Source organism: Oratosquilla oratoria, chromosome 32, assembly GCF_046742065.1.
Source record: "Oratosquilla oratoria isolate Oo_2021 chromosome 32, ASM4674206v1, whole genome shotgun sequence".
NCBI classification, from domain to species: domain Eukaryota; kingdom Metazoa; phylum Arthropoda; class Malacostraca; order Stomatopoda; family Squillidae; genus Oratosquilla; species Oratosquilla oratoria.
This window is the reverse complement of record NC_134808.1, coordinates 22,878,027-22,950,115: the sequence shown is the minus strand read 5'-3', so window position 1 is coordinate 22,950,115 and position 72,089 is coordinate 22,878,027. Positions and strand designations below refer to the sequence as shown.

General features: G+C 42.2%; 2 protein-coding genes across 3 annotated transcripts; one reads left to right on the top strand and one right to left on the bottom strand.

Annotated features, from left to right (window-relative positions):
• Window positions 1-17,024: 17,024 nt before the first annotated feature.
• Window positions 17,025-55,331, bottom strand: Sgt1 (suppressor of G2 allele of skp1). 2 transcript variants are annotated; one of them, XM_076213876.1, is made up of 10 exons: window positions 55,175-55,331; window positions 43,253-43,301; window positions 35,711-35,801; window positions 32,848-32,985; window positions 32,624-32,749; window positions 30,350-30,600; window positions 30,143-30,250; window positions 29,895-29,985; window positions 17,796-17,989; window positions 17,025-17,688 (listed from the first exon to the last, which is right to left on the bottom strand). In XM_076213876.1, the coding sequence occupies exons 1-10, from the start codon at window positions 55,192-55,194 to the stop codon at window positions 17,581-17,583; spliced, it is 1,176 nt and encodes a 391-aa protein (XP_076069991.1). In that variant the 5' UTR covers window positions 55,195-55,331; the 3' UTR covers window positions 17,025-17,580. The 2 variants fall into 2 exon arrangements, with proteins under 2 accessions (XP_076069991.1, XP_076069992.1); XM_076213877.1 differs by lacking the exon at window positions 55,175-55,331 and adding an exon at window positions 54,777-54,799.
• An 8,770-nt stretch (window positions 55,332-64,101) lies between these two features.
• On the top strand, window positions 64,102-71,709 carry Ntmt (N-terminal methyltransferase). The gene has a single exon (XM_076213875.1). The coding sequence runs from the start codon at window positions 64,209-64,211 to the stop codon at window positions 65,085-65,087; it is 879 nt and encodes a 292-aa protein (XP_076069990.1). The 5' UTR covers window positions 64,102-64,208; the 3' UTR covers window positions 65,088-71,709.
• The last annotated feature ends 380 nt before the right edge of the window (window positions 71,710-72,089 follow it).

Genomic DNA, 72,089 nt, shown 5'->3' with positions numbered 1-72,089 from the left:
TTCCATTCATCGTCCCTCGCCCCCCATCTGACTCCATTCATCCTCCCTCTCCCCCATCTTCTTCCATTCATCCTCCCTCTCCCCCATCTTCTTCCATTCATCCTCCCTCTCCCCCATCTTCCATTCATCCTCCCTCTCCCCCATCTTCTTCCATTCATCCTCCCTCTCCCCCATCTTCTTCCATTCATCCTCCCTCTCCCCCATCTTCTTCCATTCATCCTCCCTCTCCCCCATCTTCTTCCATTCATCCTCCCTCTCCCCAATCTTCTTCCATTCATCCTCCCTCTCCCCCATCTTCTTCCATTCATCCTCCCTCTCCCCCATCTTCTTCCATTCATCCTCCCTCTCCCCCAACTTCTTCCATTCATCCTCCCTCTCCCCCAACTTCTTCCATTCATCCTCCCTCTCCCCCAACTTCTTCCATTCATCCTCCCTCTCCCCCATCTTCTTCCATTCATCCTCCCTCTCCCCCAACTTCTTCCATTCATCCTCCCTCTCCCCCATCTAATTCCATTCATCCTCCCTCTCCCCCATCTAATTCCATTCATCCTCCCTCTCCCCCATCTAATTCCATTCATCCTCCCTCTCCCCCATCTTCTTCCATTCATCCTCCCTCTCCCCCATCTTCTTCCATTCATCCTCCCTCTCCCCCATCTTCTTCCATTCATCCTCCCTCTCCCCCATCTTCTTCCATTCATCCTCCCTCTCCCCCATCTTCTTCCATTCATCCTCCCTCTCCCCCATCTTCTTCCATTCATCCTCCCTCTCCCCCATCTTCTTCCATTCATCCTCCCTCTCCCCCATCTTCTTCCATTCATCCTCCCTCTCCCCCATCTTCTTCCATTCATCCTCCCTCTCCCCCATCTTCTTCCATTCATCCTCCCTCTCCCCCATCTTCTTCCATTCATCCTCCCTCTCCCCCATCCTCTTCCATTCATCCTCCCTCTCCCCCATCTTCTTCCATTCATCCTCCCTCTCCCCCATCTTCTTCCATTCATCCTCCCTCTCCCCCATCTTCTTCCATTCATCCTCCCTCTCCCCCATCTTCTTCCATTCATCCTCCCTCTCCCCCATCTTCCTCCATTCATCCTCCCTCTCCCCCATCTTCCTCCATTCATCCTCCCTCTCCCCCATCTTCCTCCATTCATCCTCCCTCTCCCCCATCTTCCTCCATTCATCCTCCCTCTCCCCCATCTTCCTCCATTCATCCTCCCTCTCCCCCATCTTCCTCCATTCATCCTCCCTCTCCCCCATCTTCTTCCATTCATCCTCCCTCTCCCCCATCTTCCTCCATTCATCCTCCCTCTCCCCCATCTTCTTCCATTCATCCTCCCTCTCCCCCCTCTTCTTCCATTCATCCTCCCTCTCCCCCATCTTCTTCCATTCATCCTCCCTCTCCCCCATCTTCTTCCATTCATCCTCCCTCTCCCCCATCTTCTTCCATTCATCCTCCCTCTCCCCCATCTTCTTCCATTCATCCTCCCTCCCCCAGATCTTCTTCCATTCATCCTCCCTCTCCCCCATCTTCTTCCATTCATCCTCCCTCTCCCCCATCTTCTTCCATTCATCCTCCCTCTCCCCCATCTTCTTCCATTCATCCTCCCTCTCCCCCATCTTCCTCCATTCATCCTCCCTCTCCCCCATCTTCCTCCATTCATCCTCCCTCTCCCCCATCTTCCTCCATTCATCCTCCCTCTCCCCCATCTTCCTCCATTCATCCTCCCTCTCCCCCATCTTCCTCCATTCATCCTCCCTCTCCCCCATCTTCTTCCATTCATCCTCCCTCTCCCCCATCTTCTTCCATTCATCCTCCCTCTCCCCCATCTTCTTCCATTCATCCTCCCTCTCCCCATCTTCTTCCATTCATCCTCCCTCTCCCCCATCTTCTTCCATCCTCCCTCTCCCCCATCTTCCACCATTCATCCTCCCTCTCCCCATCTTCCTCCATTCATCCTCCCTCTCCCCATCTTCCTCCATTCATCCTCCCTATCCCCCATCTTCCTCCATTCATCCTCCCTCTCCCCCATTCATCCTCCCTCTCCCCCATTCATCTTCCCTCTCCCCCATTCATCCTCCCTCTCCCCCATCTAACTCCATTCATCCTCCCTATCTCTCCCCCCCCCCACCCCCCGTGTCCTGGAATCTGATGGCTGCCTGCACATGGTGGTCCTGGAAAACTATGAAGAGATTCCACTCTACCATCAATCTTCAGAACCTGACCAACACCTTTGCCTCCACATGTAGGGGCAGCCCTGAGGGGGGGGGGGTCTTCCCCCCAACAACCTCCTCCTGCAGCCCATCCCCTACTTCTTCCACCCCCTCACTTCTTCCACCCCCTCACTTCTTCCACTCCCTCAACCTCACCTCCCCCCCACTTCTTCCACTCCCTCAACCTCACCTCCCCCCCACACGCAATCCCATGCAGACACACTTCTTCCTGCCCATTCAACTCTCTGAACCTCTCCATCCCCTCTTCCGCTCTCAACCCCAACCCCCTTCCACTCTCAACCCCAACCCCCTTCCACTCTCAACCCCAACCCCCTTCCACTCTCAACCCCAACCCCCTTCCACTCTCAACCCCAACCCCCTTCCACTCTCAACCCCCGTCCCCCCTTACACACTCAACCCCCGTCCCCCCTTCCACCCTCAACCCCCGTCCCCCCTTCCACCCTCAACCCCCGCCCCCCCTTCCACTCTCAACCCCCGCCCCCCCTTCCACTCTCAACCCCCGTCCCCCCTTCCACTCTCAACCCCCGTCCCCCCTTCCACTCTCAACCCCCGTCCCCCCTTCCACCCTCAACCCCCGTCCCCCCTTCCACCCTCAACCCCCGTCCCCCCTTCCACACTCAACCCCCGCCCCCCCTTCCACTCTCAACCCCCGTCCCCCCTTCCACTCAACCCCCGTCCCCCCTTCCACTCTCAACCCCCGTCCCCCCTTCCACTCTCAACCCCCGTCCCCCCTTCCACTCTCCACCCCCGTCCCCCCTTCCACTCTCAACCCCCGTCCCCCCTTCCACTCTCAACCCCCGTCCCCCCTTCCAATCTCAACCCCCGGCCCCCCTCCCACTATCATACCCCGTCCCCCCTTCCACCCTCAACCCCCGTCCCCCCTTCCACTCTCAACCCCCGTCCCCCCTTCCACGATCTACCCCCGTCCCCCTTCCACTCTCGACCCCCGTCCTCCTTCCACTCTCGACCCCCGTCCCCCTTCCACTCTCGACCCCCGTCCCCCTTCCACTCTCGACCCCCGTCCCCCTTCCACTCTCGACCCCCGTCCCCCTTCCACTCTCGACCCCCATCCCCCATTCCACTCTCGACCCCCATCCCCCTTCCACTCTTGACCCCCATCCCCCATTACACACTCGACCCCCATTCCACTCTCGACCCCCATTCCACTCTCGACCCCCATTCCACTCTCGACCCCCATTCCACTCTCGACCCCCATTCCTCTCTCGACCCCCATTCCACTCTCGACCCCCGTCCCCCTTCCACTCTCGACCCCCGTCCCCCTTCCACTCTCGACCCCCGTCCCCCTTCCACTCTCGACCCCCTTCCCCCTTCCACTCTCGACCCCCGTCCCCCTTCCACTCTCGACCCCCGTCCCCCTTCCACTCTCGACCCCCGTCCCCCTTCCACTCTCGACCCCCGTCCCCCTTCCACTCTCGACCCCCGTCCCCCTTCCACTCTCGACCCCCGTCCCCCTTCCACTCTCGACCCCCGTCCTCCTTCCACTCTCGACCCCCGTCCTCCTTCCACTCTCGACCCCCGTCCTCCTTCCACTCTCGACCCCCGTCCCCCTTCCACTCTCGACCCCCGTCCCCCTTCCACTCTCGACCCCCGTCCCCCTTCCACTCTCGACCCCCGTCCCCCTTCCACTCTCGACCCCCGTCCCCCTTCCACTCTCGACCCCCGTCCCCCTTCCACTCTCGACCCCCCTCCCCCTTCCACTCTCGACCCCCGTCCCCCTTCCACTCTCGACCCCCGTCCCCCTTCCACTCTCGACCCCCGTCCCCCTTCCACTCTCGACCCCCGTCCCCCTTCCACTCTCGACCCCCGTCCCCCTTCCACTCTCGACCCCCCTACCCACCTCCACTCTCCACCCACTTCCCACGTCCCCTCTCGACTCCCTTCCCCCTTCCCCCTTCGACTCACGACCCCCTTCCTCCATCCACTCTCGACCCCCGTCCCACTTCCACTCTCGACCCCCGTCCCCCTTCCACTCTCGACCCCCGTCCCCCTTCCACTCTCGACCCCCGTCCCCCTTCCACTCTCGACCCCCGTCCCCCTTCCACTCTCGACCCCCATCCCCCTTCCACTCTTGACCCCCATCCCACTCTCGACCCCCATCCCCCATTACACTCTCGACCCCCATCCCCATTCCACTTTCGACCCCCATCCCCATTCCACTCTCGACCCCCGTCCCCCTTCCACTCTCGACCCCCATCCCCCTTCCACTCTCGACCTGCGTCCTCCTTCCACTCTCGACCCCCGTCCTCCTTCCACTCTCGACCCCCGTCCCCCTTCCACTCTCGACCCCCGTCCCCCTTCCACTCTCGACCCCCGTCCCCCTTCCACTCTCGACCCCCGTCCCCCTTCCACTCTCGACCCCCGTCCCCCTTCCACTCTCGACCCCCGTCCCCCTTCCACTCTCGACCCCCGTCCCCCTTCCACTCTCGACCCCCCGTCCCACGTCTACTCTCGACCCCCGTCCCACTTCCACTCTCGACCCCCGTCCCCCTTCCACTCTCGACCCCCGTCCCCCTTCCACTCTCGACCCCCGTCCCCCTTCCACTCTCGACCCCCGTCCCCCTTCCACTCTCGACCCCCGTCCCACTTCCACTCTCGACCCCCTTCCCACTTCCACTCTCGACCCCCATCCCCCTTCCCACTTCCACTCTCGACCCCCGTCCCCCTTCCACTCTCGACCCCCGTCCCCCGTCCACTCTCGTCCCCCCGTCCCCCTTCCACTCTCGACCCCCGGCCCCCTTCCACTCTCGACCCCCGTCCCCCTTCCACTCTCGACCCCCGTCCCCCTTCCACTCTCGACCCCCTTCCCCCTTCCACTCTCGACCCCCATCCCCCTTCCACTCTCGACCCCCATCCCCGATTACACTCTCGACCCCCTTCCCCATTCCACTTTCGACCCCCTTCCCCATTCCACTCTCGACCCCCATCCCCCTTCCACTCTCGACCCCCATCCCCCTTCCACTCTCGACCCCCATCCCCCATTCCACTCTCGACCCCCATTCCACTCTCGACCCCCATCCCCCATTCCACTCTCGACCCCCATCCCCCATTCCACTCTCGACCCCCATCCCCCATTCCACTCTCGACCCCCATCCCCCATTCCACTCTCGACCCCCATCCCCCATTACACTATCGACCCCCATCCCACATTACACTCTCGACCCCCATCCCCCATTCCACTCTCGTCCCCCATTCCACTCTCGACCCCCATCCCCCATTCCACTCTCGTCCCCCTTCCCCCATTCCACTCTCGACCCCCATCCCCCATTCCCCTCTCGACCCCCATCCCCCATTCCACTCTCGACCCCCATCCCCCATTCCACTCTCGACCCCCATCCCCCATTACACTCTCGACCACCATCCCCCATTACACTCTCGACCCCCATCCCCCATTACACTCTCGACCCCCATCCCCCATTACACTCTCGACCCCCATTCCACTCGACCCCCCATCCCCCATTACACTCGACCCCCATCCCCCATTACACTCTCGACCCCCATCCCCCATTACACACTCGACCCCCATCCCCCATTACACTCTCGACCCCCATCCCCCATTACACTCTCGACCCCCATCCCCCCCTACACTCTCGACCCGCATCACCCATTACACTCTCGACAACACACCCCCCTTATACTCTCGACCCCCATCCCCCATTAAACTCTCGACCCCCATCCCCCATTACACACTCGACCCCCATCCCCCATTACACTCTCGACCCCCATCCCCCATTCCACTCTCGACCCCCATCCCCCATTCCACTCTCGACCCCCATCCCCCATTCCACTCTCGACCCCCATCCCCCATTCCACTCTCGACCCCTTTCCGGATTTCCTCTCTCGACCCCTATCCCCTTTACACTCTCGTCCCCCATCCCCATTTAAATCTCGACCCCCATCCCCCTTTCCACTCTCGACCCCCATCCCCATTCCACTCTCGACCCCCGTCCCCCTTCCACTCTCGACCCCCGTCCCCCTTCCACTCTCGACCCCCGTCCCCCTTCCACTCTCGACCCCCGTCCTCCTTCCACTCTCGACCCCCGTCCTCCTTCCACTCTCGACCCCCGTCCTCCTTCCACTCTCGACCCCCGTCCCCCTTCCACTCTCGACCCCCGTCCCCCTTCCACTCTCGACCCCCGCCCCCATTCCACTCTCGACCCCCTTCCCCCTTCCTATCTCGAGCCCCGTCTCGCTTCCACTCTCTAGCCCGTTCCCCATTCCACTCTCGACCCCCTTCCCCCTTCCACTCTCGACCCCCGTCCCCCTTCCACTCTCGACCCCCGTCCCCCTTCCACTCTCGACCCCCGTCCCCCTTCTACTCTCGACCCCCGTCCCCCTTCCACTCTCGACCCCCGTCCCCCTCCCACACTCGACCCCCGTCCCCCTTCCACTCTCGACCCCCGTCCCACTTCCACTCTCGACCCCCTTCCCACTTCCACTCTCGACCCCCGTCCCCCTTCCCACTTCCACTCTCGACCCCCCGTCCCCCGTCCAACTTCCACTCTCGACCACCGTCCCCCTTCCACTCTCGACCCCCGTCCCCCTTCCACTCTCGACCCCCGTCCCCCTTCCACTCTCGACCCCCGTCCCCCTTCCACTCTCGACCCCCGTCCCCCTTCCACTCTCGACCCCCATCCCCCTTCCACTCTTGACCCCCATCCCACTCTCGACCCCCATCCCCCATTACACTCTCGACCCCCATCCCCATTCCACTCTCGACCCCCGTCCCCCTTCCACTCTCGACCCCCGTCCCCCTTCCACTCTCGACCCCCGTCCCCCTTCCACTCTCGACCCCCGTCCTCCGTCCACTCTCGACCCCCGTCCTCCTTCCACTCTCGACCCCCGTCCCCCTTCCACTCTCGACCCCCGTCCCCCCTCCTCTCTCGACCCCCGGCCCCCCTCCACTCTCGACCCCCGTCCCCCTTCCACTCTCGACCCCCGTCCCCCTTCCACTCTCGACCCCCGTCCCCCTTCCACTCTCGACCCCCGTCCCACTTCTACTCTCGACCCCCGTCCCACTTCTACTCTCGACCCCCGTCCCCCTTCCACTCTCGACCCCAGTCCCCATTACACTCTCGACCTCCTTCCCCCTTCCACTCTCGACCCCCGTCCCCCTTCCACTCTCGACCCCCGTCCCCCTTCCACTCTCGACCCCCGTCCCACTTCCACTCTCGACCCCCGTCCCACTTCCACTCTCGACCCCCTTCCCACTTCCACTCTCGACCCCCGTCCCCCTTCCACTCTCGACCCCCGTCCCCCTTCCACTCTCGACCCCCGTCCCCCTTCCACTCTCGACCCCCGTCCCCCTTCCACACTCGCCCCCCGTCCCCCTTCCACACTCGACCCCCATCCCCCTTCCACTCTTGACCCCCATCCCACTCTCGACCCCCATCCCCCATTACACTCTCGACCCCCATCCCCTTTCCATTTTCGACCCCCATCCCCATTCCACTCTCGACCCCCATCCCCCCTTCCACTCTCGACCCCCTTCCCCCTTCCCCTCTCCACCCCCCTCCCCCATTCCCCTTTCCACACCCCACCCCCATTCCACTCTCGACCCCCATCCCCCATTCCACTCTCGACCCCCATCCCCCATTCCACTCTCGACCGCCATCACCAATTCCACTCTCGACCCCCATCCCCCATTACACTCTCGACCCCCATCCCCCATTCCACTCTCGACCCCCATCCCCCATTCCACTCTCGACCCCCATCCCCCATTCCACTCGCGACCCCCATCCCCCATTCCACTCTCGACCCCCCTCCCCAATTCCACTCTCGACCCCCACCCCCCATTCCACTCTCGACCCCCATCCCCCATTACACTCTCGACCACCATCCCCCATTACACTCTCGACCCCCATCCCCCATTACACTCTCGACCCCCATTCCACTCGACCCCCATCCCCCATTACACTCGACCCCCATCCCCCATTACACTCTCGACCCCCATCCCCCATTACACACTCGACCCCCATCCCCCATTACACTCTCGACCCCCATCCCCCATTACACTCTAGACCCCCATCCCCCATTACACTCTCGACCCCCATCCCCCATCCCACTCTCGACCCCCATCCCCCATTACACTCTCGACCCCCATCCCCCATTACACTCTCGACCCCCATCCCCCATCACACTCTCGACCCCCATCCCCCATTACACTCTCGACCCCCATCCCCATTCCACTTTCGACCCCCATCCCCATTCCACTCTCGACCCCCATCCCCCCTTCCACTCTCGACCCCCATCCCCCATTCCTCTCTCGACCCCCATCCCCCATTCCACTCTCGACCCCCATCCCCCATTACACTCTCTACCCCCATCCCCATTCCACTCTCGTCCCCCATCCCCATTCCACTCTCGACCCCCATCCCCCATTCCACTCTCTACCCCCATCCCCATTCCACTCTCGACCCCCATCCCCCATTCCACTCTCGACCCCCATCCCCCATTCCACTCTCGACCCCCATCCCCCATTCCACTCTCGACCCCCATCCCCCATTCCACTCTCGACCCCCATCCCCCATTCCACTCTCGACCCCCATCCCCCATTCCACTCTCGACCCCCATCCCCCATTCCACTCTCGACCCCCATTCCACTCTCGACCCCCATCCCCCATTCCACCTTCGACCACCACCCCTCTTCCGCCCTCGGCTCCCCCCACCCCTCTTCCACCCTCGGCTCCCCCACCCCTCTTCCACCCTCGGCTCCCCCACCCCTCTTCCACCCTCGGCTCCCCCACCCCTCTTCCACCCTCGGCTCCCCCACCCCTCTTCCACCCTCGGCTCCCCCACCCCTCTTCCACCCTCGGCTCCCCCACTCCTCTTCCACCCTCGGCTCCCCCACCCCTCTTCCACCCCCGGCTCCCCCACCCCTCTTCCACCCCTGGCTCCCCCACCCCTCTTCCACCCTCGGCTCCCCCACCCCCACCCCTCTTCCACCCTCGGCTCCCCCACCCCTCTTCCACCCTCGGCTCCCCCACCCCTCTTCCACCCTCGGCTCCCCCACCCCTCTTCCACCCTCGGCTCCCCCACCCCTCTTCCACCCTCGGCTCCCCCACCCCTCTTCCACCCTCGGCTCCCCCACCCCTCTTCCACCCTCGGCTCCCCCACCCCTCTTCCACCCTCGGCTCCCCCACCCCTCTTCCACCCTCGGCTCCCCCACCCCTCTTCCACCCACGGCTCCCCCACCCCCTCTTCCACCCACGGCTCCCCCACCCCCTCTTCCACCCACGGCCCCCCCACCCCCTCTTCCACCCACGGCCCCCCCAACACCCCTCTTCCACTCTCGGCTCCCGCAACACCCTCCACTCCCCAGCCTCCCGCAACACCCTCCACTCCCCAGCCTCCCGCAACACCCTCCACTCCCCAGCCTCCCGCAACACCCTCCACTCCCCAGCTTCCCGCAACACCCTCCACTCCCCAGCTTCCCGCAACACCCTCCACTCCCCAGCTTCCCGCAACACCCTCCACTCCCCAGCTTCCCGCAACACCCTCCACTCCCCAGCTTCCCGCAACACCCTCCACTCCCCAGCTTCCCGCAACACCCTCCACTCCCCAGCCTCCCGCAACACCCTCCACTCCCCAGCTTCCCGCAACACCCTCCACTCCCCAGCCTCCCGCAACACATTGCCTCTAGTTTCACTGAATGGAAAACCTGCAGCCTAGTACTATCTGGCAATAGCCCTTAGGGCTTCTCACAAATCTCTCTGGGAAGAAACTTGAGATTGTTTTCTCTGTTGTATTAATGTGAGACTAACAGTATATTTCACCAACTGAAAGTGGTAGGAAGAGTAGTCTCGAGCAACTCTCCATGTGTGAGAAGGTGCAAGTAACACAGAAGTTGATAATCATGAATGGCTGGGGAGTAAATGTCAACTCAGTGCTGCAATTATTGACAGAAGGGTGTTGCTGGGTTGTAAATGGGCACCGATCATTGGTCCCATGTGTCTGATTGACGGTAGATCCCAGAGGTACTTGGTACATTTTTCCAATTGCAAGTAATTCTGACTGCCATTTTTTACAATAAGTTAATTTTATGAAATGTTCACCCTCTTGTTCCCAACATCCTACTTGTGCTTCCCTTACCCCAGCCAGTACACCTCAACCACCTCTCTGTAAGCATTAACTGGGGGATTATATAAAACATGCACTTATGTCACAGGAAAAAGTTGAGAACGATTTCAGTTTAACATTAAACTCGGATGGTTAAGATCAGATATTAAAAGACGGTTTTAGTATCGACTTGTAAAAATGTAACTTGAGGCAAGTAAACTGATACCATTACAATGGATTTTATTTCAAATTTCAACCTATATAAATTAAAAAATATAAACTACCCAAGAAATGTTGAATAAATAATTTAGACTTGTTAGTGAACCAGGAACAAAATTCCTGTTGACACAAGGAAGATGTCAAACAACCAATAACAACAATGGAACTGAAGATTGCCCACCACCTGAAGTAGTAACTTCAATTACTGGGATAAAAATCATTCAAGCTCGGTTGCTTCCACTTGCAAGTACTGCAGTGGCTGATCTCTTATACACCAGCAAACTTACTGCCGTCATGAATCTTTTAGGTTCCAAGGAAAAACCCAGGACAGATGTCAAAGTTTGGTATTAATTGGGAAGTCCCATTAAACACAAGGTAAGTGAAAAGTAAAAAAAAAAAAATTAAAAGGTAGGGTAACCAGCAGAGATGAAGATTTCAGGGCCAACACAGAATGATAACTGTTGAAATTAACAATAAGCAATAGATACGGGAGGAGGTAGGGGTGAGAAACACTCATGGGTGAATCTCACACATTAAACATACATGCACACAAAAGGCTGTATACAGTATATTGTAAAGTAAATGCATTAAGAAATCACCTGTAATTATTTTAAGGAATTGCTGTCCAAATTGTTCATTTTATGAATTATTTTGAGTATGTGAATGCTTCATATGTTGGATGGTAATTCCTTAAATTCCTAGATATTGCATGTATTTACCTAGTTGTATTTCACGGGATGAGAGCTATGCTCATAGTGACCCGTTTCCGCATCTCTCCACATCCAGTTTCTTAAAATCATGCAGAGTTCTGGCATACACTGTTTCTCCGTTCGGTTTGTTCCAGACATCAATCACTGGGAAGCCCTCTTGTTTCTCTTCTGTCCCACTTTAATAAGTAGTCTCTATCAAGAATTTCCATCCCTTTCATAATTCTGAAAATGGTCAACAAATTGCCTTTCTCCTCTCTGTTCCAGTGTTGACAGATGTAATTTCTTCAATCTTTGTATGTCAGATTTGACAGTAGGTGCCATTTTCGTTGCTGCTCTTTGGATTCTTTCTAATGTTCTTCTTTGTGCTAGGTGCCCAGTGTTGCAGCATATTCTAGTTTGTCTTATCAGTGTAACACTTTTTTTTTTTACCATCTCATCTATGTAGTCAAAGGCCACTTTCATTGATCAATAAGTAATAAGTCTCTCCGAATAATTTATTGACATGTTTATCAGGTGTCATGTCACTTGAGATGATACTCCTAGGTCCCTTTCAGAATCAACTTTGTTTCTAATTTTATACTGTCCTGATACTCTAATTTTACTTTTTCCAACTTCCATTATGCTACATTTTTTTATGTTGAAGTTCATCTCGCATCTCCGACTCCATTCCCATATTTTGTCTAGGTCATCTTGCAGTGATCTGCAATCTTCTTCTGTTCTTACTCTCTTGAGTAATTTGGCATCGTCAGCAAAGAAGTTCATGTAACAGTTCACCCCCATCCATATCATTTATATATATGGCAAACATTAAAGGAGCCACTTTTCACATCTTCCCAGTTCGAAATTTTTGTCTATGTACCACTCTCACTTTTATCCCAGTTAAGAAATCCTTCATCCATTCCAGCAGTTTACCTTGTATTACTCCTATTTCAATTTTTCTTGTTAATTTTTTATGTGGTACTTTGTCAAATGCCTTCTGCAAATCCAAGAAGGCGCAATCTGCCCAGCCATCTTTCTTGTATTATCTCAACTAATCTCTAGTAAAAGCAGATTAGGTTTGTGGTGCACGATCTGCCACTTCGAAAGCCAAATTGTTTGGGGGTTTATTTTCTTTTCTTCCAAGTGTTTGGTCCATTTGTTTCTGATAACCTTTTTGCATATTTTTGCTACTGTGCTTGTAAGGGATACCGGTCTGAAGTTTGTAGGATCTTCCCTCCTTTATATATTGGTACTATGTTTGCATCTTTACAATCTTGCGGCACCTTTCCCTCTTTGAGTGAGAAATCAATTATCTTGTATAATTTGTCAGTTTGTCTATACACTTTCAGTATCCAAGTTGCGATTCCATCTGGTCCATGCGATTTCCTGACATCTAGGTTATTTTATCTGGTCTCTTATTTCTTTTACCTTTATTTCTTTCATCGTGGGTGATCTTTCTTGTCCATCTTCCCAAGATTGTGAGCTCTAAAATGTAAAAACAGAACTGTAGTTTCTTTGGTTTGAATGCTTACCAATCGAGAGCGAAATCTATGTATCACGATCATGATTATTTGAAGCTAGGTGCATGAAGTCGGGTATTGCTAAAGGGAATGACAAAACTGATGTAATAATGACAAAAAATAAAATTGGTGATAACTACCAATTATATTGGTTACCAACAAAGGATATTGAAAGCAGTATACAAAATAGAATTACTCGGTACTTGCTGATCACTGATGTGTTGAATAAATGACCAGTTAAGGATAGGCTCTGCAAGAATTGCAAGACCTCCAAAGACCAATGTGGAACACACCTGATTAACATTCTTTTTTTATATGTACATATACCAAGGGCTTTTTCACCCTTAAAAGCGTGGCAAATAATCAAGTAGAGAAGAAAAGGTAAAAGGTGCAGATTGAGAGACAAGAAGGCAGAGGAAGATATGCAGAGTATTTTAGGGAGTTGATAAATGTGGAGGAGGATAAGGAGGGAAAGGTAGTTGCAGTGGGAAATACTAAGAAAATGACCATGAGGAGTGAGGAAAATGGAGGAGAAATAAGGATGGATGAAGTGAAGGCAGTTGTTAAGATGAGAGCAGGAAAGGTACCTGGGTTGGATGGATGTCATGCAGAATGTCTGAAAAAAGGAGGTACAGTGATGGTGAGGTTATGATTGTTTAAGAAAGGGCAGAGGACTGGAGGAGTGCCTGTATAGTTCCACTTTACAAGGGAAAATGGGGCAAGTGTGAGTGCAGTAGTTTCAGAAGGATCAGCTTAAATGTAGTTGGGATGGCTTATAGGAGGGTCTTGATTGAGAAGATTAGGAGAGAAACTGAGGGAGTAATTGATGAGGAACAGTGTGGGTTTAGGACAAGTAGGTAATGCATAGATCAGATTTTTGTGGTAAGACGTATGTGAGAAAGCTATAGGAAAAGATAAGGATGGTTTTTGGGCTTTATGGATCTGGAATAGGCTTATGACAGGGTAGACAGGAAGGCACTATGGGAGGTATTGTAGATATATGGGATAGAAGGAAAGCTTTTAAGAGCAGTCAAGAGTTTTTACAATAGTAGTAGAGATTGTGTCAGGATTAGAAATGGAGAGAGTGAGTGGTACGAGGTAAAGGTGGGAATTCAGGGATGTTATGTCACCCCGGCTGGTCAATTTATACATGGATAGGGTGGTGCAAGAGGTAAATGCAAGGGTAGTAGGTCAGGGATTAGAGATTGTTAAAGTGGAAATGAGTCAGTTGTTCGCTTATAACCCTGCTGTGGATATGCTGTGTCTTGCGACACTGCTTCTGACCCAGGGCAGTGGACAGGATGCAGGGATGACCTGTCATCCAGGAGGTGCAAAGATAGGAGGGTGGAAGGGAGTGGAATATATGGGAAATGAAATGGGTGGGAGTGATTTCTATGCCTTTTTCTTTTTGGCTACCACCCATGTAAGGGGGAAAAAGCCTTTGGTATATGTATGTATAGAAACGATGGAGAACCGTCGAGACTAGATTTAATATTTATGTCAGCCTGAAATTGTGGATAAAATGGAATACAAAACACCAATTGGGAAGTGACCACATACTAATAGAGTTTGAACTAAAAGAACAAATTGATTTGAGAAGAAATGAGAAGCATAGAAAAGGAAGATTAATGTACAACAAAACAGATTGAGAAACTCAAATTATTTCAAAATATAAATTGAGAAAACTTCTTAAATGAAGAAACAAAAATGGAAGAGAAATGGAACATATTAAAAAAATCTATAAAGAGGGAATAGACAAATACATACCAAAGCATAAGCAAGAAAGGGTCATTCCTGTCCCCTGGCCAACCTGGGTCAGAAACAATGCACCAAGACAATCAATCTGGTACCCCTAGTCTCTCTTATAGACCAATGACCTCCAGGAAACCAGCTAGGCCACTGCATGTCACTTAAATAAGAGATATTGTATTGTTGGCTAGAGATAGTGTAGGGCATTGTAGTATGAGCTGTTGTGTCTTTATTGTGGTGGTTATTTCTGGGGCAATGTGAATCTGTGGCCAGGCCTATTTTGTGTTGGAAGTCTCAATGACGCATGGTGACCTGAGCATGGGTGTGCTAATGTGGTTTTCATCTGGTGAGTGAAGTTTCTCTCTGTGGGACTTATATTTGGGGGTTGTCATTGGAATAGTCAGGTGGTCTTTCTTGAAAGGCTTGTTTAGTTATCTGGGTGTGAATGTGTTTGTGTGGATGTTGTGTGTAGTTTGGGCAGCAGGCTGTGGTAGATGTTTGAACAATATGCTGCTGCATATACACAGCACCTCCACAGCAGGGCCCAACAGTGAATTGGTTTACTCCCACCATTTTATTATATTACACCACCTCATCTACTCTAGAATTTTCAGAGCACATAAGAAATCCTTAAGGGCCACACAAGCTTATCATTCATTCACAACCACTCTTCACTCACACCTCTTATCCTTGCCCTTCCCTGCTGAACAAACATTTCCTAGGTTCTAACTACAAATACAGTGCTCGACAAGGAAATACGAACGGTTAGCAAGAATGAGTGATGAAGAGAATGAACAAGTCGTAAATCAATAAACAAAAGCTTACTTCGTACCTCCAATACTTTGATGGGTGCCCTTTACGTGCAATGATCTCACGAAGGCGGTTTGGAATGGAAGTGGCGTACTTGGCAAGATGTGCAGGGGTTATACTAGCCCAGGATTGGCGAATGGCTGCCTCAAGCTTGGGCACAGAGCTCGTATCTTTACCCTGCAGGTCTTGTTTAATATACCAGATTTATGTAAAGCTATGATCTGGGTTATTGTCTCTTGTGATAAATACTTGTTCTTGCCCATATTAAGGCTAGAAAGCACTTCTGTCTGCAAAAAACACTGACCGCCTAGGTGGCGTCACCAGAACACTCACAGAACAAAAAGCCTCCCCACGAAGGCTAAGAGGCAACTGAGGGATGATTGATGGCATGCGTCATAAATTAGCTCCGCCCACTTGTCCGTTCGCACTTCCTTATCCATATCATTTACCCCCCTGGAGGATTCTTTTAATAGCTCAGGTGCTAACATCTTTCAACAAGATCATGCCCCAGCCCACACTGCTCGTAGTGTTACTCAGTGGCTTAAAGACTGTCATATACCTTACATAGCAGACTGGCCAGGCAATAGTCCTGACATAAACCCAATAGAAAACCTGTGGAACCACATTAAACAAGACCTGCAGGGTAAAGATACGAGCTCTGTGCCCAAGCTCGATGCAGCCATTCGCCAATCCTGGGCTAGTATAACCCCTGCACATCTTGCCAAGTTCGCCACTTCCATTCCAAACCACCTTCGTGAGATCATTGCACGTAAAGGCCACCCATCAAAGTATTAGAGGTACGAAGTGAGCTTTTGTTTATTGATTTATGACTCATTCATTCTCCTCATCACTCATTCTCACTAACCTTTCGTACCAGTGAAAAAAATACACGGGAGCGACGAGCGGTTTCGCTCGGGAAAGTTCCAATGTCGCTCTCACAAATCCAATAGTGGGAGCGATCCCCCACAAAAAAATCGCTCCCGTGGCAAGATTCAACGTTTTTCATGCATTATCCATCATTTGGCAATCCCTGAATCCCATCACCATTGGTGAAAGGATCAGAGCAAACACAACTTAACCGTGATCAATCATTGCATTATCAATGAATATCATAAACGCAACACATCAATCAACTTTAATTTGTTGATGTACATACGTATGTGTACGCGGTATAGCTGCTAGAATTCAATGGCTTACCTAGCCTAGCTTCGTATCAGCTCCATGCGTGTGACACTAGTACATATTGACTAGACTCTACACGACTATCATGCTACTTTCGATGATCGTACATCATGGAGCGATTTCTAGTGAAGCGAGTGAAGATGGTTTGCCCTCAGACTCAGTCTTTACAGAATCGAGGGAGAGTGTTTTGACGGCAGGAACCGCTTCTGGACCAGCAAAGCCTAATTCAAACTCTACAGGTAAGGGCCAAGGAAAATGAAAACCAGTAAAGCATGAATCTACTATACACTTGTGGAACCTAGATTGGCTTGAAGTGGATCGGGGCAGTCATGGTACTCTAACGGTGTATTGCAAGGCTCTGGAAGTATCAAAAATGGCTCTGGTGAAATTTAAAAAAAATTAAAAATGGCTCTGGAAAAAAAAAATATATTTTTTTTCCCTGGTTTGTACTTCCTTGTCAAGCAATGGCTTTGTTTTCTGATATTCTATTCATATTTTCTAGGTTTTATTTCCCATGTAATTTAGGTTACATTCTTCAATAAATGAAAAGTAACTTGTAAATCTTTATTTGTATAAATTTGAAACACAGTAGACATGCTTTAAGTATTCACAGCTTTTATAATGAAGCAGGAAGGTTATCCCAGTTACAAAAGCTTTAAGGATAACTAAGTTATGGATTTCAAGGTATGTGGACTAAATGTTATAAAGTATTCTAACAAGTAAATGCCACTGTTCAAATCATTGCTACTTAAGAGTAGCAAAAAAAAAAAAAAAAAAAAAAAAAGTTTGAACCACAATATGCCTTTTAGAAATTCACAACTATGAAAACTCATTTAAACCACATCCCTGACCTTCAATAATATACTGCTAAATTAATTTAGTATCAATTTCCACCAATTCATTGGTCAAAGTGTACAGGTACTGGCAATATGCAATTTCAAAGAAATCCAAATGATAAAGAAAAACATTTAAAAAAAAGTCCAGACAAAAAAAAAATTTTTTTACTACTGTGTGACCAATTTGGGAAGAAAACCATACAAAATACAAACCGAGAAAAGAAAGAAGTAATTGTGATGCCCATTTTTAATTTAAAGAGAAAAATAGTCTCACTGACTCCACTTCTTCCACTCCATACCATCTGGTGGTTTTATATCTACTTTATCCTTGCCAACTTCATTCCAATTTGTGCTCAGAACAGTTCCACCAGACTCCATCTGTAAAATCAGGTTTATAAAAATATAATCACAGAAGAATGTCTTTTTTTTCACATTTCAGATCTGAGGCTAAAAGAAAATCATATGCCCAACATCAAGCAACTTACAAAAGATTTGTTCATGGCTCTTTTGACTTCATCTGAGCTTTCCGAGTAAAGCTTTTGGAAGAGTTGATTGATTGCAGCATCCCCCTCCAATTTCTCCTCTGCCTCCTCCTTCTCAACATCTGCCTCAATCTTATCCCAGTCAACCTTCTTGCTTGAGGAGGTTGGATAGGAAGGTATATTTTCTTTTGCTGCACCTTTAAGGAAGTACAAATGGATGTTAGGTGCATAATTTCCTTAGGGTAATTTTTCATCTCGCCTTTTTATAAAAGAAAATCCTAACCCATAAATGGCTAACAATATACCTTAGGTCAGGTGTTCCTAAAATAGTGCCTCAATAACCCCATGGGGTTTCAAAACCGGTTCTTGGGGGTATTGGAAAAGGCATTCTGAAAACTACCTTTTTTTTTTTTTTTTTTTTTTGTACTTCATTCGTTTATTTACTCAATATAAAATAAAAAGTCCATACAATTCAGCTGTTTGTTTATAGCTGTCCTGTTTGTTCTTTTGTACTGGAAATTAAAAGCCAGAAGTTGGGAGTAGCAGGCTGATATTGGATAGGGGTTATCGGGTTGACTTGGAGCTGGACTTTGGGGGTATTGGGACTGAAAAAATTTAGGAACCACTGCCTTAGGTTCTCCCATAGATCTTTCAGAGAAGGAATGTAGTGTTGCCTGTACTGTGCGTTAATGAAGCAGTGAAGAATGTTTTGTTGTCTTCATTGTATCTGGGACACTTGGTGTTTGAAGTCCGACCAATAGTATGTTGGTTTCTTGCAATGACAAGAATGAATGGATGAAAAAATTGTGACTCAAAGCAATGTTTATATCTGCTTAGTCAGCTTTCTGGATTGGATGCAGTAGGAAGTTACCATATAATGAATCGGCTCTGAAATCAGCCCTGCTATGGAGGCTCTATCGAGCTGCACTACTTTGGAGCCAGTACATGTTGTGGTTGTGGGGGGACTGGGATGACCCTTCATCCATATGACTGGAGGGGTCATGAATAGATATGGATGGGTGTGGAGAAGGTGTGTACTTTGACAGCCACCCCAATACAGAGGGGAAAAGGCCCTCCTGCAAATGTGAAATTTTTGTGAATAATTTCCCAGTCCCATTGACCCATGCCATATGCAAAGAAATACCCACTGAAAGACACCTAAATTACTTTCAGTACTTCTAAACACCCAAAATTATAAAAAAAAAAAAAAAAAAAAGTAATAAAAAAGTAGCATGTGCAAAAGCAATGAAATTGAAGCAAGAAATGGCACTGTGAGAAGGGAAAATTTGTGTTGGTGGGTAGATAAGGACTGAGGCACGGTAAAAACTGTGGGAAAGGAGCACAGAGTGGTGGACAGTGGGACATGGGCAATAGGAAACAACCTGTCACAATGCATGGGCCCATCAAATACTGTGAAAGAGCCCACAAATATTGAACATGACACAAGGAATTTGGAACTGTCCCACCTTTGTAAAAACTGCAAATATAATCTGCAATGGTAGAACCCACAATATCAAGGGTCACATATATGTATTTTAATACAGGATGAAGACCCAACTGATTGAGGACATGAATGCCTTATGTGTTTTTGTTTTTTTCTGGTTTAATGTCAGGGGTGAAGAGTTTAGTATTTTCATTCTGTTTACCAGCATCTGTTTAATATTCTGCATGTGTATATATATTCTATAGGGGTTTTCACATGGGCTGGGGTAGTCCTGATATATCTGAAAGCTGGGATGGTTTGGACACATGGAAAGAATGGGTGAAGAAAGACTAGTAAAAGAGGTGGAAGGAGTGAATATGCAGGGGTGACTAGACCAAAGATGAGATGGATGGATGGGGCAAAAGGGGCACTGGGAAAGAGGGGAATGTCTGTTGAGGAAGGAAGAAGACAGAAAATAGGGGTGAGTGGAGAATGGTTGTCTATGGATGATGCTGTCATGTATGGGAGGGGGGGGGGTGAGAGAGTATGTGTGAATGATATTTTGATGCACCCTGAAGGGATTTCTCCCAGTCTTCTCTTTCTCTGCATGAGGGGATGGAGAGGGGTGTTGCCAATTAAATAAAGTGGTCTTGCTTTAGATGTGCTGTGTCTTGCTACATTGCTTGTGACCCAGGGCAGCGGGCGAGATCCAGGCCAACCACAGTCAAAGCAAGACATGCCGGAACAAACACTCTGAAGCAGCTATTTAGCGATTCACAAACAAACGAATTTGAAAGCAGGCCTAGTTGTTTACAAAGATACAGTGAAGGGAGTGTGTATTTGCTGTGACCAGAATGTAAATGTCTTTGTATCTCCATTTTATCTTTTTTTTTTCCCCTTTTCATAAAAAAAATGGAAAGCAAAGAAACTCCGAAAGACAAAGAACCAGCAACAAGATGCTCGGAAGAAAGCAGAATACAGACTCCACTTGGTGTCATTCAAAAGAAGACATGCCTTTCTCAAACACCAAGGGAATACCAAAGGCTTGAAAGTTTTTTTTTCAGGGTTTGAAGGGGAAGGAAATATGCATAGAGGGTTAGAAATGGATGGAGAGCCCAGTTATAGAAATATAATGAGAAATAGAGATATTAATGACATTTTGGATGAACTAATAGAGCTAAAAAGTGAGTATAAAATAATGTACAAAGAAGTAGCTATGCTAAGGAAAGCCAATGAGGAGAATAATAGGGAGATAGATGACTTAAAAAAGGAATTAAATAAATCAAAGGGAGAAAATGAAAGGTTATAAAATGAAGATATAAAAAGGAATGAGGCATTAAAAAAGGAGATAAAAGATCAAATGCAAGCAGTGACTGAAAAGATGGAAGAAAAAATCAAAGAGAATGACTTACAGGATATAAAGAAACAGTGGGAAGTTGAACAGGAATGTCAAAAAGTATCCTTTAAAGAAATAATGGAGCAACAGGTCAAGAAGAATACCAAGGAAACAGTGATCCAAGCAATTAAAGAGAAAGGCAACCTAGTTAGGGACACAGTGGATAAAATAGATGCATTGTAATCTATGGCATTAAAGAGAAGCATGATGTGCCTAGATATCAGAAGAAAAAGGAGAAGAAAGATATCACTAAGGAAATACTGAAAGAATTACAAGTGGAAGGACAAGGTTTGGATAGGGAAATAGAGGAGACCTATAGAATGGGTAGATACTCTAAGTATAAACAGTACAGGCCACTGAAAATAAAGCTTACATCACAAGCAATTGCAGAGGAAGTACTATCCAGAACAACAAAATTAGCAAATAGTGAACAATACAAAAATATATGGATAAAAAAAAGAAATGAGTGAAGAAAAAGAACTTGGAAATGAAGCGAATGAAAAAAACGAAAAAAGAACTGAAACTGAAAAGAGTTTTTTTTGAGAGAGAGAGAGTGGTGGACCTGAGGCTGAGAAAATGGTATACAAGGAAAAAGGAAACACAGCAGACAGAAAAAGACGAGAAAGGAAATAAAAAATAGCTTATACCAATATAGATGGAATAACTTCAGGAATGAATGAATTAAATGCTTAGCTGGCCTTAGAAAAATCAGACATAATGGGAATAGTGGAAACTAAATTAAAGTGTACTCTACCACCCTACACTGTGGGACAAGGTTTATACAATTGTTGGATGAAGAATAGAAAGGATAAACTTGATCGTGGAATATTAATTTTGACTAATAAAGATTTAAATGTAACAAAAATAACTGAAGAAAATAATGTAGAATCAATTACAATACAAGTTGAAACCAAATATATGAAGAGTAGAAAATTTGTAGTGGTGTATGTGCCCCCCAAAACACATTCCTGGACAGAAAGTGACCATTCCAAAATATTAGAAGATACAAAATACAAATTAACTAATATACTGAAGTACAGAGGAAATATAGTGATTATGGGTGACTTTAATTCAAAAGAAATATGTTGGGATGAAATGACAGTGAAGGGTGGAAAGGAACTCTGGGGCAATGTCCTGCTCGACATGACCATCGAATACACAATGACTCAGTAGATAAGGGAAAATACCAGATACAGAGGTAGTGAAGAACCATCAAGGCTGGATTTAATACTTATGACAGAGCCTGAAATTGTTGACAAAATTTATTACAAAACTCCGATAGGAAAGAGTGACCATGTACTAATAGAATTTGAGTTGAAAGAGCAAATGGATCAAAGCAGAAATGTTAAACATAGAATAGGTAGACTAATGTACAACAAAACAAATTTTGAGAAACTCAAAAAATTCTTTCGCAACGTGAACTGGGAAAAAATCCTAAATGAAGAAACGGATGGAAGAGAAATGGAATATACTAAAAGAAATTTATAATGAGTGAATAAATATGTACCACAAAAAAAAAAGGAAAGAACACACATAAAAAGCTGGTACAACAAAAAATCATCATATACCAAGGCTTTTTTCCCCCTTACCAGGGGAGTAGCCAAAAAGGACATGGCACAAAAACACTCCCACCCATTTCATCCCCGAAAACACTCCACACCCCTCCACCCTCACTCCCATCTTAGCACCTCCTAGATGACGGGTCATCCCTGCACCCTGTCCACTGCCCTGGGTCAGAAGCAGTGTCGCAGGACACAGCACATCCACAGCAAACAACAAAAAATGTAATGAGACTAAGGATAAAAGATACAAAGCTTGGAAGAAATGTAAAAAATGCAAGAAAACAAGCAAATGGCAAATTTACATCAAACTAAGAAATGATTATGTAAAAATACGCAGAGATGAAAAGAGAAACTACGAAAAAAAAAAATATAGAAAAATGCAAGGAAGAACCCAAACTATTTTACAGGTATGTAAATCGCAAACTGAAGAATAAACAAGAAATAGAAAAGCTGCGCCAAGGTAAATACGAAAATACTGAAGAACTGGAAATGGCTGAAATTATGAACCACTTCAAATCAGTATTCACAATAGAAAACTCACCTAAATGTGAGGAAATTGAGAGATATCCCCCTCAATGAAAGAAATAATTGTAACACAGAACGAAATCAGCAACCAAATCAAAACCCTTGATGTAAGAAAATCACATGGTCCAGACGGAATAGCAAATTGGATACTGAAAGAATGCATGGAGGAATTAACAGCTAAAATATACAATATAATTAAATTCTCACTTCAAGAAGGAAAGATGCCACAGGAATGGAAGAATGCAAACATTGTACCAATTTATGAGGGTGGAAACAAGGAAGATCCATCAAATTACAGACCGGTCTCCATGACAAGCACAGTAGCAAAAATTTGCGAAAAGGTAGTCAAAAATAGATGGGTTAAACATTTGGAAGAAAAAACTATACTGAATCCAAATCAATATGGATTCAGACAAGGAAGATCATGTACAACAAACTTGATCTGCTACTCAAGATTAATAGATATAATACAAGAGAGAGATGGTTGGGCAGAGTGTGCCTTTCTGGACCTACAAAAGGCATTTGATGAGGTGCCACACAAGAAACTAATAAGGAAAATAGAGTCAGTGGCATCAGAGGAAAATTATTGGAATGGATGAAAGACTTCCTGACTGGGAGGAAAATGAGAGTAGTAATTACAGATAATTCTCAAATTGGGAAGAAATGATAAGTGGTGTCCCGTAGGGATCAGTACTGGCCCCAATCATGTTTGCCATATACATAAATGACATGGATGAAGGAGTAGTGTTGTATGAATTTCTTTGCAGACAATGCAAAAATACTATAGAAAGTAAGAACAGAGGAGGATTGCAACTCATTACAACAAGACTTGGACAAGATCTGGAAATGGACTCAAAAGTGGGAAGTGAAAATCAATATCAAGAAATGTAGTATAATGGAATTTGGAAAAAGTAAAAACAGAATATCGAGGGATTATAAAATTAGTGAAGACGAGGTAAAAAAAAGTAAACTCGGAAAAAGACCTTGGAGTGATGATCAGCAAAGACATGACACCGGACAAGCATATAAATAAAATAGAGAAACCTACAAGTTATTGAGGTAAATAAAAGTGGCATTTGTCTATTTGGACGAGGAATTAATAAAAAAAAATCTAACTACACTAATAAGGCCAAAATTCGAGTATGCAGCAACACTATGGACACCCAGTACCAAAAAGAATTTAAAAACAATTAGAAAGAATACAAAGAGCAACAAAAAAACTGGCACCAACTCTTTCCAAAATAACATATGAACAAAGACTGTCCAAATTAAAATTACCAACTCTGGAACAAAGAAAAGAGAAGACCTACTATCTATAGAATTATGAAAGGAATGGAAATCTTAGATAAGAATGATTTATTGAAATGGGACAATGGAAAAACAAGAGGACACAAAAAGAAACTAAAAAAAGATAATTACAGAAGAGATCTGAAAAAAAATAGCTTCCCACACAGAGTGATAGATACTTGGAACAAATTAGACAAAGAAACAGTGTGTGCAAACACTATTCAAGATTTTAAGAAGAAACTTGATGCTGAAAGATACAAAGATGGGTCACCACGAGCATAGCTCCCTTCCCATATAATACAACTAGGTAAATCCAGGAGGAGCCAAGAAAAGAGGGAAGGAAGAGGGTGGATGGTAGTGGAGTATGTGGGGATGAAATGGGTGGGAGTGGATTTATACTTTTGACTTTGGCTATCTCTCTTGTAAGAGGGAAAAAGTCATTGGTATATGTATGTAGAAAGCTGCAGATATATATATAAATATATATATATATATATATATATATTTTTTTTTTGAGGGGACAGATGAGAAAGTAGGAGATTGCTGCAAAGAGCTATGTAAGTTAGGCATTCCAGCAGCATATGTGGTATTGTAGAGGAAATAGGAAAGATAAGAAACTTGCTGATAGACAGAAGCATCCTGCTGAAGAGTAGAGACAATATTTATGAATCAAGTATTTAAGTTATATGATGCAAAAACAGGCATTGAGAGGAAAAGTAGAATAAATATGTGACTGATGGATGCTGAAGAGCGGCTGGAGTCGGGAGGCAGGATCTAGTGGTGAAGTGGCTGAGAGATGTGGTTTGGAGATACAAGGAAGCATTAATGAGACAAGGAAAAGTGACACTGACTTGGACATAGGTGGTATCCAGAAACAGAGGGGCATCCCCACCATTTTTACTGCTTTGAGTTGAGCACAGACCGTGAAAGGCATCCTCTGTATGAATCCATACTTAACTTGAACCAGTAAAAGTGGCAGGGATGCCCCTATGTTTCTGGATGCCCCATATGAGGTGGAGGAAATGGAGATAATAGGAAGAAAGCCAGTTGAGACACCAAGAGAAACTTGGAGAAGAACAGTGCACTAGGTTAAGCAGGTTGGAGAAGGTTAATCACAAGTCCAATTCCAAGCACAGGGGAAGATGGACTTTAAAAGAAGATATATATTCTTGAAATTTTTCCCTTCCAAATCCAGATGTCAGACATTTTCAGTCAGTTGTCACCCATTCTGTGAGGTGACTTAGTAATGAGAGCCTTTGTTGGGACTTTGAGTGATGACCATATACTTTTACTGCTATCACATATTGACTCTCTTAACTTTTAGAATACAATAATGCTGACATCAGTGTCATGAGCTGTGAGTGGTATACAAGGATGCCAGCCTCAGTGTCACAATTATATTTATTTTGTAGTTGTAGTTGAGTGACCCCCCCCTCCCATATTCTGTGAACAGGTTTGATCGTGTTTTCTGTGGTTACCAACATTAAGGGTGAAAGAGAATGAGTACAATAGCTGTAATTTAACATTTCATAATGCATGTATTGCAATGCATCATCATACATCAGGCAGCCTAATGTGTGCACAAATATTCGACTTGTATTGAAGAGATTAATAGGACTTAATTCAGCCTCCATTAGCTTCTTGCTTCCAAATTAGTTCACTAGGTCATCACTCCCCAATATCAAATAAAAATATAAAAATATATATATATATATATGTTGAGACATTGTGACAAGTTGAAAAAGGTGGAAAAAGAGAGTCGTCACTAAGCTACAAGCGAAACCAGTCAGGAATAAACTCGGAATGAGACCCATGACTCTCTTTTTCCACCTTTTTCTTATATATATACATACATACATACATATATACAGTAAGTCCTCGTTATACAGTACATATGCATTCCTGAAAACCTTACCGCAAATTTAAATTACTGTATACCGAACCCATTATAACATGTAATAACAGGATATGGCAGACGTACCTTCTCCCTGCTCTTTCCTCTTCAAAACACAAGCGGATACCATATCTGTGAATTTTTCTTACCATAAATAGAATTGAGGGTAGTAATTATCAAATACCGTAACTGTGAATTTACCAGATAAAGAATTACCGTATAAGGAGGACTCATTGTATATATATATATACATACATACATACATATACCAAGGCTTTTTTTCCCCCTTACCAGGGGGGTAGCCAAAAAGGACAAGGCACAAAAACATTCTCACCCATTTCATCCCCGAAAACACTCCACACCCCTCCACCCTCCCTCCCATCTTAGCACCTCCTAGATGACGGGTCATCCCTGCACCCTGTCCACTGCCCTGGGTCAGAAGCAGTGACGCAGGACACAGCACATCCACAGCAAGGCCGCTTCATTAAATCAGCGACCCCCCCTCTCCGTCCCCCCATATAAAGGAGAGGACGGGGAGAAATCCCTTCGGGCTGCGTCAAAATTTTTGCTCACACACACTACCTCACCCCCATTCCCCCGTCCAATCCACCTCATGCATCACAACATTTTCCATATACAACCATTCTCCATTCACCCCTGTCTTCTGTCCTCTCCCGTCCTTCCTCAACCGACATTCCCCAATTCCCCAAAGAACCCTTCACCCCATCCATCCATCTCATCCTAGAACATCCCCTCATGTTCACTCCCTCCACATCTGCCTTCCATACCTCCTTTACTAGTCTTTCTTCACTCATTCTTTCCATGTGTCCAAACCATCCTAATACTCTTTCATCCACCCTATCTCCCAGCTCCCTTTCCACCCCTGTTCTCCTCCTCACTTCCTCATTTCTCACTCTATCTAGCCTAGTAACCCCCATCATACTTCTCAGACACTTCATCTCAAACACATTCAAGTTCCTTCTCTCTTCCTCTCTCATGTTCCATGTTTCTGCTCCATACAGTGCTGTTGGCACAATCACTCCTTCATACAGTCTCCTCTTAGCATCCATTCCCAGATTCCTATTCCTCATTACACTTTTTAAACCACCAAGGCATTTACTCGCTTCTCTCAATCTACATTCTACCTCCACCTTCACTCCACCCTTTCCTGCCACATTTGCACCCAAATATCTAAAACTATCCACTTCCTCCAGTTGCTCTCCCTTAATGCTCATTTCCAGATTACTGCCACTTTCACCCCTTGTACATCTCATCACCTTACTTTTACCCACATTTATCTTCAGCTTTCTTCTATCACACACTCTCCCAAACTCTGTCACCAGCTTCCTCAATCCCTCCTCCGATCCTGCCACAAGTGCAGTGTCGTCCGCAAACAACAGCTGGCTCACCTCCCACTTTTCTCCATTTTCCTTAACCATCTCCAATCCCTGACCCACTACCCTTGCATTCACCTCTCGCACCACCCCATCCATGTATAAGTTGAACAGCCAGGGTGACATAACGCATCCCTGACAAAGTCCCACCTTTACCTCAAACCACTCACTCTCTCCATTTCTAATCCTGACACAAGCTCTACTACTCTCATAAAAACTCTTGACAGCTCCCAGAAGCTTTCCTCCTATCCCGTATATCCACATAACCTCCCACAGTGCCTTTCTGTCTACCCTGTCGTAAGCCTTTTCCAGATCCATAAAAGCCCAAAAAACATCCTTCCCCTTACCTATAGCTTTCTCACATATCTGTCTTACCACAAAAATCTGATCTACACAACCTCTACCTGTCCTAAACCCACACTGTTCCTTACCAATTACTCCCTCTGTTCCTCTCGTAATCCTCTCAATCAAGATCCTCCCATAAGCCTTCCCAACTACACTTAACAAGCTAATCCCTCTGAAACTACTACATTCACACTTGTCCCCCTTTCCCTTGTAAAGTGGAACTATACACGCACTCCTCCAGTCCTCCTCCAGCAAACATTAAATAACCTCATCAACCAGTCCACCATCACTATACCTCCTTTTTTAAGACATTCTGCATGGCATCCATCCAGACCAGGTGCCTTACCTGCTTTCATCATCTTAACTGCTGCCTTCACTTCATCCTTCCTTATTTCTCCTCCATTTTCCTCACTCATCACTCTCATTTTCTTAGCATTTCCCACTGCAGCTATCTTTCCCTCCCTATCCTCCTTCACATTAAGCAACTCCCTAAAATATTCTGCCCATCTTCCCCTTACTGCCTTCTCCTCATTATCATCTCTCCATCTGCACCTTTTACCTTTTCTTCTCTACTTGATTCGCCTCCTCTTCCTCTCTTAATTTCTTTCCAAAACATCTTTTTATTACTTTCAAAATTTTCTGTCATACTCTTACCCCATTTCACATCTGCTCTCCTCTTTGCCTCCTTTACCTTTTTCTTTACTTCTCTTTTCTTTTCCCTGTACTTCTCATATGACTCCCTCATCCTACTTTGTAACCAATCTGTGAAAGCTCACTTCTTCTCTTCTACAACCTTCTTCATTTCCTCATCCCACCATTCACTACCATTCCTTCTATTTCCTCCTGACCTTCTTGTTCCACACACCATCCTTGCACACTTTGTGACTCCCTCCTTGAACCATCCCCATTCCTCCTCCACACCTACCTCCACTCTATCCTTCACTCCCTCCCACTCCTTCAGCTTCCTCTTGTACTCCTTCTCCTTTTCCTCTTCGTTTAGAGAGTTCACTCTAAGCACCTCCCTACCTTTTGTCCCTTTCCTCTTCCTCCATCTGTCCTCCACTCTCAACTTACCTTCCACCAGAAAATGATCTGATATTCCCCCACCCTCTCCCCTTAGCACATGTACATCCCTAACTCTTCCTATCATAATCCTATTTACCACTACATAGTCCATTAAAGCTCTATCTACCACCTTTCCCTCCACCACCCTCTCCCATGTGTACTTATGCTTGACTTTCTTCCGAAACACTGTATTTGCTATCATCAACTCTCTTTCTAGACACATTTCCACCATCAACTCTCCACTACGATTCTTTCCTGGAACACCACATTTCCCAACTACTCCATCAATTGGCTCCTTTCCTACCCTAGTATTAAGGTCTCCCAGTACTATTACATTTACACTTCTCCCTAAACCCTCTATGCACTCATTTAAATCTATCCAAAAGGCCCCCCTTTCTTCTACATTCTTCTCACTGCCAGGCCCATATGCACTTACAAAAACCCACATCTCCTTTCCCAGTTTCACCTTCATCCACATTATCCTTGAGGAAACCTCCTTCCACTCCACTACACGTTTACCTATCTCTTCACTTACTAGTATAGTCACCCCTTCCCTCCCTCGCCCTCTCTTCACTCCTGATAACCCCCCACTTACACTCCCAAACTTACAATCGCCTTCCCTTTCAGCTTAGTTTCACTCAAAGCCAACACATCCATCTTTCTTCTCACAAACATACTACCTATCTCTTCCCTTTTACTCTCATCTGTACCACATCCACGCACATTAAAAGACCCAAACCTTAGGGTGCTGGACCGAGGCCCTCCAGCCCCTCTTATGCCTCTGCCTATTTTTCTAGGAATGTGCCCTGTAGGGCTACAAGGAGAGGGATGCCTAGTCCCAATCCCCATCCCTTTTTTCTCGCCTCTTACGATCCAAGTGGGAATACTTGGTGGCAGTATTCTTTTCCCCCACCACAGGGAATTCCCCCACCATAGAAAAATAAAATACTCAGAGAAATGGTACAATATAGCAACAAGGGTTGGGGGACAGCATAATGGAGGGACAGTCGTAGTATAAAAGTAACAGAGTTTTCCTCTATCATAGACAAAATGATGTGTGGCTCTGGTCCATAGGGGCGCCCCATATAAACCCTAAAGTATCGACTGCATGCTACTTTGCCACAGTAACAAGCAGCCAATATTTACTTTATACTGAATATTGAGAAATCCGAGAGGAAAATTCAATGAACATAATGAAGTAAGAAAATTACCTTCATTAATACTTTTTACAGATGGAGCTGCACCATCACCTTCCAAACTATTCCACCGGATGCCATCTGCTTTCTTCATTTTTACTTCAATCTGTTTTGTACACATGGTTTATGAAAAAGAATATATTATTCTCCAAGGTAGTTCTCAAGTTATATCAAGTTATATCAATTACCAAATATTTTCTTGCAACTAACATCTATACCCAAAGATAGCTTGAATATCATCTAAACTACATACAACAATTTACCTTTGAAGGTACCACCCTAAAGGAAGAATTTGAAGGAATAATGGGGTGACACAGATCCAATTCAAGACTGTAATCACTTCCTGAGGGCAGTTTTGCAGTAACGCTCACCTGACATTAAAGAAAATATCTTTACACATCTTTTCAGAGAATTTTTTTTTACAAAACTGCTAGAAAAAATTCTCATCAACAACATGCTACATTTCTTACTGTTTTATCAGTGAAGTCCACTTTTACATCTTCTTTTGCCATATGTTTTATGAGGATAGTAATAACAACTTGTGAGTCTGTTTGGTACCAATCATGCTTGATCTTTGGTGTTGGCATTGCAGTATTGTCCACAGAAGTGTTGGCTTTGCTGCTTGCATCTTTTTCTTGATCCATCTTGGTCTTGGGTATTGCAGTTTGACTTAGGCTGAGGACTGCAGAATCACTTCCACTGTTTTTAACTTCTTGGATGTCTTTGGAAAAAAAACTTTATATGTTAATTCTTAGCAACTTTTAATAAGATATAAAGGGTGGATTAGACAGTATTTTAATCATTGGTTTTGAAGTACTACTGTGAGCCTCCCCTCCTTGAAAGATCACATATCACCAGACTTCCTACAACATTTCACTCTTTTGCAGTGCATGTATGAAATGCCACATGTAAAAAGGGAGTCACACACCACAAATAAAAACTTCAAAAAATGGCATCAGATTTTGGCAATCTTCAAAAACATATAACTCTGCTTCAAACTATCTTGTTGCTGTGGATGTGCTGTGTCTTGCAACACTGCCTCTGACCCAGGGCAGTGGACAAGGTGCAGGGATGACCCGTCATCCAGGAGGTGCTAAGATGGGAGGGAGGGTGGAGGGGTGTGGAGTGTATTTAGGGATGGAATGGGTGGGAATGATTTTATGCCTTTTTCTTTTTGGCTACCTCCCTTGAAAGGGGGAAAAGGCCTTGGTATATGTATGTATGAATCTTATAACAAGTATGATTCAGTGTTTGTTTGTTATTTTTTAAGTGCCATTTTTAACAGTTTCCTGACAAAATTATGCCACGAGGTATTAATGGGAGTAAAGGAACACGAATTTTTGTATGGACTTTTTACCTTACTTCTAACAGTGCAAGGAAGTCACATCCACAACTATTTGACAGAAGAATGAAAACTAGTGTTATATCCAATAATCCAAGTCTGGCCAAGGATTTCACATGACTCCCTTCCTACACACAGCACTTCAGATGGTTGTGTCATGCAAATGTTATTACTTTTGACACAACAAATATATTTCTTACCTTCCACAGGGAGGTGCTGGAACTCCTGCCAAGCAACATTTTCCCATTCAATCATCAATTCACTGCCCTACATATCTCTTCCAGGGCAAGAGAGATACATACATACATATCCCAAAGGCTTTTTCCCCCTTACACAGGGGGTAGCCAAAAAGAAAAAGGCATAGAAACCACTCCCACCCACTCCATTCCATACATATTCCACTCCCCTCCACCCTCCTCCCTCCCTCTTATACAGAGCAATAAATCTTTGATCAACTCTATCTACCAGCTCTGTTTCCATCTTTATTCTTTCCTTTCAAGTTCCTTTCATCCATTTCTGCTTTTCACTCTTTTTTTTTTGCTCATTTTTCTTTACTCGCTCTTTCCATTTACTCAAACCATCTCAGCATTTTTTGATCAATCCTATCTACCAGCTCTGTTTGCATCTTTATTATTTGCCTCACCTCCACATCATAACCCCCACCATTCTTCTTAAAAACTTCATCCCAAACACACTTAGGCTCTTCCTTTCTGTCTCCTTCAAGTTCCAAGTCTCTATTCTATACAGTGCCATGAGGACACTCAGTCTCTTACATTTTTCTCTTTGCATTCATCCCCAAACACCTACTTTTCATGACACTTTTTATTCCCTCAAGACATTTCCTTCCTTCCCTTACTCTATAATAAATCTCTCTACTTCCCTTCCTTACATGTGATACCACATACTTAAAGCTCTCAACCCTTTAAACTCACCTCCAACCCACCAACACCATAAAGTGAAGATAATCATTTACAACTACCTATAATCTGGGGAAATGAAGTGTTAGGTGAATCAGTTATCCTGGAATTAATACAAAGAGAAGGTTGTATGATGGAGTAATTGTGCCCATGGGACTGAATGGAGTACAGATTTGGAATTTAATGTAGAAAGGGAAAACCTACATGCATTTGAGATGAAGCATTTAAAAATTATGTTAGAAGTTACAAGGATGGATAGCCAGGGAAATGCAAAGGCGAGGCAGAGAGCAGGGGTGGAAATAGAGCTGTTGGATAGGGTAGATCAATAAGTGCTCAGATGATTTGAGCTTATGAAAAAAGAAGACTAACAAAAACAGCATGGAGAGTACAGTTTGATGGAGTGAACTTGCCAATGAATCTCAATGGGTTCTAAACAGATATAAAGAAGTATTTGGAGATATAACAACAAAATTCCAAGTCCTTACTTTTTAAACAATCTATACTCCTTAAAGGTTCTTGTAAATGCAGAGTTTCGCCAGGGCCTACTTTCTGTATACGCCCATCACACCAATCAGCCCACTGGCTAAACTGGTTCAAACCTGCTTTCTCACCTTAAAATTGAGGGAAAATAAAGTGAGAGTTGACACATTTGTTATTCCTGTGGGTTTAAATTACATTTCATTATTCTGAACTTAAGTTTATGACTTACCAGATGATTTCAGTCCACAAGTGAATGCCTCTTTTGCTTGGCTAAAGCAACCAAGATTAAAGAGGGCTTTTCCAAGAGCTAAGTAAGCTTCTGAGCCACCATTCAAACTGACAGCTTTGGCACTATCATTTGCAGCTTCTACAAAAACAAAGTTTAATATACACAACTATAATGCCATCTGACCAATTATTTCTAATTTACTAAGATTTAATATTACACATACTTGCTTTTCTTAAAGGACAATCACAACATTACCTAATTAGTAGCCTATGCTAATTTGAGCACTAGTTCTCATAACCATATGAAATATAGAATTGAGAGTGGAAGAACAAATCTCTGATGAAAAGTGAACAGAAAAAGTCAAGGTCCCAAGCAGGGTACATGTCTAAAGGATAGGAGGAAATACAGTTTTTCATATAGATGCATATATATACTTGGAATAGCTTTGAAGGTGATATAGTCCAAGTTCAAACAATACATAAATTCAAATCTAAACATGATAATTGGAAATCAATGATAGATTAAGTAGGAACAGTATGTGAATTTGAGGCTAGGTGTGATGAATTGGAGAGTAGGGAATGGGAACCAATGAGCACTGCTCTATTCCTGTACTAGTTAGTCATGACGGAGAGGGTGGGTCACCAATTAAGTAAAGTGGCCTTGCTGTGGATGTGCTATGTCTTGCTGCATTGCTTCTGACCCAGGGCAGTGGGCAAGATGCAGGGATGACTTCTCATTCAGGAATAGCCTAGAAGAGAGGGAGGGAGGGGTGGCGAATGGGAGTAGAGTATGTGGGGATAAAATGGGTGGGAGTGGATTTATACCTTTGACTTTGGTTACCTCCCTTGTAAGGGGGAAAAAGGCATTGGTATATGTATGTATGTAGTTAGTTATGGGAGTCCATCAAAATGATGACCACTTCTTCCCTCATACATGAAAAAAGAAAAATGATGATATGAATTCATTTCTTGTCCATTACAATTAGGTAAATACACTCTTATCTCCACCCAAAGGGCTGATACCTCGTCTCTGTAACAAGTTCAATTTGTCACTCCCTCTCCTATTATTAACCCTCTTTTTTTCACAAAAGGAGGGTACTGCACTGGCATCTGACCTACCATACTTCCCCATCACTATGAGCATAGCTCTCGTCCCATAAAATACTAGGTAAATACTAGGTAAAATACCTGTCCAACATACACAAAATACACAAACTCGATGAAATGTAGCACTTGCAATGCCCAAGTCCACTTCAAATGCATCTCACTAATAAGCACATCAATATACAACAAGAGGGACTTGCTCCAAACCCACAACTAAAAACACTACAGTAACATAGGATCATCTACACAAAAGCTTAAATGGAAGCTGGAAAACATAGGACTTAAAGGGAGTACAATGGATGGATACAAGATTTTCTAAATAACTAACATGAGAATAACAGTGAAAGATGAACATGTGAGAATAACAGTGAAAGATGAGATGTAGGCTTGGAGATAGGTGACTAGTGGGGTACAAGACTTGGCTTTGTCGCCTGTATATAAAGAATATTTGTTCCCTGAGTTTCACTACTTTAAAAACCCATAGCCTTACTGTGGCTGGCAACAGTACTTGGGTCCTCCCACGGATCTCTCTGGGAAGAACTTTTAGACTTGTCTGTGTTGTATTGGTGTGGGACTGTTTCTATGTCACTACTCCCATCATTTCGTCCCACTTAGTCACCTTTTATGAAATGCTGGTAAATGCCAGTGGCAGAATTCTTTCCTTTTCCACCACAAGGGGATCAAGAAGAGGTAGTCATAGAAGTGGTAAAGGACAGTTTCAAAGGAACAGTATAAAGTAGTATCATTCCTCTATGAGCGAAGATTTTATTTCTAACATAAACAAATGATGTACGGCTTCAGTCTGTAGGGGCACCCCAAAACAGTCCCTAAAGCATTGGGTGCATGTTAACATACTATCAATACCACAATATACAACAAACAGCATCAGGAATGATATCTAGCCAAGCTGACAGGACAGAAAGAAATATTTGAAGAAAATGAAGATGCCTATCTGAAGACCAATGAGAAAGAGGTGATGTAATAGTTATCTTTAGAATGAAGAATAGAGGAAAAAAAATTACAGAAGATCTGTTAATATGGGATGAAAGAACATCAAGAAGACAGGGGAAAAAAAAATGGACCATTTGAAGGATCTTAGGTAACATATTTCCATATACATGTATTAATCTCTAGAACAAATTAGATATAATTAAAGTAAAAAAATAAATTAATTTAAGGCAAGCTTTGATCAATAGAGAAGAGATGGAACCCCATGACCATAGTTCCAACCCTATATATCACACTCAAGTAAATACACAGAGTACAGGATGCCTGGAATAGATTAGATAAAGAAACAGTGTATGCAAACACTATTCAAGATTTTAAGAAAAAACTTGATGCTGAAAGATAGCTCCCTTCCTGTATAATACAACTAGGTAAATACAATTTGCAATAGCCATCAAATTTAGGTCTCCAGGATTAGGGTATACATAAATATGTCCTTGATACAAGGAGTAGTCTATCAAGGCTACAATTTTTTTTTCTGCTTATCTTACACTCAATGATAGTCTCACCCCATAAGCACATACATGCCTTTCAACTTCACTACCATGGATGTAAGGGTGCATGGATACTACCACTAAAATCCCCAAAATATGGTAACTTTTAGTTACCCAAGTTGAAACTAATGTAACCGGGGACCTAACTGCACTAGGAAAAATTTAAATGAGTAAAAATATTAGAGATAATGTAATTTCATTAAATACTTTCATAGAACTTGAGATTGATATAATAATTACTGCAATTAGTACTGACCTTACCTTTAAATCGTTCCAATTTCAATAAAATTCGGGCTCTCAAAATAAACAGTTCAGGGTCCTCTGGTTTCTCACTTAGATGAGAAGTAATTATCTATAAATATAAAAACCAAATGTTGAAAAAATTTATCTCTTCTATCTATATAAAGGCCTTCTTCCTTATAAGGGAGGTTGCCAACCAATGCATGCATCTCTCCCCACCCATCCTACGCCTTTCCATCACCCATTTGTTTCCCTTTCATCTTAGCTCCTAGTGGAAGAAGGATCATCCCTATTTCCCACCCACTGCCTGCATAATAACCACTGAAGCAAGACACATACACAGCAGGACCAGCTACTTTATTTACATGACAATTCTCCACTCACACCTTTCCTTTGCCTTCTCTCTTCCCTGTTAAACAGACATTCCCCTTTTACTCAAGATCCCCTCTGCCTCATCCATCCACTCCTCTGTCTCCCCCCTCAAGTTCACTCCATCCACCTCTACTTTCCACACTCATTTTGCTAGTCTTTCCTCACTCATTCTACACTTTCTTTGCTAATCTTTCCTCACTCATTCTACACTTTCTTTGCTAGTCTTTCCTCACTCATTCTACACTTTCTATGCTAATCTTTCCTCACTCATTCTTTCCATGTGTCCAAACCATCCTAACATCCTTTCATCAGACCCATCTGACAGCTTCCTTTTAACCCTCACTCTCCTCACCTCTTCATTTCTCACCCTATTCTTCCTCATAATACCCACCATACTTTTCACATTTAAAGTTCTCCTTTCTGCCTCCCTTAAATTTCAAGTCTCTGCCCCATACAGTGGTAAAGGCACAATCACCCCTTCATATAATTTCTTTTCATCCATCCTCAGATACTTCTCATTCCTCCAAGACATTTACTTGTTTCTCTCAGTCTACAGTTTACCTCCACCACAACTCCTCCTTTCCCTGCTACATGTGACCCTATATACTTAAAACTATCCATCTCATCTAACCTACCTCCTCTAAAACTTACCTCTAACTTACCACCATTCTCATATCCTTGCTTTTACCCACATTTATCCTAAACTTCTTCCTAACACTTAATCTCCCAAACTCCATCACCAATTGCCCTTCCCTGACCCACCCACAAGTGCAGTGTCATCATCAAATAACTGACTAACCTCCCCCCACCCTCCACTCCCTCTAACCATCTCCAGTCCTCTGCCCATCACCTTCACATTTATCTCCCATACCACCCCATCCACTTACACATTGAACAGCCATGGTAACAGCACAGGGGTCAGTACTAGCTCCAATAATGTTTGCTATATATGTAAATGACATGAATAAGGGCAATGATAGTTACATGAACTGCTTTGCAGATGATGCAAAATTATTAAAGAGAATAAACCCCATCCACTTTCACATTGAACAGCCATGGTAACAGCACAGGGGTCAGTACTAGCTCCAATAATGTTTGCTATATATCTAAATGACATGAATAAGGGCATTGATAGTTACATGAACTGCTTTGCAGATGACGCAAAATAAGTAAAGAGAATAAACTCCAAAAAAGACTGTGACCCATTGCAGAAGGATCTGAACAAAGTCTCAGAGTGGAGCAAGAGATGGGAAGTAGAATTCAACATCAAGAAGTGCAGTATAATTGAATTTGGAAAAGGCAAGATGAGAATAACAGGACAGTGTAAAATTGACAGAAAAGAAGTAAAGAAAGTAAATTCTGAATAGGACCTAGGAGTAATCATCACCAAAGACATGTCGCCAGGTAAACATATAAATAAAATAGTTGGAGAAACATACAATTTATTGAGATCAATAAAGGTGGCCTTTAGATACCTGGATAAGGAAATGATTAAGAAAATATTACAAACACTGATAAGGCCAAAACTGGAATATGTAGCACTGATATGGTCACCCAGTACAAAAAAGAATACAAAAAAATTGGAAAGAATACAAAGAGCAACGACAAAGTTGGTCCCAACATTTGCAAACCAAACATACGAACAAAGACTGGCCGAACTGGAATTACCAACCCTGGAACAAAGAAGAGAACAAGGGGACCTAATAACCATCTACAGAATTATAAAAGAAAAAGAATGCCTTGATAGAGAGGACCTATTAAAATGGGACAGAGGAAAAACAAGAGGACATGCAATGAAACTCAAAAAGGATAACTACAGAAGAGACCTGAAAAAGAACAGCTTCCCACAGAGTGATAGATGTATGGAACAAATTGGATGAAGAAATAGTGTGTGCAAACACAATACAACAATTTAAGAACAAACTTGATTTTGTGAGATACAAAAACGAGTCACCACGAGCATAGCTCCCCTTCCCATATAATACAACTTGGTACAACTAGGTAAATACAGCCCCACCTTCACCTCAAACCACTCACTCTTACCATTCCCAACCTTAACACAAGCTCTACTACTCAAGCAAAAACTTTTGACTCCCCTTAAAAGCTTTCCCCCTATTCCTTGTATCTGCAATACCTCCTTGTCTACCATGTCATATGCCGTCTCTAAATCCACATATGCCTAAAAATATATCCTTTCCTTTCTGCCAAAAACTTCTTGTAAATCTGTCTTACCACAAAATTTTTATTGAGGTGCCCTTTACCTTTCCTAAGCCCAAACTGTTCTTCATCAATTACTTCCTTTAATGCTCTCCTAATCCTCTCAAAAAGTAAATCCTCTGAAAAAAGCAGAAAAAATTTGAACCAAGTACATAGTATCAACAAACTAGAATATATGAAATATATTCACAACGATAACTGCAAAGAACCTCATGTAACAAAATGTAACAAAAAACTACACCAGCAGCATACTACTCAAACATTAATAATAACCTTCCACCAGTACCACACAAACACATACAAACTCATATCACTATACAAGCCCTTCAAGACAGAATGCCAAACTCAATACTTCACCAACCCCCAGACAAAAACACAACAGAAAAAAAAAATCCCCCCCTATCTAGTAAGAACCATGATGGCACACTTGCATTTAAGATGCCATCCAGTATTGAAACTGGACTAACACATAATAGGCCTGGTCACAGATTCAAACTGCCTCACATACAACCATCACACACAGAGGACAGAACAATTCATACTACAGTAAGTCCTCGTTATACGGTGCATATGCGTTCCTGAAAACCTTACCGCAAATTGAAATTACCATATACCAAACCCATTATTACATGTAATAATAGGATATGGCAGATGTACCTTCTCCCTGCTCTTTCCTCTTCAAGATATCTAGCGGATACCGTATCTGTGAATTTTTCTTACCATAAATAGAATCGAGGGTAGTAATTACCAAATACCGTCACTGTGAATTTACCGGATAAAGAATTACCGTATAAGGAGGACTCGCTGTACAAAGCCCTACACTAATTATCCCTAGACAACAGCACATCTTCCCAGAGTAGTTGTGGATCTACCAAGAGGCTGTTGCCAGCTACCTGAAAACCACAGATCTTCTGCAAGAGACCAGGGGCAATGGACTGATTGATTACCCTCAAGTTCTATGGTGATCTTTATGGGGAAGTGATCTGTAGATCATGGATGGTTTCTCAACTTGTATGTGGCTGGTGTGAAGGTGAGCACATCCAGTATTTCATTTCCTATTTGATATGTTGCTTTGTGTGCACAACCATATTGGGTGGTGTGCATTCATGTCCTATCAGTATCTGGTTTGTTAAGTCATTGAAAGATTGGAGTTGAAGAGGCTAGCCTGATGGCTGATGGGGAGGATGGTATGTAGATATGCCTAGATGTAGTTTTCTTTGTGTTTGGATTATGATTATTTCCACTGTGGTGTCTGTTTTGATTGACAGAAATCAACCATTCTGATTCATACTTATTGAACACAACCATACTTGAAAAATTATATATATATATATATATATATATATACAGTCGAACCTCAAAAGCCCGGACCCTCGTATGACCGGTCGAAATGAACAAAGGGCGGACTTTTCAAGCAAAGTTCCCTATTTGTCCGGTAGGTGGCAGCGACGGCCGTACACGTGTACTCAAACCCGGCCCAGTCAAGCCGCCACCAGGGCTGCCGTTTCGTAGAATTTTGTACCAAAACGTAGTAAAATAGTGGCATGTGGCAACTGCACAAGGACATGAGGAATTTTTTTTCTACATATCAGCGGGCTGTTAAAAACATTCAAAAACTCAAACTTTTGTTTAAAAATCATAGAACTAGTTATCAAATAATAAATGGTACATCAAAATATGACTTTTATTGGTAATTGTGTTACTTATAAGATATTACACCCCAAAAGATACGTTTTTACGGTGTAGAAAAAATTTCTACGCTAAAGTTTCAGCTTCCTTTTAGCGATAATAATATAGAAAAAAAAAATTATATCTTACTGAATATGTTAGGGCATGGGGGCCTTATATACATTCAAGAATAAAAAAACTAGAACCAACATTTTGTCAAAGTTTGACAAGCATATCTTGCTATGAAAGTCTGCACACACCCGAGAAAAATGTATGCCCTGGTATGGCAACACTCCCATTCTACATGGCAGTGTAGAAAACGCGGCAACCCTGGCTGCCACCACTGTCCCACGTGCATACCTTCCGATATTTACAGTGTACGTAATAAAAAATACAGTACAGTACACTGTATGTACAGTACATCTACATGCCTGTATTAGTTATTACAGAATTATTAGTATTATAGTATTATTATTACAGTATTGTTATTATTACAGTGTTAGAGTATTATTCTTATGTGTTTCTATGCTATATCATACATTACCTATATGTATACCACTACGAAAATCTACGGGTGTTAGGAGACATTTTCGATGACCGGACTTTTGGCATGACCGGACCGCCCTTCCCCCCAATTAGTCCGGGCTTTCGAGGTTCGACTGTATATATATATATATATATATGTTCACACACACAAACTTCTTCTTTAATAAAGAAACAGAGGTGGAAGAGAAATGGATGATATTAAAAGAAATTTATAATGAAGGAGTGGATAGATACATACCAAAACAAAACCAGGAAAATTTTTACATTAAGTGCTGGTATAACAAAAAATGTAGCGAGGCAAAAGATAAATCACACAGAGCTTGGAAAAGATGGAAAAAAAAATGGTAAGTGGCAAATATATATTAAGCTCAGAAATTACTATGTAAAAATATGCTTGGAAGAAAAAAGAAACTATGGAAAAGACATAATAGACAAATGTAAAGATCAAACTAAATCATTTTACTGATATGTCAATGGTAAACTAAAAAATAAACAGGAAATAGTAAAACCATGTCAAGGCAACATAGAATATACAGAGGATATAGAAATGGCTGAAATTATGAACAAACATTTCAAATCTGTATTCACAAAAGAAAACATACACAATTGGAATGAAGGAAGGGGAGAAAGATCCCCTCCCCAATGAGAGAAATTATTGTGACAAAGAAAGAAACAAGGGACCAAATAATGAACCTTGATGTCAGAAAATCACATGGCCAGGAGAGAATTGCATACTGGATACTAAAATAATGTACAGATAAACTAATGGACAAAATATACAAGACAATAGATAGCTCACTCAAAGAAGGAAAGGTACCACAAGATTGGAAAAATGCTAATATCATGCCAATATACAAAGGGGGAGACAAGACCCAACAAACTATAGACTGGTCTCCTTTACAAGTACAATAGCTAAAATTTGTGAAAAAGTCTTCAAAAGTAGATGGACTAAACTTCTGGAGGAGAACAATATACTAAATCTGAAACAATTCAATTTTAGACAGGGAAGATCATGTGCCACAAATCTGACCTGTTTCTGTTCAAGGTTAATAGATTTAATGCAAAAAAAGGACGGATGGGCAGACTGTGCTTTCCTAGACTTACAAAAAGTGGTTGATAAAGGACCATACATATACTATTAAGAAAACTTGAAACAACAGGAGGTATACATGGAAAATTATTGAAATGTATGGAAGATTTCTCGCATGAGAGAAAAAGGCGAGTAGTGCTCAGATATAAAAACTCTACTTGGGAAGAAATGATAAATGGAATCCCACAGGGTTTGGTATTGGCTCCAATAATGTTTGCTATGCATGTAAATGACATGGTGTAGAATGTTACATAAACTTCTTTGCAGATGATGCAAAACTACTTAAGAAAATAAGAACAAAAAAAGATTGTGAATTGCTACAGAGAGACCTGGACAGTCTGGGAATGGAGTCACAAGTGGGAAGTGAACTTTAGCATTAAGGAATGTAGTAAAATGGAATTTGGAAGAAGTAAAAAAAGAATTTCAGGACAATATAAAATCGGTGCAAAGGAAATAAAGAAAGTTGGTCCCAAAAAGGACCTAGGAGTAATTATCACCAAAGGCACGTCCCCAGACATGCAGATAAATAAAATAGTTGCAGAAACCTATGATTTACTAAGATCAATAAAGGTGGCTTTTAATTACTTGGATGAGGTAATGGTAAAAAAAATACTATTCACACTGATAAGACCAAGATTGGAGTATGCTGCCACACTATGGACACCCAGTACAAAAAAAGAATATAAGGAAACTAGAAAGAATCCAAAGAACAACGACAAGGATGGCTCCAACATTTTCAAAATTGACATATGAGCAAAGATTGTCTAAACTGGTACTACCATCCCTGAAACAAAGAAGAGAAAGAGGCAATCTATTGGCCATTTACAGAATCATGAAAGGCTTGGAAGTCCTTGACAGAGAAGACTTATTAAAGTGGGACAGAAGAAAAACAAGGAGACATGAAAAGAAACAAACTCATAAAGGATAGTTATACAAGAGATATTGAAAAAAAAAAAAAAGTCTTCTAGAGAGTGATGGGAGTCTGGAACAAATTGGATGAAACAATAGTGTGTGCAAACACCATGCAAGAATTTAAGAACAAACTAGATGTTGCGAGATCCAAAGACGGGTCACTACGAACATAGCTCCCCTTCCCATATAATACAACTAGGTAAATACAAGCAGCCCTTTCCCCCTTTTATGGGAGTTGGCCAAGACAAAACACCCCCACATTATAAATACAATCTATTCAACCATTCCTTCTACTTCAGACCCTCTGGGATGAAGGGTTTCCCTGTCCCCCACCATACTGTTTGGATCAAAAGTGATGGAGCTATGAACTTTATTTTGAAATGCATACCATCACCAAGTCCATTTATTCATATGGTATTTTCATATATTTACAAACAATCCACAGCAAGGGATAGTTTATAAATATATGAAAATATCATATGAATAAATAAACTTGGTGCTGGTATGCATTTTAAAATAAAGTTCCTAGCAGCATCACTGGGAGTGGATTTAGGCCTTCGACTTTGGCTACCTCCTTTGTAAGGGGGAAAGGGCCCTTGGTATGCATATACAAACTATCCACATATGTATGGCAATCATCAGGTTTTTCTCATTCTTATAAAATATAACTTTACCCAACTAACCAGCATCAGTAACAATAATTTACTATTAACTAATAGCATTAACAATAAATCTTTAATATAAACAATGAAACAAACCTCAACAGCTCGAAGATAGGATCCTTCTCCTATCAGCTTATCAATTTCACTGGAAGAGAGATGGTAAAAATAATGACTAATGTATTCTAAACAATGTTATATACAATATACATCACAGGTTCTCACCCCTTTACAGGGGAAGTGGCTGTATTAAAGCACACACCTGCACTATACCCAATTACAATCCATTTAACTAAAACACCTGTCCCATCTTAGCATCTTGGATATGAAGTCATCCTTATCCTTCATCACACTGCCTGGGCCAAAAGCAATGCAATGAGACATAACTCTTCCACTGCAGGACCTTACAGCCAGAGCTAGTTTACCCCCACTTTTTCATCATGAGGTGACCTCCCCTTCTGACCCACTAGAAACAATTTATAAAGCAAATGAGAGCATTCCTTCCGGTCACATCATCCCTCCATCCACCCACAATCTCCCTCCACTCATCCCCACCTCCTGCTCTCTCTTGCCTGCTCAACAGACATTCTTTATGCATCCAAGGCCCTTTTCATTCTATCTATCCATTTCATTCTCAGTCTTCTTCTCAAGTTCACTACATCCACTTCTGTTTTCCATTATTTTTCAGTCTTTCCTCATTCATTCTTTCTATATGCCCAAGCAAACTCAGCACTCTGATCTACCCTATCCAACAATCCCCTTTCTATCATTCTTTTGACACTTAAAAAAAAAAAAAAAATTCTGCTTCCCTTATATTCCAAGTCTCTGCTCCATACAGCATCATGAGTGCAATCACTTAATCCTATTCCTCTTAACATTTTTCAGTCCATCAAGATGTTTACTTGTTTCCTTTACTTTATTATCCAACCCCACAACCACTCCTTCATTCATCACCCCATATAACCGTCAAAATACAACTCTCCATTTCAAGTATTTTACTCTTCACACTCATTCATCCTATCACCTACTACCATCATTCTGTGTATATCTTGACACTGCTTTTGCCTATGTTCACTCAAAACATTTTTCTCTAATATACCCTCCCAAACTCAGTTTCCAACTGTTTCAAATCTCTCTTTAAATCAATCAATTCATTGTCCCTGGTCTCTCTTGCAGAGGGCCTGTGGCCTCCAGGTAACAGGCAATAGCCTCCAGGTGGAACCATAGGTTACTTGGGTAAGATATAGCATTGTCGTCTCAGGATTGTTAGTGTGGGGCATTGAAGTATGAGGCATTCTGTGCCTTCTGTGACAATTTGAATCTGGCCAGGCCTGTTCTGTGCTGGTACTGTTTTAATGTTCCTCAAAGTCAGCCACAAATGCAGTGTCACCCACTGGTTCATTTTTCAACAAATCCAAGTCTGTACCTTGTACCCTTGCCTTTACCTCCCTTATCACCCTATTCATATACATTGAACAACCATGATGACATTAAATAACATTTAGGGCAAACCATTAACTCACCATTCCCAACTCTCACACATGCACTATTAATCATACAACAGTTCTTGGCTGCTTTCAACAAAATTCCCCCACTGTATATACCTTTAACACCCTCTACAAGCTTATTTATAAATCCTATCATACAACTCCATATAAATGAATGACCATAAAACATTATCTTTTACTAAACACTTCTCACATACCTGTCCCATCACAAATACCTGCTCTGCACACCTCTTCTTCCTCTCTAAATCCTACATTACTCTTACCCAATTGTTCGCCATGTTTCCCTCCTAAGTAGTGTTATACAAAATAATAATTACTGCTGCCTCAAGTTTCACTGACTGAAAACTTGCACCCCCACAATCTCTGGAAATGGTCCTTGTCCCTTTCTATAGATATTCTGAATTGTTGTCTGTTGTATTAGTATGGGACTACTTCTATGTAGCTTATAGCTGTGGAAGGAGGGGAGCAGTCACTGGCTGTCAGCCCTCCTTGTGTGAAAAGATGGGGGATATGATGTTGATATAGATCTTGGGCCCAATCTAGAGACAGTTACTCCCTTGGGACTACAACTCCAGATGAAGGTGAAGGTGTATTTTTGATGGACAACAAGGAAATGTTTTTTCTGATAACTATATTGCAGGACCACTTCTAGCAGGTCCCATCACTGGTCCCTGGTTTCTACAAATATCAAAAGTATCCAAAGCCATTATGACAAATTGGGGATACCAATAAATCATTTCACAGTACAAATACAGTAGGTTCTAATTCTACAGTAATGCTAATTGCTACAGATGTTTTTGACATGGTGGTTTCTGACATTACAATTATAAGTTCTAAATACACTATTTCTGCAGCTTATACTGTGCAGCATTTCTTAAACTAATCAATACCACATAATCATGATGTACATTTCAATGAAACATAATGATAGAAGTAAGAAATCATGCAAAAAAAAATATATATACCAATTTAATTGACATGCAAGAGGAATTCTAGACTAAGACCTCTGTTGAATTTTCTCATCATTGTTACTAATCAGATGCATGCAAGGTGCTTCCACTCACACATAAACTATGTTTTGAATTGATAGTGGACTCATCATGCTCTTATAGTCATAAAACAGTTATATTTTTACATGCAAATCACAAGACCTTTTCCCCTTTTTAAAGGGGAAGGCCAAGTCAAAACATACCACTCTACACCTATCCAAAACCCATTTATCCTCCTATATGACATTAATAAAAATTGATGGAGTACAAGGCATAATATCCAGCTTTGACAACCTTAACCTTGTAAATATTATAGATAAAATGAGGGCTGCTAGATTGAGATGTGCAGAATACAGTATACACTCTGATGAAGAATGTATTAAAATTGCCTATCCTAGCCTCCTGGCTAGTACAGTGGTAACATGCTGGCCTGATAATCATGGGGTCAGCAGATCGATCCCCGCCTGGGCCTGTGAACTTAAGCTGTTTAATGGGAGGTTACTACTATGGCTGGGCACCATGGTGGTGGGTTGAAGCTTGCCTCAGCTGATGTTCTGAGGTGAGTCTTTGAGACTGATATTGGAACAGAAACTTGGCAACTTCAGCTTTAAGATTGTATGGAGGACCATGGGGAAGACCTAGAAAGCAATGGAGGGAAAAGGTCATGGAAGCAGTAAACAAGATAGACCTGTATGATGATGATGATTGGGAAGAAAGTGCCTTGGACAGGGATTGTTGATTGAGGCTGATTCAAGTGGTGTGGGGTCAGAGGGCCAAAGTGCCACTGGAGTAGTAATAGTAGTAGTAATCATGGTGCCTCATGGATGAAGAGTTATCCCTCTCCATTGCCAAAATTGGGCCAAAGGCAATGAAGCAAGGCATAGCACCTCCACAGTAGGGTCCAACAGCCATGGCTAGTTTATCTTCATTATATGTAGACCCCCTTCCCTCATCCACTAGAAAACTCTATGGAGGAGACAACAAAAATATTCCTTCAGGTAACATAATTTTATTTCTTCACTCATTCAGAACCACTCTCCATATACTCCTATCCCCTGCATTCTCCCTTGTTCAACAGACATTCTTCTTGCCTCCAGTGCTCCTGTCACCCAATTCATTCACCTCATTCATGGATTTCCTCTTAAGTTCTCTCATTCTGTTTTCCACTCTTATAGTTTTTCCTCATTCTTTTCATATGCCCATACCACCTCAGCACTCTTTGATCTACCTTATCCAATAACTCTTTCCAACCCTGCTCTCTGCATCACCACCACATTTTTCACTTTATCCATCTTTGCAAACATTTAATTTCAAGCAGATATAGGTTCTTCCTTTCTCAATGCAAAGTCCCAGCTACATACAGTACCGTATTTTTCGGACTATAGCCCACACCGTTATATGACCCGCACCCCCTTACACCTTAGTGAAAATCCACACAAGACCCGCACCGCTGTATGACCCGCAGTCATATGGCGTGCGCGGCAGTGTAGATCCGACGATGTATACCACCCATGCATGGGTGGCCACAGGCACAGCTCACGGCGGTTGTTGTTACGGCCGGCCGTTGACGTGGTGATCAAAGTAATTTCAAAGCTGAGGCTTTTTCTAAATTTTCTGTTTCATCAATGCTTATGTGATTTATAAAAAAAAAAGATATATGTTTTCCGATATTAGCAGGTTTCTTGGTGATATCTTGTTTTTCAGGATTCATCACAATTTGGTTTCTGAAGCTGCCACTAGATGTAGTGGTAGCTTCGATGAAAGAGGGGTGATCTCGAAAGTGTGCAACTGATCTTACGATGCCTTTGGGATGGGTCGAAGACGCGGCATTGCGATTCATGATCATGATACTAGTATTCCTCCAGTCCTATTTATTTCTGATTGTGATGAAGATGAAGAATAACCAACAAATTACATTTCAATATATTTTATTGCACTTATATATATATATTACAAAGAACCTTAATAAATTTGTGTAAATAATGCCATAAAACCCTGTTTGATTGTTTACCGGTAATTAATCAATTGGTTTATAAATGCCATACAAACACTGGTAATTAATTTTTAAACCAAACAATTTCCAATGGTTAGTTTTCAATAGAATAGAACAATAATGGAGCACATTACTGAACTGTTATGAACAGAGTCAATGGAGCACATCGTTATTAGAAAAAAAAAACACGGTGATCACAGACGACAGTCAATGTTTATGAAGGCGTATCATCGCTCACGAAGCCATCGAATTCCTCATCCTCTGTATCGTCATGGAAGAGGTTGTGGTATAAATCGGCCAATTCTGATGCAGTGACCTCATCCGTTTCCATTTCGATTTCGGATTCGTCCGATTCCTTTTCCGAGTCATAGCATGCATCGAACATTGCAGGATGGCACATTTCTGATTTACGGAAACCGTTCTGAATAGTCGATTCTTTAATTTTCTTCCATGCTTGAACGACCCACATGTAATACACAAATTTAGCATTAAGGAATCAGGTACAGTTTGTAATTTGCAATTGCGAAAATGGCCGCCCGCTTGTTTTTGTTTGATCGCGACACACGATGTTGGTGTTGGTACCGGTCACTTGTATTGTGTTCATGCTGTTTAGTTAAGCCTGTTTTATTTGTGATAATGCCTTTATTAATAACAAGAGCATGTAAAGCGGGTAAGACAAATCCTACCTTCTCTTTGTCGTTTGTCTCGATAGTACGCGCTGTATTATGACTTTAATCAACTTTCAAACGACGAATCCGGTCGGTCCCCCCGCAAATCCCCGATCCGAGAGGGCACCCAGCTAAACTAATCGTTCATTTTTTTTTTTTTTTTTTTTTGACTGCATAAGAGGGTAATTTCTAACCAGAATCCACAGATGACCCGCACCTTTATATCACCCGCACCCCCGAATTTTGGCCCCTTTCTGAGGCAAAAAGCCGCGGGTCATACACCGAAAAATACGGTACTCAAGGCACAATCATTCCTTTGTACAACCTTCTCTTAGTATACAGACCCAGACACCTATTTCTCATGACATTTTTCACTCCCTCAAGACATTCATTTGCCCCCTTTACACTATAACTCTCCTCCGCCTCCATTCTCCCACTCACTGCTACATGCAACCCCAAACACTCTCTCATTTCCTTCCAGCCCCCATAAAATTAGCATCCAACCTACCACCATCAGCCCTTTTACATCTCACTACCTTGCTTTTGCCTACATTAAGCATTCTCCTTTCACACACCATCTTAAACTTTGCCACCAATTGTTTCAATCTATCCTCATACTTGCTCACAAACACAGTATCATCTGCAAAAACCAATAGCTCAATTCACACTACCCTTCAATCTCATTAACCAACTCCAAACCCCTGCTCAGCACTTTCATATTTCTATCTTTATACCAATCACTTTTCCCCCTTTGTAAGGGAAATAGCCATACCTACTCCCACCCATTCCACTCCCATCCATCACCCTTTCCCCCTTCTCGTCCTAGCTCCTCATGGATGATGGGTCATCCCTGTATCCCACCCACTGACCTGGGCCATAAGCAATACAGCAAGACACAGTACATTCACAGCAAGACTGATTCACTTAATCAGTGATCTCCCACTCTCCATCCCGTCATATTTACTTCCCTTATTACCTCATCCATTAGCCCCACAGAAAAACTCCTTCCAAGAGAAGCCAGAAAAAATATAACACAATATTGGCATAGTCATAGCAACAAACTGACCTCGACAGATTTCCCCCTAACCCATACATCTACAATACAAGTCAACCCTATCATACACTTTCTCCAAACCCATGAAAGCCCAAGAAACATCATCACCCTTCACAATTTTTTTCATCTGTCTTACCATAAATACTTAATCTATACACCTTATTCCTTTCCCAAACCCACACTGCTTTTCCCCAATTATTCCCTTTGTTCTTTCCTAATCCTCTCAACATCCTCCTATACACCATACTGACTAAACTTAACAGTGATCTCTTTAAAACTCTTACTTTCATATTTGTCCCTTTTCTCTTATAAAATGGAAATATACTCCTACAGTTTACTGGTACACTTCCTTCTCTTAGATACACATTAAACAATCTCACCAGCTATCCCACTACCCTCCACCCTTTGTCTAAAATTCCACTGCCCAGGTGTTTTACAAGAGGTCTCTTGATTAAGCATAGGAGGGTTTTAAGAGTTTATGAGAACAAATTAAGGAAGACAACATATCTAAATAATATAAAATAAAATAAATTCCATATGGTTGCATTAATACTTGGAATAGCTTAGAAGGTAATATAGCCCAAGCCAGAATATATGAATTCATATCTAAATATGATAACTGGGAATCAAGGATACAGGTTGGAATTGTACACGAATTTCAGGCTAGGTATGATAAATTGGAAAGGAGATGGGACCCAACAACCTGTGATTCTTCCTTATATACTACAACTAGGTAAGTGCACTGCCCCTCCCTAGATGTAGACAATCATCTTGAGTGACTTATGGGCCAATCCAGTGGCTGTTGCCAGTTCACTAGGAACCATGGGTCGCCTCCAAGAGATATTTAGGGTAACAGATTGACTGATTGACTGGACAAGGTTAACTTCTTCAATACGATGATGCCTATGTATGCATCATGAGCCCTGTCAAAGTCTGGGGTGATCATTCTTCATGTGATCCAATATATACACACACACAAAGAGGAAAAAAAATCTACAAAACTGTGATCAAAGAAATGAAGTAAGATTTCCTCCAATGAAGAAATTAAATATAGCTCAGAATGAAATCAGGAATCAAGTCACATGGCCCGGATAGAGTTGCAAACTGGATACTAAAGGAATGTATAGATGAACTAACAAGAAAAATATACAAAATAATTGAATGCTCACTCAAAGAAGGAAAATTAACAGGAGACTGGAAAAATTCCAATATAGTGTCAATATATAAGGGGGGAAATAAGGAAGACCCAACAAATTATGGACCGGTGTCCCTAATGAGTACAATAGATAAAATTTGTGAGAGAATCATCAAAGATGAATGGACAAAATATCTGGAAGAGAATAATATATTGAACCAGAGGCAATTTGGATTCAGACAGGGAAGATCATGTACCGGTACCACTAATTTGATAGATATATTGCAAGAAAGGGATGGCTGGGCAGACTGTGCCTTCCTGGGCCTACAAAAGGCATTTGATAAGGTACCACACAGAAAATTGCTATATAAATTGGAAACAATTGGAGGCATACATGGAAAACTATTGAATTGGATGGAAGAAAAATGAGAGTAGTACTCAGAGACAAATATTCAAAATGGGAAGAAATGAGTAGTGGCATCCCACAGGAGTAAGTACTAGCTTCAATAATGTTTGCTATATATGTAAATGACATGGATGAAGGTATTGAAAGTTACGGTACATGAACTGCTTTGCGGATGACTCAAAATTATTAAAGAGAATAAACTCTGAAATAGACTGTGACTCATTACAGAGTGATCTGAGCAAGTCTCAGAGTGGAACAAGAGATGGGAGGTAGAATTTAACATCTATCAAGAAGTGCAGTATAATTCAATTTGGGAAAAGCAAGAAGAGAATATCAGGACAGTATAAAATTGACAGAAAAGAAGTAAAGAAAGTCAATTCTGAAAGGGACCTAGGAGTAATCATCACCAAAGACATGTTGCCAGATAAACATATAAATAAAATAGTCGGAGAAACATACGATTTTTGAGATCAATAAAGGTGGCCTTTAAATACCTGGATAAGGGAATGATTAAGAAAATATTACACTGATAAGGCCAAAACTGGCATATGAAGTGCTGATATGGTCACCCAATACAAAAAAGAATACAAGAAAATTAGAAAGAATACAAAGAGCAATGACAAAGATGCCCCCAACACTTTCAAACCTGACATATGAATAAAGACTGGCTGAACTGGAATGCCGACCCTGGAATAAAGAAGAGAATGAGGGGACCTACTAACCATCTACAGAATTATGAAAGGAAAAACAAGAGGACATGCAATGAAACTCAAAAAGGATAACTACAGAAGAGACCTGAAAAAAGAACAGCTTCCCACACAGAGTGATACATATATAGAACAAATTAGATGAAAAAATAGTGTGTGCAAACACAATACAAGAATTTAAGAGCAAACTTGATCTTGCGAGATACAAAAAAGGGTCACCACGAGAAAATCAAGAAAGACAGTTATAGAAGAGACCTGAAAAAGAACAGCTTTCCCCACAGGGTAATAGACGTTTAGAACAAGTTAGATGAGAAAGTGGTGTGTGCAAAAACGATATATGAATTTAAAAACAGTCTAGATAAAATGAGACATGAAGACAGGACACTATGAGCATAGCTCCCCTTCCCATAGAATACAACTAGGTAAATACACACACATATACATATATTTATATATATATATATATATATATATATATATATATATATATATAATATATATATATATATATATACATACCAGCCTTCCAGGTTAACTATTTCTGAAATAATGAAACCGCATATTCCTTTATCTCGAGTGAAAAATGGAATTAATCATCCACAAAATTATAGACCTTTTCATACATCAAATTTTGTCCTTCTGAACATACATGCAGCCAAGGTGGGGGTGTCACAATACCATGGCTCCCTGACTTTAAGGTCAAAATTCCAGCAACTTTCTAGCAACACGAGCAATCATCAATGTTATCTCTTAATGGAGACAGTGCTGCAACCTAAACTTTCTCATACAATTCCATTGTTTCTACAAGCTTACCTAGTTCAATTACATGGGATGCCCAGTTTAACTGTTAAAACTGGTGCTAAAATGGGTGTTACTCTGGGTGTTTCTTTTGGGGGACCCTATATAGCTATTTATCATGTTATTATCATGTATTATGCCTTATATATATTTCATTGTTATTTCTGATTGATATATATGTATTTACTTTATAAAAAATTCAACTTATGAATATACAGTAAACATAATTGTGATTGATTGCTTACTTCACAGCTATGTGAAACCCTAGTCCATTGGCGGTATATTGGGTGTTTCTAGGAGGGACCTGATGTACCTATTTATCATATTAGTATCAAATTTATTGTGATAAATATATAATGATAAATAAGTACATTGAGTTCCCCCAAGAAACACCTAATATACCCCCAATGGACGAGGATTTTCACATAGCTGCAAAGTAGGCAATCAATCACGATTATGTTTACCATACTCACAGATGAAGTTCTGGAAGAGGCTCATGCCTGTGACTCCCTCAATAACCTGATTACCATTATTCCCGGCATGTACTACATATTTATCAAGTAATAATAACATGATAAATAGCTACACAGGGTCCCCCAAAAGAAATACCCAGAGTACCACCAATTTTACCAGGTAAACCAAGCATTTACAGTGACCAATTACATGGGAGGTTAACCCCTTCCATACGGTGCCGCACACGTAGGTGTCATGGGGAGCGAGTGTATTCGCGAGGCTGCCATATCGGCGTCTTGATTATATTTATTGTAGTCGCCCCTCTATAATGACATTCTTTCTAATTCTTTTGTAATCGCATTTTCTATGGTTATCAAAATTCACGGGTGAAGAGAGAACGATCGATATAAGCGGTGACTATATTTTATGATGCGAGTATTATTACGACACGTACGGCTGGCATTGGTTGCTGCCACCGAGATCTAAGTCCATGACGCCTACGTGTGCGGCACCGTATGGAAGGGGTTAAGAGACTTACTAAGGTAGGTTTTTGCATTTCTTTTAACCACTTCCATACGGTGATGCCTATGTAGGCGTCATGAGGAGCAAGTGGATACGCGATGATGCCGACGTCGGCGTCTTGATTATATTTATTGTAGTCGTACCTACGTAACCTCCATTCTCTCTAAACTGGCTTCATCATATTTTCTATGGTTATCAAAATTCATGGGTGAAAGAACGAACGATTGAGCACTGACTTTATTTTTTATAATTCGATTATTATGGTGCAACATCGCACGTCGGGCAGTTAATGCTGCCTGATGTGCGATGTGCCCTGGAGTGAAGAGGTTAAGGATCCCATCTATTGTAAACTAAATTTTTAGTTATGCACACTTATGTGATATACCAATAGAAAATAATTTTATAAATTATAATACATCAACACAATATGGAATGTTCTTGCTGGAAATCAATAACAAAAAAGTTGCTAAAACCAATTTACTAACAAATGAAGTTGCAGCAATTGAAGGATACATCGTTTGTTTTGATACACGCCAAGGTTGAAGAAACGAAAGGATGATAAATTCATCTATTCTAACCTACATAACCTAACCTATATTTAGTAATTTGGTACCTCAAATACTAAAGATCGTCTGGGTCATCATCATGGATGCTGACAGCCTGATTATTATTGTACTTCAGACAATTAACAGATGATGGCAGAGCCCCATGTTCTCACAAAGTCCAAGGAAGCCCTATTGTCTTTGTAACAGTGTTTAATAACATCACCTGTTGTTGGAGAATACCCTGTCCACAACATGAAAGCCATCATCTAACTAACAGTAACTGGACTGGACAGACGATGGCGTGGCATCCATACCATATCCTAGCAGCTTCGTTCGTTAGTAGATAGGCTAGTTGCAAAGTTTCTTGTTATTTATTTCTGCCAAGAATATAGCATACTACGTTCATGTACCTTAATTTTCAAAATTAATATTTAGTTTTTTAATGCTATATCACATAGGTGTGCACAACTAAAACAATACCTTGTAAACTATCTCCCATCAACAGTAAACTAGGCTTTTATTTCAATATTATCAATTAAATTATCATTAATTAGATTATCTAATATATAACTATGAATAAAACTTTACTGTCAACATGACATGTCATGTGGTAAGTAGTATTACCCATTCTATTTGAACCAGTGAAGGTCTACCTCAGCTGTGCCAATAACAAGCGAAATTCTCATAAGTATGTATCCAATAGGCTTCTTATAATAAGAAGCCTGTTGGATACATACTTATGGCTGGTTATCCTTTACTAAATAAGACTTATTTAGTAAAGGATAACCAGCCAAGGCATGATGATGATCATGATGTAGCCCCCGTCACATCCGTAGCACATTTACCTTTTCATCTGAAGAAAAACATATCACTCTAGTTTGAAATTCTTCCTAAGTCCTCATATATTAGCTGTAATAATATTTTCTGCATACATTACGTACTTAAGAAACCGTTTCTTGACTGTTGGCTGTTGCCAGTCCCTCCCCAATTCTTTGTCTTTGAGTACGATCTTAAGGGAGCTCCCGTGTCCCCCCCCCACCACCCCGTTTGACAAATCCTGATTGTGTCACTGTTTCTAAACAGATAGGGTATTTAAAGACTGTTGCAATAATATTCACAACATTGATTTCATCACGATTAAGTTCCATGTAACGTAGTGATGATTTACTGTCACTGTAAGCACTCGACTCTTGTTGGATGTTTCGTTCAATGAAATCGTGAGACCACAATTACAAAAACTTACATAAGGGTTTCATTCGCCATGAGATTGCTCAAAATTAAGCGGTGAATACCTCCTTTCTATATTGCCGTCCAACTCGACTTTTTGAGTCCCAGCTGATCTTGTTTTGCTCACACAAGTGTTACCAAGCAAACACTTCCGAATCCGCCAAGCTACATGTGAAAACCGCCAAACCTAATCTATCCTTGAAGTAGCCAAATGAACTAGAAGAAACAGCCAATTCGAATTTCATACTGTCGTACATAGTGTACAAGTTTACATTTTCCAGGCAAGTGACACATTAACATTTGAGGGTTGGTTTGAGTATCATGGTAACTATAAGCCCTATTCCGTTTAACATAAACAAGTAGAATTGATCAAACTAGGCGTTGGTTCAAACCCCACTGGTAAAGAAGGCTAACAGTGGAAACAAGTCTTAGGGACTTTCTTGTGCCATCCTCGGACTTCTTAGCAAAACTAGAAGTTAAAAGATCCATTCAATAATGTTATAAAGAGTTGCACATATAAGATTATTAAGTAAAGTTAGAAGTTATGGAATTGGATCGGAATATCTAGAATGGTTAGCAACATTTTTAACACAAAAACATCAAAGAGTGGTGGTGAAGGGAGAAATGTCAGGATGGAAGCCTGTGACAAGTGGAGTGCCTCAGGGGTCTGTTCTTGGACCACTGTTGTTTGTTATATTTATAAATTACCTCCCTGAGAGTATGGTAAATGACAGTGAGATTTACCTGTATGCTGATGATACAAAGATATTTAGATGCATAAAAGAACAAGAAGAATTTCGAAAGCTGCAGCAGGACGTACAGGAGGCATACTCATGGAGTGAAAATGGTTGCTGAGTTTTCATCCGGATAAGTGCAAGTATATGCGAATAGGAAGAACGAATATTGAAGATCAAGGCGACCGAATGGAGAAACAGATGAAAAATTGCTTCTGAGAAGGATGTGGGAGTAATAATTAATAATAAATTAAGCTGTGTGGATCACCTGGCAGAGAAAGTAAATAAAGGTAAAAAAAAAAAAATAGTGGGACGACGTTAGTTACATTGGATGCAACAATATTTAAGTGGTGAGACCACATCTTGAGTATGCTAACCAAGTTTGGAGTCCTCGCCTGGTAGAAGATATTGAGATGGTGGAGAATGTGCAGCGAATGGCTACAAGGATGGTGCCGGAACTTTAAGGACTGAGCTATGAAGAAAGACTAAGGAGTCTAAACCTACCAATACTGGCATATAGAAGAGCACGGGGAGACATGATAGAGACCTACAAAATACTGACAGGAAAATATGATGGATATTGCACTCAAGGCATATTGAAGCTTAGGGAAGAGAACATAAGCAGGGAAACTCACTGAAGTTATTCAAGATAAGGTCACGGTTGGATGTAAGAAAATATACTTTCCCGTGTAGGGTTGTCAATAATTGGAACCAGCTGCCTGAATGATTGATTGCAGCAAAATCAGTCAACTAATATGAGGGTAGACTTGACAAATTCTGGCAAAACCAAAAACTAAAATACAATTATAAAGCAAAGATCCACCACACGCTACCACAAAATGTGGATCTGATGTCACAGGCGTAAGCCTCTTCCATGAAGTCTTCTGTAAGTATCTAATCATAAAAGTCATTTAGTTTTCGCTCGCTCACAGGCTGTCCCTGATGAACACAACGCACCTAACATGTATAGCTTAGATAACGTCATATTAAAGAAAAGAAAGTGTGAAAAAGACGTTGAATGCCAGGAATAGGGCTAACAGAGCATTAGGATTTATTGCTAGGACCGTTACAAACAAAAGTGCAGACGTAATAATTAAACTCTATCTGGCGTTAGACCCATCAGTTTTGGTCTCCACTCTATAGAATGGATATTAATTCACTAGAATCAGTACAGAGTAGAATGGCCAAAAATGTATAAGAGCTTAGGAATTTACCATATGGAGACAGGCTTAGGCACTTACACTCTGGAAGGACGAGGAGTGCAGGATGATCTAATAGAGGTAGCCTGTTCAAATGGGTCAAGGATTTTAAAAAAGCGAGGTTATCATACGAAGACGGCAAGGCAGGACTCGTAGTAATGAACTTAAATTGAACAAATTTAGGTTTAAGAAGGGAATAGGAAAGAACTGGTTAACCAGGTTTAGTAACCATGTAGTGGGCGCGGAAATAATTGACTTTTTGTTTGTAGTATTTCCTGTGCAGTTGTGGTGACGCGCTGCTGGTCAAAACCAGACTGGCCGTCACACAACTCGAGCTAGGCCTTTATACTTGCTGTAGTTAGCGAGCATAGTTCGCAAAGATGTCCAGGCTAGCCGGCCGGCAGCCAATAAGAAACTCGGGAAAGCTCCCCGGGTTCCCACCAGCCTCCTTTAAGAGGACGTCGCACCGCCCCTTGATCAGCTCTAAAAGGACTTCAAACCCAAAACCTGGGGACAATCAGGGTACGCTCGCCCCACCTGTGGCTTATCAGGTTCGCCCTCGCCAGCGGTGGCGGCGGGGAGTTATCTCCTTGCCGCTCCCGTTCTGGTCACTGATCTCTTCGTTGACGTCGGCAGGCGGGTGTACACCGCCCGCCTGCCCCCCCTCGCACCGCCCCTTGATCAGCTCTAAAAGGACTTCAAACCCAAAACCTGGGGATAATCAGGGTACGCTCGCCCCACCTGTGGCTTATCAGGTTCGCCCTCTACACGCGGAAAGTGAAATCAACTCTCTTCCCGTAAGATACACACATACACCTCTCACGAACAGAGCCACAAATCACGCACAAACATATACACTTACTTTTTCTTCGACTAAAATTCGCTTCCTTTCTAACTTTCTCTTCTACTACATCTTCTCATTTCAGTTTACCTCCCACTAAAGATTTTTCCGTTTTTCCACCTTTCTCTACTACTACGCCTCCTACCATTTTCTAAACTTTCGTTGGTGATCCTAACCCCGTTGGTAATCCCAACCCCGTTGGTAATCCTAACCTCCGGCGTCAAGCGCTGCCCTCCAAGGCCCTGGTCCAATTCTCCTAAGCCACGACAACAATCTAGCCCCTAATTGCTCGCAATTCGCCCGGTGGCAATAGCCCTCTTTTATACACTACTATCTTTTCATTTTCCTACAGACATTCTTCCCCTCCCACAAAACCCGATCCCGCGCAAGCGAGGTGGTCTTTTCTTGGAATCCAGAATCCAGAATCCAGAATCTTCGTTGACGTCGGCAGACGGGTTTACACCGCCTGCCTGCCCCCCCCCCCTCGCACCGCCACTGGATCAACTCTACAGGATTTCAAACCCAACCTGGGGAAAAGCAGGCTACTCAGGCCCCACCTGTGGCTTATCAGGAACGCGCTCTACACGCGGGAAGTGAACTCTACTCCCTTCCCGTAAGATACATACACACACCTCTCACGAACATAGCCACGCCACACGTACAAACATCTACACTTACTTTTTCTTCGACTAAAATTCGCTTCCTTTCTAGCTTTCTCTTATACTACATCTTCTCATTTCAGTTTACCTCCCACTAAAGATTTTTCCGTTTTTCCACCTTTCTCTACTACTAAGCCTCCTACCATTTTCTAAAATTTTGTTGGTGACCCTAATCCTACTCCCGGCGTCGGCGCCCCCGTCCAAGCTCCCAGTCCATTTCTCCCGAGCCACGACCACAAACTGCCCCAAATCGCTCGCTAATTCGCCCGGTGGCAATAGCCCTCTTTTATACGCTACTATATTTTCATTTTCTTACAGACATTGTTCCACTCCCACAGAAACCGATCCCGCGCAAGCGGTTGGTCTTTCCTAGGAATTCAGAATTCAGAATCAACACAGCGCTTCTAGAGGTCGGACGTCTCTGCACTCCAGCTCTCTCAACAAACGCCCAGGAATCTTCGCCGGCCGGTGGTGGCGAGGAGATATATATCCTTTGCTGCTGCCGGTCTGGCACAGGCCGACCTCTTCGTTGACGTCGGCAGGCGGGTTTACACCAAGACAAATACACATATTTCCCAAGTCACGTATTTCTCTGTTTTCAGAGTAGTCCTTGGAAGAAAAGAGGCACACGCACACTTGTTTGTTGTCTTAGCAGAGGCCCAAACCGTCTCTCACTCAGAACCCTCAATCTGATCGCGGGCTGGTCGACGAAGAGATTTGGGACACCTCTCTGTCTAACCGGCCCGCAACTGGTGAGCGAGTTTACACTTCTGACATTTACACACAACTCCCAATCGCGTGATTCTCTGTTTTCAGAGTCGTGATTGGAAGGAAAGAGATCATACAACACCCGCCCGCCTGCCCCCCCCCCTCGCACCGCCACTGAATCAATTCTACTGACCTTCAAACCCAACCTGGGGAAAAGCAGGCTACTCAGGCCCCACCTGTGGCTTATCAAGAACGCGCTCTACACGCTCGCCGGTGGTGGCGAGGAGATATATCTCCTTTGCTGCTGCCGGCCGACCTCTTCGTTGACGTCGGCAGACGGGTTTACACCGCCCGCCTGCCCCCCACTCGCACCACCACTGGATCAATTATACAGGATCTCAAACCCAACCTGGGGAAAAGCGGGCTACTCAGGCCCCACCTGTGGCTTAACAGGAACGCGCTCTACACACGGAAAGTGAACTCTACTCACTTCCCGTAAGATACATACACACACCTCTCACGAACATAGCCACGCCACACGCACAAACATCTAAACTTACTTTTTCTTCGACTAAAATTCGCTTCCTTTCTAACTTTCTCTTATACTACATCTTCTTATTTCAGTTTACCTCCCACTAAAGATTTTTCCGTTTTTCCACCTTTACTACTACGCCTCCTACCATTTTCTAAAATTTTGTTGGTAATCCTAGTCCCGGTGTCGGCGCCCCCGTCCAAGCTCCCAGTCCATTTCTCCCGAGCCACGACCACAAACTGCCCCAAATCGCTCGCTAATTCGCCCGGTGGCAATAGCCCTCTTTTATACGCTACTATATTTTCATTTTCTTACAGACATTGTTCCACTCCCACAGAAACCGATCCCGCGCAAGCGGTTGGTCTTTCCTAGGAATTCAGAATTCAGTTCTCTCCCGGGCACAACTCCAAGCAGCAGTTCTCTCCAAGCAACAGTGCTCTCCAGCAAGCCGCCTCGGGACCAGTTCTCCCCAGCAAGACCCCTCGGGACCAGTTTTCTCCAGCAAGTCGCCTCGTTCCTTTCTGTGGCCCTTCGGTCTCAGCCACGACACTTGAAGAGGGCCTCACTCCGGACCTTCCCTCTACGAGCCCTCGTCCGTGACCCCCAAGCCTATTAACTATTAAATCTTAGTGTTAGTGTTATTGTAAGTCTCATTTCCCTGGTTGTCCGAACCAAACCACAACGCAGTATTGTCCTCCTGTCTTTTTAAACCATTTCATCACACTCTGATTAAGCAAATTCTTCCATCCTCGTTTAATTTTTGACGCTGGCTTCCTTTAAAAAGAAGAAAAAAGTGTCTTCAGTTACACCTTTCCAACTCCAAGCATTTTTAACCTTTTTGTGCTACTTTCCAAGACTTGATTACTTCATTCGATATGGTTTGCAATCTAAAGTTAATTTTCATTGTACAGAAGCCACTACTCTTGCGCTGGCCTAATATGAAGTCATTTAATCTGACCCGCTACATTTGAGTCGTTTCCCATAATCATGTAGGTAATTCCTCTAGAATTTTGCATTTCGTGTTACTGGTGCACTTTCCTTGAAACTCTGGCCTTTTCACCAATATATATATATATATATATGTGTATATATATATACATATATATATATATATATATATATATATATATATATATACATACATGTGTGTGTGTGTGTATGTATGTATATACACATCTATTCATATCAACTACAAGAGATCCAATCCTTTCAATAGCCTTCACTATTCCTTCTAGCCCAGCAGTTTCTCTTCTCTGCCGATCCATGGTCACTCTAAAGTTGAATTCATCCCTCTGTTGACCAGATAACTAGCCTACCTGTACCAGTGATCTTATCCTCATTTGGATATATATATATATAGGACTAGTACAGTCCTTTTGAACCATCACCATGTAGCATGGTTGCTAGCGTCTTGGCCTCGTGATTATCGACGCACGGGTCAGGGTTCGTATCCCATGGCGGAGCTTCTAAAAATGTTCAATCTGTCTTAAACATACCCATATATATATATATATATATATACATATATATATACATATATACATATATATATATATATATACATATACATACATATATGTATATATATATACATATATATATATGTATATATATATATATATATTATATGTATATATATATATATATATATATATGCCAGTGCTCGTCACGGCATTATACTGGGTGAGCGCCCCGGCACAATGCCGACACGATAAACAATGGCCTACCGTACAGGGTTTTTTTTCCGTCACGGCATTATGCCGAGTACTAACCGTTAGCATGACGTCACTGCCTCCCAAGAAACACCACATACCGGCTTAGTGCCCGCTTGGCTGCCGTGGCGAGAGGAAGTGTTGCGCCTTTGTTCTATCACCCGCCCCATCTTTTGTCTGGGTTTCCCTTGGTTTCTGGGCTATACCTTGGTGACTACGGGTAAAAAGAAGTTGTTAACGCCTGTAAATCTAGCTCAGATCATAGGGCTTCACAAAGCTGGGCTCCAGACAAGAGAAATAGTGGCGAATGTTGGTGTGAGTGAGTGATCTGTGAGAAACTGGGTGAAGCGTTTCAAGGCCAACGGTAGTGTTGAGTTACCGTCTGTTAAACCTCGCCCTGGCCCCTCTGAACGTACTTTGTGCTCAAAAAGCAGCTAGATAGTATACCTATCGTAACTGATAGAAAATAAACGTCTGCTTTCTGAGGTGTCCATAAGAAAAGTCAACAGGCGGGTGGCCGATCTGGGCTACAGTAACCACCGGCAGGTTAAGGAACCTATCCTTACCAAGAGGCAGAAGAAACGTAGGCTGGATTTTGCATTTAAATATCGTAAATACATTCCCCAACAGGGGTCTGAGGTACGCTGGAGTGACGAAGCCACCTTCACCGTCACCTATAACTGTGATGGACATGTGTGCTGGGCCAGAGGTAGCTACCCACTAGACTCATGGTACACTTGTGGTACCACCAAACACACAGACTCGCTCATGGTTTAGGGGTGTTTCACTGCTCAGAGTGTTGGAGAACTCATAGTGCTCCCCAAAAACCAGTATATGAACCAATATATAATTATCTGGAGGTGTTGTGTGACAATTTACCTGACGCGTTTGACAAGTGTGGGGCTACAGTATTTATGCAGGTGGCGCACCGTGTCACGCCGCCAGATCTGTAGTTGGATGGTTTAAGGACTGATGAGAACTTCTTTAAAGGTCAGATATCAACAGATATACCATTCACTAAAAATAATCGAAAAAGTACTTTTTAAAAGCATACAAATAAAGTTTTTACCTATTACAGAAGAATTTATTCAGAAAATTCACTTCTAATTGCGCCTCGCATACCACTTTTCCGAAGTCTAGATATTCAGAATAACAATATTGTTTGTTTGGCAACTGTGACGTCACGAACGCGGAATTCCCCGAACCTTTCCCGAAGCGCACGGGCGGAATGTTTCGAATAGCAGACGACGCAATGAAATAAAGACAAAACTGTTTTTTGCCAAATTTGATAAGATGTAGATGGTGGAATTATATAGAATACTATCAGTATGTTTTTTTTATGTACATTAAACTGTAAATACAAAAAGTTATGGAAGTCTTGATATCTGACTTTTAAAGGTCAGATATCAAGACTTCCATAACTTTTTGTATTTACAGTTTAATGTACATAAAAAAACATACTGATAGTATTCTATATAATTCCACCATCTACATCTTATCAAATTTGGCAAAAAACAGTTTTGTCTTTATTTCATTGCGTCGTCTGCTATTCGAAACATTCCGCCCGTGCGCTTCGGGAAAGGTTCGGGGAATTCCGCGTTCGTGACGTCACAGTTGCCAAACAAACAATATTGTTATTCTGAATATCTAGACTTCGGAAAAGTGGTATGCGAGGCGCAATTAGAAGTGAATTTTCTGAATAAATTCTTCTGTAATAGGTAAAAACTTTATTTGTATGCTTTTAAAAAGTACTTTTTCGAGCAATACGATGATTTTTAGCGAATGGTATATCTGTTGATATCTGACCTTTAAGGACTGGCCAGGCAATTCCCCTGACCTGAACCCCATTGAAAACCTGTGGTCAATAGTGAAGCAAAGTTTGATGGGCAAGGAAATTATTTGTATTCCTCGGGCGTTCCACGTTTCAATTTCTGCATATGCCTCCACGGTTCTTCCGATGTTGATGGCTTAGAATTATAGTGTATTGTGGTTGATAATGTTTGTGTATATATATATATATATATATATATATATATATATATATATATATATATATATATATATATATGTATGTATATATATATATATATATATATATATATATATATATATATATATATATATATATATATATATATATATATATATATATATATATCTTGGCCACGCTTGTTTAATGGTAATAAAATTTATTATCTGGCTAGTTAAAGTATCATTTGCATGTATGTATGTCAACATGATATTAAAATTAAAACGCCCTCCACGATTTCCTATATGTTCACGCCAGTCGAAGTCCATTTAGGCGGAAAATAGCCAGTTATGGCAACACTGCACACCAGAGAGTATTCTAGACAAAAATGAATAAATAAAAATACTTCGTATTTCTCTCATATTGGATTTCTGGAGTGAATTATAGGATGTTGTTCGTAAATGCAGTATTAAAACAATAATTCAAAATTACCCATATATTTACTAAAATTATTATAAGCTTCCATAATCCCGTGTTTGGGTGAATATGATAATCGCAAAAAACAACGAACAATATTAAAAGGATATTTCATGGATATATGATTAAAATACACTGTTGATAAGATACATTCATAACCATATGAAGCTCCTCAAAAAAAGTTAATTTAAAGTTGTTTACAGTTGTACATCAAGTCTCATGTGGATTTTACCGCAAGAAAGCACGAAAGGATATCGTTTAACAAGGGACTATAAATACAATATTTCTGAAGTAGCAATGGATTTCACGGAAATTACAGATAACCATTGCCATAGTGTAGAAACCTTAGATGAAAATGGAAAAAATGAATTTTGTGATCCTGCCAAAATATCAAATGAAATGGGGACAGACAGTGAATCCTTTTACACGGATGCGGCTAGTTATTGGGAAAATATACCTCCTACTGTTAATGGAATGCTTGGTGGATATGCTCACATATCAGCAGCGGATATAAGTGGGTCAGACGCCTTTTTGAGATCCATTTTTCAGACTGCCAACCCCCCAGGACACGGACGGGTTGCCGATTGTGGTGCTGGCATTGGAAGAATTAGTAGACACTTATTGCAAAAGCATTTTGGGAAAGTCGATCTTGTTGAACAATGTCAGACATTCCTTGAAAAAGCTAAGGATCACTTCAAGGGCTCTCCGAAAATAGGTGAATATATATGTCAAGGCCTGCAGGATTTCTCACCCCCGGCAAACACATATGATATAATATGGTGTCAGTGGGTCCTTGGTCATTTGACAGACACAGATTTGACAGATTTTTTTACGAGGATGGCAGGAGCATTAAAAGTTAATGGGGTTATTGTAGTTAAGGAGAATGTGTCATCAAGTGGTGAAGTGGAGAAGGATGACGAGGATTCATCGGTTACCAGACCTTTGCCTTTGTTAAAGAGAATAATAAGTAGAGCTGGTTTATGTATCACTAAAGATGTGAAGCAAAAGAATTTTCCAAAAGGCTTGTATGAAGTGCGAATGATGTGTCTTAAGCCAAAAGTTCAACAGCAGTCAAAAAACAATACAATAGATATTTGATGAAATTGGCTCAAGTCCATGGTCCTTGCCATTGATATTTGGACAACTTGATTTTTTATTGATTTATTATTATTTCTTTTTTACCTGGCTGGTTAACTCACGTGTATGACAACCCCTGAGTTATACTTTCAGGTTTGACTGTATAGGTTGTATATACTATAGGCCAGCCCATTGAATAATACACTATTGGGGAAACTACTGCAAATTGAAGTACTAGGAAATTGTGACAAACTTATTGTCACTGGCAGGAGGGTAATGGTATCAGTATGTATAGTTTTCTGATGCCTTTGATTATTTACGATTTAGGTTTGGATAGGGGGCCAAGTGGTAGCCCAGTGGATACTGTGTCAATCTTAATTGGTGGCCATAACTTCAATTCCCAAGACCCACTGCAGGCTTCTTGCATTGGCTTCTGACAGTCTATCCAGCCAGGTGGGGAGGCAACCTAAATATCGGCCTTTAAAAAAAAAAAGGTAAATTTTTAGAAGTGCCCACCTATACGATAAAGCAATAGAGAATTGAGTAATAATTTTGTAAAATATAATACATCAACATGATATACATTATTCTTGACAAAAGTTAATAATGAAAAAGTTGCTAAAAGCTGTACATAAACAGAGGCGCTTTGACTGGTTGAGATGCCATCTTTGTTTTGGTAGATGTGGAGATTGAAGAAATTAAAGTATGATAGCTACTTAACGTAACCTGCATTAAGTAATGCGGTACAGGTCTGTAATTCCAAAGGTCATCAAGGTGTTTGTTGTAGTCTTAGACCTCCAAATCTATGAAGACAAAGCTGATGTCTAAGAGTCAATGTGTGTTTGTTGTTTACTTGTGCATAGCTTTTAGCAACATTTTTTATTGTATCTGCCAAGAAGAATGTTTATTATAGTGATGTATTATAATTTACAAAAATAATATTTAATTTTCTAATGCTGTATCGCATAATGTTCACTTCTAAAAAAAAAAATACCCCTCCCCACAAAAAAACAGCAGCTTGCTGCAACTGACAGGGTTTTCCCTATCAGAGGTTTTTCACTTCTACCTTATGGGAGTAAGATAGTGAGTTTGGGTAGGATAGGTATTGTCAAATATTGACTTGGATTTATAGGATAAGAATCTAAAAGTAGCATTAAGAAAATAAGAAATTCTGGGGAAAAAAGGAGGGGTCATTCTGTAGAAAGATACTTCAATCCCTGTAGGAGAGGGAAAAAATATATAGAATACCACCATACTGACAGTGATGATGATTGAATGGGCATTTACATTATTGTCATAATGGTAATATGGTACTCATTTTAATTTACTCAGTATCTTTGCTGGTTCTAGTAATTCATGGACTGTTATATCAAATGAGAGTCAGAGTAGATCACTGAAATGGAGGATTATTTAAGCATATGGATTTGGTATTTGTCAGATGATACTGCTTTCTTGTAAAGAACAAAAATGGAAAAAGCAAATACTGTATTATTGTAATCATACCATGTTTTGGATAATCATTGGTGAATGGATGGAATTTGTAGATTGTGTTACTATAGTGTTCCAAAATAACCTTTGTAGAAGTATTATAATGAACTCCTGAAGCTAAACCTATTAGGGTATTACACCCCTGCTATTATGTTTTTTATTTTTGTTGTTTGAAAAAATAATAATAACAGGGGTTCAGGCTGTATATCAGTTATGATAATACGGTTGAATCTTGATTTAACAGAAAGCTTGATTTAATGGAATGAATTCTGGTATGGTAATACAGAAAGTCACACATGGATAATGTCATGAGTGTTCATCAGGAACCCTATTGCTTTTAAGAAAAAGTATATTGTATGGACCAGTGGGTTATGTGTGCATAATGCTATCATGGAGGATTTACTGGAAATGCCCTTAATTTTGCAGGAAGGTCCATTTTGTTGAGCTAGAGTATATCAACTGCCATATGAGTATAATGGAAGTTTGATTTACCTGAATCAGCCTTAACTGAATTATTCTGTTAAATTGAGCTTCTGTAATAACTGTGACCATGAATTTTACTGACAGGAAACCTGTAGGTCCACAGTGTGTAGTGGTCCTTGGAACCTCTAGTAGATCTCTGGGAAAAAGTGTTTGACTGTCAGCTATATTGTATGAATGTGGATGTGTTTCTGGTCCTGGCTGGTTGGAGTGGAATATTTGCCTTTTATTAACTCCTTATATGAAGAAGTGGAGTAAAAATAGTTGTTGATAGATATATTGGGCCCATTCTGCCAGCCAGATGAAGGTTGAATGTTGATGGCATTTAAAGACATGTGGCAATGAATAATTATGTAAAATATCTGTCTCACAAGACTACCACAAACAAGTTTCATTGTTTGTCCCATATAATTTCTACACCGTATATATTTAGATTTGTTAACAATTAGGCATGCAGTTTGAAAATGACATTGTACTGATATTCATTTGTAGTTACTAATGTGATTGCATATTACTTTGTGCTCCCCAAGTTTCTTTACATCGACTCCTGAAACGTATAATTCTTATTTTTGGCACTATATTGTAGCTATGTCCTGAACCTCAAAACATTAGGTAAGAGGTAGTTGCTAATTCTGTGTCAGTATAACTTTGTTTTTGTGCCTTAAAGTATGCTACAATCAAACCTGACCAGTCGTATATTTACAAACGAGTCATGCTGTGAAGCAACTTTATGTGAGGTGGGGGGGGATGAGGGATGTTCCAATCTTGTTCAAGTTAGGTCATAGGTAATTTATTGTAACCTACTTGACCTTATAACAGGAAGGATTCATCCCCAGGTTGTGTCAATAACTAACCTCTTTATATTAACTTGATTGCTCAATTATATAATTTAGATATTTTTAGCCCCAATCAGTTAGATGATGCTCTCCACAGATGTTGTTATGGCTAATACCAAATTTTATTTAATCAAATTGATGGATTGATGAAATGAGGTCCTGGTCAATTTCACTCCATATTTTGAGCTGAAGAAAATTGTATGTTGTTACCCAGAACCAGAATCTGTCGTGAATGTCATAAGGCTGAAAAAGGGTTAAGGAATCCTATTTATAGACTGTAAACTGGAGATTTTGTTAACACTAGTAAGCATTTAACAGTAAAGCTTTTCCTCTATAGAAAATTAAATTGTCAAGGGGAAATGAGTACAATACCGGTATGTACAAGTAAGAAGTAATGATGTCACATGAAAGTTGTTGCTATGACTTTCACTTATCGGAAAACTGCAGGCCTACAATGGCTAGCAATGGTCCTTTGGCCCTCTCGTAGTTCTCTCTCGGAAGAATCAATGTACTGTTGTCTAAGTTGTATGAATGTGGAACTTGTTCTGTATCATTAGCATATAGTAGTTGGAAGGAAGTAGTTGCTAGTTGTCAGGTCTCCTAATGTAAAAAGATGGAGGAAATACAGTTGAAGTTGATTGGGAGATCTTAGGCCAAGTCCAAAGATAAAGTGTTGGTTCCTCAGGGCTGTACCTCCATATGGAAGTGAGGGTATAGGTGGGTTTGAAGATGGATGGCAAGGCCACTGCTTGAAGGTCCAACCACATCAGTTGTATGGTTACTTATTTTATTTGAGTTAATGCAGTGTGGTGCCCCTTTTTAATGCAAAGGGGCTAAAACTCATTCGATCCCTTCCATGTTAAGAGGTATTAATTTTATTCTGGTCAATGCCAGATTATTTTATTCTGTTGTACAGTACCCCTTCACTAGTGAGGGGTTTAATTATGTTATTTGGTAATGGAACCGTTTAATTGTAATGCATGTACCTGTTCAAATGGTTCCTCACTTAGTCTATGTACCTTAAATCTTGAATACCTAGCTGTTATTATTATGATTTTGTTCTGGCTAATGATATTTTTATCCATGGGGAATAATTTTGGCTTTAATGGATTGAAAAATAACCATCCTATTCAGATCTAGCTGTTGTGTCTTTGATTCTGCTTTGGCAGATTCCAGACAATTTCATTCAGTTGTGTGAAGTCACCTTATTAGTTTGATTAAGGTTTTTCAAAATATAGTACATTATATATATATAAATACATTATATATGTATAGAAATTCATGTGGAAGCCATCACAAAATCCTGGATGAAAATTATATTGTGAAACTATGTTAGACCATTTTGATATTGTAATAAAAAATATATAAAATGTTAGACTCAATTATTTTTGTAACTGTTGAATTATCAATTTAAAAATTGGAAATGAGAAAATTAATATTAATCTGGAAAAAAAAGGAAATATGAAAACAAATGAGCCAAGCCCTCCTTAGCACAATGTCTCTCAGCATCTAAAGAGGCAGAAGACTGTCTTGAGCGGAGTACATTAGAACTAGACGTAATTACATTAGAAGGCCACCCTTTACACTGCAGAAGTTACACATTTTTCACAGAACCAATATGGGTTTAAGGCAGGGAGTCTTTATGGCACAAGTTGAGTATGAGAATGATCTCATTAACCAGTGAGCCACTAAGCCCAAGCTGATTCACTATTATATTAAGAAAAAAAAAAATGTAACAGTGGGACCTTTAAGAATCAAGGACCAGCTTACTATCCATCCTTACCTCATGGCTGACAAGTTTGTCTGCCCTTGTTTCTGTGTTCTTCTCCGACATTCCCAGTGACCTCATTCCTTACCAACTGTGCCAGGACACCATTGTTGATTCTGTGGATTTCATTATTGTAGAGGTAGAGAGTTTACTTAAATCCCTTAGAATAGTGCCATGGGTCCAGACAGGCTTCACTCACAATTAACAGATGCACTGCACAATTTGATTATCCCAATTATTTAATTTTTAAAGACTCAGTGAATTCTGGACAAGCTCTAATTGGTAAAAGCCACGAGCCCATCTATAAGAATGGCACTAGATCTGACCCATTAAATTATAGACCAATAAACCTCAGACCAATTCCATGTAAAACATTTGAAAAGATAATAACTAAACCATTGTTTGACTTCCTGGAAGGTCATTTACTTCTTGACGACTCTCAGTTTAGATTTTGTGCAGGCAATTTAGTTTCATACCAGCTGTTTAACATATAACTGAATTTCAAAGTGGTATGACCAGGGTCTAACTGTTGACCTAATTCCATTCAATTTTATCAAAGCTTTTGGCAGAGTTCATCATTAGATTTTAATAGCTAATGTTAAATGTCCATTGGTATATCAGGTACCTTGCTAAACTGGGTATCTAGTTTCCTTTTAAATAGAATAATGTGTGTGTCCATTGGTGGCATGCTTACCAGAAATATCCACATTGCCAGCAGTGTCCCTCAGAGCATGGTTCTGGACCTTGTGTTATTCCTTATTTTCATCAATCACCTTGTCACCCTCTCCTACCTCCCATAATCTCCAACACCATATTAACATTTTGGTATCAACTGCTGCCTCTTGAGGTTTGTAGTTCTCCCCCCAACAAATGCGTGCATCTATGACTTCAGTGAGGTCCTGACATAGATGCTGGCCCAGTATATCATTTGGCAGGGATGGCTCTGAACAGAGCCATACCCTATAGGGACTTAGGTGTCCTGGTAGACACAAAACTCAAGTTCCATGCACACATCTGGCAAATTGTGGCCTAGGATGGGAGCATTGCCTCTCATCTTTTAAAATCCACAGTATGTCATTCCCCCTTATTAATGACATCTTTATTTATTTCTGATGTTAGGCCTTTGTTGAATTTTGCCTCCCCTGTTTGGAGTACCGAGTTCCTGGATGACTTACAACTATTAGTGTCCAATATTGATGGACTAAACAGATTACTAATTTAACTAGTTTCCCATACATAGACTCACCAGGATGGATCGTTTTTCTGTAAAGGGTTGATTACTGCATTAAGACTTAATACAGTGCTATAAAGTTTTTCATGGTTTATCTCCAATCCAACCTTCCAATCTATTCACCATGCTGCCCCTCACTGGAACCAGAGGTCATTCTTTTATGATTTTTCATACAAGAGAAGTGACCGAGACAAGGAGGCACTTTTTCTCCTCTTGAATTGTTCGTCCTTGGAATTACCTTCTCCAGGATGTGGTGGAGGCACAAACTCTGACATCTTAAGTCTCAGTTACTGCAAACAAGATGAACTTTTGAGAATCTGATACTTGATATGATAGATACTGCACATATTACAACTCAGATCTCAGCCTGGCACAATATACCGGCAACTTTAGCCCATAATGTGCTTTCCTTTAAACATTTTGGCTGGCATGTCATTTTAAGCCGACTTCAGGTGCCTGATCCCAGCTGGTCTGGGAGCAGTGGGCTACTAGGTAAGTAACTAGGTGAGACCAAGGGTAGAATTTTGATGTTTCATTTTCAGTAGAATTTCCATATTAAAATTTTTGGTGGTAATAGTCAAAGATTGTTTATAGTCATTATATCCTGTATTCATATGTGGCTCCTGTAGTAAAGATTATGTATGCCAGTTTATTGTTTGGTTATTGTATTTAATAATGTATTCTTTTCTAGAGTAGTACATCAGAAGTCATAAAGGATTTAAGAACTAAAATTTATTTGTATTTTCCCTATTATGATGAGAGGCTATTTATGATGTTTCTGTACTCATAAAGATTATATGCAAAAACTGGTACAAGTACTGTATACCTAGCCTAATGTAAAAAGTTACATGGTATATATATATGTATATAATATATATATATATCATATTTGTGCATTTATCTCTGTTCTGTACAAGAAAGTAAATACAATTATGAGTACAATTTTTCCTTTTTTTTCGTGTATACTTAATTTTATGTGTATATATATATATGTATATATATATATATATATATATTTTTTTTTTTTACTTTGGCTATATCATCTAGGCTTCCAGTTGTTGTTGCATGTATTTACATAACTGTAGTATACAGGAGAGGAGCAATGTTCACTGGGTCTGCCTACTCTCCATTTTATCATCTATCTATATACCAAGTGGTTTTTTTCCCCACACAAGGGAGGTAGCCAAGTCAAAAATCATATACCCACTCCCACCCTTTCC

Excerpts from the sequence above, each read along its gene's own strand:
- Ntmt (XM_076213875.1), top strand. The coding sequence starts at position 64,209 with ATGTGGATTTTACCGCAAGAAAGCACGAAAGGATATCGTTTAACAAGG.
- Sgt1 (XM_076213876.1), bottom strand. The coding sequence starts at position 55,194 with ATGGCGAATGAAACCCTTAT. Across the intron at positions 43,302-55,174 it reads ATGGCGAATGAAACCCTTAT|TGAAATTGATAAGCTGATAG; the intron begins GTAAGTTTTTGT and ends TCTCTCTTCCAG. Across the intron at positions 17,990-29,894 it reads TGTAAAAAGTATTAATGAAG|GTGCAGCAAAAGAAAATATA; the intron begins GTAATTTTCTTA and ends ACTTCCTTAAAG.